Genomic DNA, 72,089 nt, shown 5'->3' with positions numbered 1-72,089 from the left:
TCGTATCCTCATAAAATTACAATAATAATAATAATGATAATACGGTGACAGATTAAAACCAAAAATGAAGTACAGTACATCATTCACAAAGGGGGGAAAGGGGACAAAGTTTTTACAGCTAAGAATAAACCCTCAAGCTTGTAAATGGCTTATAAAAAATTATTTATTTATTTATTTACCATGTGGTTTTAATTTGTACTCCAACAGATCATTACTGCAAAAGATAAAAGGAGAAACTGTAAGAGCCGTAATGTAAGTGGATCTTTTAATTTAAACAAGAGTAGTTTTTGAATATTTGTAAATGCACCATTGTTAATTTCATGTTTCAGTGAGAGTTCATGTACACATGCGAGATATGTGTTGTGTGATTCCAGATGTGGGAGGCACGGTGGCGCAGTGGGTGACCCGTGCGTGGAGTTTGCATGTTCTCCCCATGTCTGCGTGGGTTTCCTCCCACAGTCCAAAGACATGCAGGTTAGGTGCATTGGTAAATAGCTGGCGCCCTAACCGGGGTTTGTTTCCTGCCTTGCGCCCTGTGTTGGCTGGGATTGGCTCCAGCAGACCCCCGTGACCCTGTAGTTAGGATATAGCGGGTTGGATAATGGATGGATGGATTCCAGATGTGAGAGGGGGGAAAGTCACTAAGATACTTGGTAAACGCGGGTAATGTCAGCATTTTACTGGACTATCGCCAGCAGCACGACGAAACGCTTATGAACTACACTTTGAACTGCGTTAAAGGCTATAAAGTAAGTGAGCGGTTGTTTTATATATGAAGACAGCAATTTTCATAGATTCGTAAAACCGTGAGTGATTTCTAACAATTCTTTAAAAATAAAAAATTTAAGTTGACTGTACACGGCTTACGTAAATTGAAACGCTTCTACGTCGATAGAACATTCTAGACATCAAATGGCCGAGGAGCGATCGGCTGTAATTGTTTTTCCGGACCAACACAAGAGGGCAGCAAAGCTCACCCTACGAACCATGTAAGAAAGATTACATACAGTCGGTTTAAAAACCAAAGAAAGGGAAAGTTGGCTCAGCATACTGGCAAAATGAATGAAATTGAACGTCTTAAGAAAGATGAGAAGAACGTGGACAGTGTGAAAGCAAAAATGTTAAATGTGTTCAGCAATCTTTTAGAAGAGTTTGAAGAAACTAATTGTGAAGTTTTAAATCTTTTGCCAGAAGATAAGGAGGACCAGATAAGCTGGTACAGACCTAAATATGATCATTTTAAGAAGTTCATGCATAATACTGAACAGTGGATCTTGAAAGCTCAAGAGAAATTGGTTGAGGATGACTTTGTTAAGCCAAGTGATAGTATCTCTGAAGTAGCAGCATATAGTCTTGGACAAAAGAGTAGTCCAGGTTCTGTTGTAGATCATATGTCAAGGGTGTCTGTCACAAGCTCTGCACGAATGAGAATTAAAGCTGAACATGCAGCCCTCATAGCACGTGCAGCGGTTTTAAGAGAAAAGCAAGAAATTGAATTAGAGGAAGCAAGACTGAGAGTCAAAAAGCAACAGCTGAAACTTCAGGCAGAGATAGCTGCCTCCTGTCTAAAATTGAAAGTATATGCGGAACAAGGAGATGGTCAAGATGATATGAACAGTCATTTTAGATACAATATATCATCTCATACAGGCACTGTTTATAAAGACAAACGGGACTGTGAAAACTATCTCCTTGAGTCAACCAACAAAAAAGAAAAGGACCTTGTATATTTACAGAGAGTGTTAAAAACTCTATACATAGTTCTGGATCACTATTGGAGAGAACATTTAGACCAGCTACCCGACGAGGACTGATCATTTATGTTAGGTAGAATGCCTAGAGGGGGCTGGGTGGTCTCATGGCCTGGAACCCCTGCAGATTTTATTTTTTCTCCAGCCATCTGGAGTATTTTTTGTTTTTTCTGTCCTCCCTGGCCATCGGACCTTACTTTTATTCTATGTTAATTAGTGTTCTCTTATTTTAATTCTTACTTTGTCTTTTTTCTCTTTCTTCATCATGTAAAGCAGTGGTCCCCAACCTTTTTGACAGCAAGGACCACATTACTAGAAGCAAATTTTTCCAGGGACCCTGGGGTTGAGGATTGGGGGCGGGTTCGAAGGGCAGTTTTATACATAATTTTCATTACATTTCTATTATTATTAAGTTATAATAGCGTAATAGAAATTATACAACTTACCATAATGCAGAATCAGTGGGAGCCCTGAGCTTGTGTTCCTGCAACCAGACGATCCCATTTGGGGATGATGGAAGACAGTGACACACGAAGTGTGCTGCTTATGTTCAGTCTACTCAGTAATCTCGTTTTGACATTGTGGAAGGAATCATGTACTTGCCACGTTCCGCAAGAAATACTTGACTCCTTCAGCTAACGCTGCAATAGGAAGAAGAATTTCAGACTGCAGCATCTGTAAAAGGCTACATACAAGGCCTGCAAATCAGAAAATGGCAGATTTGCCAGAAGATCGACTATTACCAGACAGGCCGCCATTTACTAATGCTGGAGTTGACTATTTTGGGCCTTTTGAGGTATAAAGGGGACGGGCATTTGGTAAAAATTATGGTATAATATTTACATGCCTTGCTATTAGAGCAGTCCATATAGAGGTTGCACACTCACTTGACACTAGTTCATGTATCAATGCAATACGTCAGTTTATAGGCAGAAGAGGGCAAGTTTCTGTTTTACATTCGGATAATGGTACCAATTTCATAGGAGCTGAAAGAGAGTTGTGAGAAGCACTAAAAAATTTGGATCAGATAAAGACAGAAAAGAAAATGCTAAGTAAAGGAGTAAAATGGATATTTAACACACCAACTGCATCCCATCAAGGTGGAGTTTGGGAACGTCAAATTCTGTGTTGAAACAACTAAGTGCTAGATGATGAAGGATTGTGTGAGGTTGAAGCTATTCTTAATGATAGACCCTTAACTCTAATGCCGGATGATCCCAATGACCTTGAACCTTTAACTCCAAACCATCTACTGTTAATGAAAAGGCAGCCACATATTCCATCTGGCGTTTTCAACAAAGAAGATCTGTACTCATGACGACGCTGAAGACAAATTCAGTATATGGTAGATTTGCTCTGGCAAAGATGGACAAAAGAATATTTACCAAATTTACAGGAACGTCAGAAATGGTATGGACTAAAGAGAAGCTTTATACAAGGTAATATTGTATTAGTAGTTGATTCCACAGCTCCCAGAAATCCCTGGATTATGGGTCGTGTCATTAAAGTAATGCCAGATTCTAAAGGGACCATCTGCAGTGTTTGTATTTAAACAAAAAGTGGTATACTGGAGAGGCCTATTACAAAATTGTGTTTGTTTTTGAAAGCACCTTAATATTACAATATTCATTTAATTATACTATAATTATTAATTATCATTTAAATAGATTCGGTTATTAGGATCTATATTTGTTGTAAGTGTATGGTTCTAGTTTAATAATTGCTATATGCAGTCTGCATATACAATTAGGGGCCGGATATGTAAGAGCCGTAATGTAAGTGGACCTTTTAATTTAAACAAGAGTAGTTTTTGAATATTTGTAAATGCACCATTGTTAATTTCATGTGTTTCTGTGGGAGTTCATGTGCGCATGCGAGATATGTGTTGTGTGATTTCAGATGTGAGAGGGAGGAATTTTAGCGGGCAGAATGAAATGGAGCAATACAGACTTTGACCGTGTCTTAATATTTACAAACTGTTATAAGATTAATTTGTTAATGTTGTTCGAAATAAAGTTGTTGAACTTTTAAAAGAAGACTCGCATCAAGTCTATGCAACAAATTAATTAATTGGAAATTATATCCTGCATACGAAAGAAGGAGAAACGTCATTACAACTGTTGACCACAAGAAGCAGCATTGTGAAATCCTAATAATAATAATAAAATAATGCATTTTATTTATAGGGGCATTTTATATTAGCAGTAAATCTCAAAGTGCAACATAAAAAGATTAAACAAAGACAAGGCAAGATGAAAACACAGAATAAAACAACAATAATTCTAGCATTCTTGTTAATAAGCTTTCCTAATATAAAAGTCTTTATCTGTTTTTTAAAACAGCCCACAATCTGCTGTGTTCTCAGGCTCTCTGGTAGGCCATTCCAGAGCCCTGGAGCAGCGGCTATAAAGGCTCGGTCTCCCATTGTGTGAAGTTTGGTCACAGTGGGGCGAAGGCGGTAGGTATTTGTAAAACGGAGTTTTCTTGCAGTGGATTGTAGTATAAGGAGTTCTTTAAGATATTGTGGAGCATTTCCATCCTAATCTTCCCCACTCCAAAATTAGCCTTTTACCTTTAATGCATTTTTTTACAGTTGACCCCAAATAAATCATACCAATATTTAAAAGCATACAAATTTCCAACAGCAACAACAATAATAATAATAATAATAATAATAATAACAACCTTTTAACAACTTTGGGTGGTCATAAAAATATACACCCACATTCCCCCTTAGATTAGGATTATTAAAATTTAAAGGAGCTTTTCTTTTTTTCTTTACACGTTTTTAACTCCGAAGTGAAACAGATTAGTGATCAGAAAATACAGAAGTTGAATTTATTAGTAAATGTTTGAGGGGATTGCATTTTCACAATTGAATAAGGATCATGAAAATATGATGCCCCCTACAGATTGGGTTGTTAAGCTTTAAAAAGGTTTATTGTTTATAATGTCTTTGTCTTGTCCTACAATCAGTTAAATCACCATTTAAAAGCTAATCTAAATCTAAAGGAAAATTTTATCATACTTGAAGAGGGATCATGGAATTATCATGGAAGCCACCATTATGTTTTAAACTTAAAAAAAAACATGTTTCTTTGATTTTCATATTAATTTCCATATTATGTAAATCCAGCTTCCAAAAAACAAAATAATAATACAGAGAAGAATTTCTCACAAAATGGAATGAAGAGCCATATTTTCACAACTGAAATTTATATTTATTATACAGCCATGCCACATATGTGAACTGTAGCCCTATGCTTAAAAATAAAGGTGCTGAAGTGGTTCTTCTGAGTGATGCCGTATAGTTGAAACATTTTTATTTTCCAAATCCATACAAAGGTTCCAGAAAGAACTTTTTTTTAGATCCATAAATGATTTATTTAAAGAGCTTCTGCAAACAGCCAAATATACCCTGGGGACATCGATCTATCTATCTATCTATCTATCTATCTATCTATCTATCTATCTATCTATCTATCCTATCTATCTATCTATCTATCTATCTATCTCTATTTTGTAGTGTCCTTCCACTCTATATATCTATCTCACTAGTTCTATTAATACTTGTGAATAGATGAAGTAGATATGTGGAATCCCAATGGCTTCCTGATTTTAAAAGGACTCTCACTTGATCCAGTAACCACAGGCTCAGTTCAGGTTTTCTTGACCTGTTAGTGTCCTGCTAGGTAGCCTAATGTTCTGTTTTGGCCTCACAGGGGCTTTTTTAAAGCCTAAAGAACCCACTTTATATGCAAATGAATGAAATGGAGCTTGGACAATTAGTGGTCTATGAGGAACTACACAACCCGGTAAAGTGCCATTATTACTTTTTTAAGAGTGCCCAGTCCTATCAGTAAGTGTTTTATAAGGTGTTTCACTCTCCTTTGTACACAAGGATGTCTGAAATTGAAAGTCCATCTTATGAGAAGGATTTAGGAGTCGTGGTGGACTTGAATCTGTCAAGTGCCAGACATGTCAGGTTATATAGTGCCTTGATGTGTGGAGTACAAGTCACAGGAGGTTCTGCTCAAGCTTTAGAACACACTGGTGAGACCTCATCTGGAGTACTGTGTACAGCACGGTTATTCAATTACAAATTCAGTTGGGCCAGATTTTCAAATCAAGAAATTTAGCTGGGCCAGACATTTTCAGTAACCAGTAAACAACAGACAAATTTTAAACCAACACAAATGAATGTGTTGAAAAACAAGTCATGTTTATTCATTATTTCCCTTTTAAATTTGGTCACATCTGGAACAGGCACATCAAAAAGTGCATAAAAAGCAATTAAAAAAGCCTTTATTTCAACTTTTGAAATTAAAAAATATAAACATGTTACTCACATCTGACACAGGCATATCTCAAAGTTTATAAAATCAAAAAAAAGTGCACAATATTAGCAATGACATTTGTTTCTCTTTTGAAGTAAAATGAATATTTTGGTCACATATGACCAAGGCACATCAGAAAGTGTATTTAACAGAACAGACAAGCACTATTGTTGAAGCAGATCAGGCAGCCCGGCCACCCTCAACCCCCAAAAAAGGCACTCAGAGTCTCAGGACAGGCAGCAGAATCAGATTTTATTGTACGGCACACATACAGACTCGGTTTAGATGAATTGAGCATTCTGTGAGCTTCAGATTTATTATAATTCTAATCACAAAATATCCCCTCTTCACACAATTTCCCATCATCTGCTTTACAGAGTTTCTAATAATAATGACCTCACTCAGCACCTTTTCTCATAACAATCACCAGGGGCCTCATGTTTAAACAGTGCATACGCACTGTTTCCACTGTCACATCACGATGTATAAAAACTAAACTTGGCATAAAGCCACGCACATTTTCACACTAGCTCAATCCCTTGCGTACGTAAGTTCTCAGCTTGGTTTTGGAAACTGCAGGCACCCAGCGTCAAAGCACTGCTGCTGTTCCAGTGTGGTTTCCCTTTCTTTTTTAGAATTACATCCCTTTATCAAATACATTGAAATTAACCGCATATTGTTTATTATTTTAAGGCATCTGATTGTAATCAATCCGTAATCATTTAATGGTGCGTGAAATGGCCAAACTATTCCAAATACTATAGCTGCTTTAGCATTGTCACTGTCAGTGCACCACTCAGAGTATTTAACTTACTGTATCTGAGTGTGGAATTGAGCTGATCGGATTATCGGTATACAGCATCAAGCACAAGCTGCCTCAGCCATGCGCACTGTCTATTTGAAACTCACCCATACGGCAAATGCTTCAGAGCCTCTCCTGTAGGGACAGCTTAATTACAAGAAATCTAAATGCACTCAATCAGTCCATCAAGTGCTCCTGGTAGAACTGTTTAAACTTTTAAGTACAATGACCTCACTGTAAATTTGCACTACAGTTATAATATTGCACAACCTGAGCTACTTTATAAAGCGCGTATTTACATATGACGACAACTGGCTTCTAAGTCGATTTAGATTTCCAAGTGCTATCTTCTTGGAGCTCTTGATATCATTTTTAAGATGAAATGCAGTAAAGTATGTACATTACATTATACAGATACATTTTTAACTTTATTTACATAATGTATAGTGTTAATAATTAAACATGTGAGAACGTGGTGGACAGTGGTAGCGATGAACTGGCGCTCCGTTCAGGGATTGTTCCTGCCTTAGTCTGTAAGCTTGCTGGGACTGGCACAACACTGGATGGATAGATGGATGGAATAATTAAACATGTGCTACGAAGATATTTCTATGTTCCATGAAAGTTTTGAAGAATCAGCATTCTAAGCTTACAGATGGCTTGACATCTATTACAGAGCTGATCGTGTGGTGATTAGTTACTTGGAGAAAGAAAAGGAAGGACAGGAATTGGGGGTTAGTACATTTGAAAAAGACAGTACTGCTGCAAAAAATTATTTAATCAAAGTTCGCACACGGTGCAGCAAGCATTTTGTGGGAGGCAGGAACAATCTCTGGAAGTGGTTCCAGCTCATCACTACCACTGTGCCACTGTGTCCCCATGTTTAATACATGCTTTAATTCCTATGGTTAAGAAAATGATATCAAGTATACATCTCAGTATTTAAATTATTCATAAAGCTGTAATATCACAAATGTAATGGATTCTGTGTCCTGTTGGAGGAACAGAAAGCCCGTTTAAGAATCACGTAGTGATTCACACACACAGAGCACATAGAAGAACACATACAAAACAAAGCATTTAACGTGCTACATTAGTTAAGATGGTATTTGAGAAACTAGTAAATTAAACGATTTAAAGATGAAGTTTATGATGTTCTGTTTTTCTTTTCTCTGTACCCTAATAAGCTTTCATATGACACTCAGACGGTGGGCTACGACTCGCCTTTTCATGGCTTCTTTGATATCTGACCACTTCTCATTTATTTCGGGCACTGTGTGACTTTGTCAACTTGAACTTGCTCTGTCACTCGATCAACTTCCTTTAGTTGTTTATATCACTGCTTAAACCAACAAATAGTACGCTTTTCTTGCCTCTTCTTGGTATTCGCTGAAATTCTCCTTTTTCCCCTTTTGCCATTGTGTTTTCACAGAACGCAAAACATAAGGGATTATTTATATTGATTTGCATATTCAAAGAGGCGTAATTCTAGGAGGAGTTGGGGTGGGGTGACAGGTGCATACACAAGCATTACATTTCACACTGATCGGGATTTATGGAGTGGAAGAATGTGGAAGTTAGCGTTTACACAGATTTATGCATCTGGATTTTTTTTGTGTGTACGCACATTTCCACTTTTGTCCGTACGCCATGTTTTAGTGTGAATTCTATGAACGGCATTATGCATGAGGCCCCAGATGTTTCAGACTTTCTCATAACAATATCCTGCCATCATAGACTTTCTCATAACAACTTACCCTTCTTTATCTGTTTCTTCATTAAAACCCCTTTGGCTCGAAGAATTTACTTGTCGCCTGGAGGTAAGCATCACCTAATCACTCCTCCCTAATCCTGAACTGTTAAAGATTGATGGTCTTTGGTTAATTAGTTCTCACCACTACTTTGGACTCAGTAGAACCCACCTGTGAAAAAACTGGACTGCTTAATTAATAATTCAATTAATGCTTACTTGTTGCAGTAGCATCTCTTCAGGCTGACATAATAGATAGCCGTGCAAGTTAGGCAGCAGCACACAGCTTCACTGATAAGGACTAAGTTGCAGACAGCTTGGCATGGTGCCTCATGACTACTTGAAATTAAAGTACAGGCCCTTAACAATGAATTCTCACATAGTTTAAAACTGGTTTAATATACTCTTCTGTAATTTTATTATTTTTATTATTATTCATAAAGAGGCACAGACATATAAACTTAAATGATCCTTTATCCTACATGTAAATGTACTAATATGAAAGCTTGCCTGCAGTGTTCCCATAATTAAGCCTTGAATGCTTAGAGAAACTTGTTTAATCTACAGTATGTCAGGCAGAAGGCAAAGCACCGGTGTTCCTAAAACAAAATCTTGTTGCTCATTAGCTCACCTCCTTCAAAGAACACAACGTCCTCGATTCACAGAAATTCAAAGCAAAGCAAGTAAAAGAGCAGGCAGGCTGCCCTTTAGTGCTAAAATCAATTGTGGCCTTTCTTAATTAACTCCTTCATGGTCTAAGACTAACTGTAACCCTTACTATACTAACGTGCACCCCTGATATAATGCTCATGATTCTCTTTGAATATATGCAAATCATCAACTTTAAGAATACACTTTTAAATACTCTCAGTGCACAAAGCCATAACAAGTGATAACAGTGACTAACACACATGAATACAATGGCTACTGCACCCTGAGAGAACACATAGGAAGTTCATTTAAATCACTACCTGTGTGATTAGCAGCGCCTTTGTTTGTTAACATAAAGGTAGAAGTACTGTAAGAGCCATTTCCTAGTTACATAAGATTCATAAATGTTTTACTAAATGAAAGTATATAATCTAAGGGAGGTTCCTATAACTCCCATAAGTAGAATTGAATTGGTATATTCATGCTATTTCTAACTACTCTGACTAAACATTATTCTCAGTTAGTGATCAGCCTTGCCATGTGTAAGGTGTAGATGGCACATGGTTTTAAACCGTGCCTCTCGTGCCTTTTGAGCATTGCGTACCTTGTGTATGTGTTTTGCGTACTAAGAAAAATGTAAGACAACGCACTTAATAGAAAGTGCTGTGCCGTACGTTTAAAACATACAGAAGAAGAAGTTGAGAATCTTTAAGTATAGAAACAACTAAAGTTTTACAAGAAAAGCTAAGTTTAGAGAAGATGTATTTTTTTCTTTTTTTTGCATTTTATTCTACATGTTGTGGCAAGCAGCTGGGGGTGGCACCGGAAGGACTGGAGGAAGGCTTACACCTCCTCTAGACCACGAGGGGGCAACCACTCTGGTGGTTTTGGGGACCACGGGAACAGAGTTTAGAAACTCAACCCTATAGGGGCCTGTGGTCACCGCCAGGGTGCGCCCCGATGCCAGGAGAGCCCTGGTCCTCAGCACTTCCGCCACACCCGGAAGTGCTTGGGGGGAAGACGACCAGGGACACCCGGAGTGCTTCTGGGTGCCTAGCCGGTGCTTCCGCCACACTGGGGAGTGCTGGCAGAAGTTAATTGGGAGGCACCTGGAGCACATCTGGGTGGATATAAAAGGGGCTGCCTCCCTCCATTCGATGGCTGGAGTCGGGAGGAAGAAGATGAAATCTTGGTGGAGAGGAGAGGAGGCAGTGAAGAGAGGCATCATTGTGTACAGAGGCCTGGACTTTGGGGAAGTACTGGGGTTGTGTGCTGTTCACTGTAAATACAGTTAGGTCCATAAATATTTGGACAGAGACAACTTTTTTCTAATTTTGGTTCCGTACATTACCATAATGAATTTTAAATGAAACAACTCAGATGCAGTTGAAGTGCAGACTTTCAGCATTAATTCAGTGGGGTGAACAAAACCATTGCATAAAAATGTGAGACAACTAAAGCATTTTTTGAACACAATCCCTTCATTTCAGGGGCTCAAAGGTAATTGGACAAATTAATTAACTGGAAATAAAATGTTCATTTCTAATACTTGGTTGAAAACCCTTTGCTGTCAATGACAGCCTGAAGTCTTGAACTCATGGACATCACCAGATGCTGGGTTTCCTCCTTTTAAATGCTCTGCCAGGCCTTTACTGCAGCGGCTTTCAGTTGCTGTTTGTTTGTGGACCTTTCTGTCTGAAGTTTAGTCTTCAACAAGTGAAATGCATGCTCAATTGGGTTAAGATCAGGTGACTGACTTGGCCATTCGAGAATTCTCCACTTCTTTGCTTTAATAAACTCCTGGGTTGCTTTGGCTGTATGTTTTGTGTCATTGTCCATCTGTATCATGAAACGCCACCCAATCAATTTGACTGCATTTAGCTGGATTTGAGCAGACAGTATGTCTCTGAACACCTCAGAATTAATTCGGCTGCTTCTGTCCTGTGTCACATCATCAATAAACACTAGTGTCCCAGTGCCACTGGCAGCCATGCACTCCCAAGCCATCACACTGTCTCCACCGTGTTTTACAGATGATGTGGTATGCTTTGGATAATGAGCTTGTAACGGCCGACCCCTTACCCGGCTGGCAGCTAAACCTCCAAGCCCTGTGGCCTGGATAAATTACTGAGCTGAATCTAAATAACAAGCCGTACCTCTAACAAATGAAAATTTTCCCCACATTCGACGGTTTAATCAAGCACGCAAAAAACAGATGATATGTAAAAATAGGTGATTAATTATATTAAATGAGCAATAACAAGAAAAAAAAATGCACAATAAATATATATATATCCCTCCACCAAAGCAACAACACCATATATATTATATACACACAATAAACCCTCCCTTGCCCTTGTAACATATAACAAACAACAAGAATAACAAAAATGAATGATATACGGGAATGAATGGTCATGAACTTGAGTCCGAATATATAATTGTCCTGAAATGCAGCTGACTGGTTAACCTATACGTGGAGTGTTTGTATTTCCCGGAACAAAATGGAGCAGCCTCACCGTGAATCCTCGGCGCGTGGTGGATGATGAAGTCAGACCCCGGGGTCTCTCGTGATGAGGGTATTGAAGTAAGTCCGGCGGACTGAAAAACAAACTGGATGAAAATGCGCGATGTGGAATACAGCAGGTACAGATGGCTCGTGGTCGTGAAAATGAAAAGTCTCCTTCTCTCCTCTCCTTCTTCCTTTTTCTATTCCCTCCTGATTGCTTAAATAGTCCTGTGATGGATGTAATTGATTAATAGCAAACAGGTGTTTTCCAGGATTGAGGCTGCGGTCTCCTCCCATCATCCGTCCCCCTTTACGGGGACGACATTCACTGACCCACAAACAGCAAACTGGACGATGGAACAAGACGCACGTGGTACTAACACTGACAACACTATTACTACTATGTAGCCCTGCTTCATTCCCCCCAAACCTTGGACAAGGGAGGGCCGAAGTACGGCTTGATATTGGCCACATGAATTGTGTCAAGCTTGGAGTTAGTGCTGATACCCCTTTGAATTTGGAAATTAACTGGACCAGTTTGCTTCATGATGACTGCTGGACCTAACCATTTAGACGCAAGCTTGCCAGAGAACCGCTTGCTGGCATCCGAGAGGTGGTGGGCTCTAGTCCAGACCAAGTCTCCCGGCTTGAAGTGCGCTTCCTTCTGCCGGGCATTATATAACCGGGCATGTCTGGACGTCGATTCCACCAACCTCTGTTGGATTCTCTGCCGAAATTCTTCTAATTTTAAAGTGTTATTATGGAGGGTGATATGTGAACTAGGGGCTCTGGGTAAAAGTCGGTCGAACGGGTCCTTCAGCTGTCTGCCCAGCGCCACCAAAGCAGGTGTTTCACCTGTGGCTTCGTGCACCGCGGTGTTCAGGGCAAACCGGAGCTCGGGGAGCCATTTATCCCAGTCCTGATGGCGTTCACCCACATAGGAGGCAATCATGTGCTTCACGGTCCGATCCACTCATTCAGTCATGTTAGCCTGGGGATGGTATGCTGTAGTAAGATTTTTCTTCACTCCCCAGGTTGTATAGAGATCATCAAGGACTGAACTTGTGAACTGGGGACCCCTGTCCGAGATGATGTTCTTCGGTACCCCCCCAGCGGGTGAATATCTCATTCTTCAGGGTGGAGCTCACCTTGCTGGCACAGACATCTGTAAGTGCAAATAGCTCCACCCACTTAGAGAAATAATCCACTACCACCATCAGAACAGTCTTTCTTGAGCTGGTCATCGGGAATGGCCCCATCACATCAACCCCCAAAGTCTCTCCCGGTCCAACTGCGATAGTCGATTGTAACATCCCTGATGGTTTACCAGGTGTGTTCTTTAGTTGTTGACACGTGTGGCAGTTCTTCACGTGGCGGCAAACATCTGTCCAGACCGATGGCCACCATGCCACCCCCAGAATCTTCAGGATGGTTTTTGTCCGGCCAAGATGACCACCTAAAGGACTGTCATGAAAAGAGTTCAAAAACTCTGGGATGAGCGCCTCCGGGACCACAAGTTGTTGCTGCAGGCCCCCCAAGGATGATGGAACAGATCTATAAAGAACTCCCTGGAGGTCCACAAAGTGTATCCGGTTGGTGGGCTGGTTATCCAGCTCCTTCCGAATATTTTGGCAGAAAGGGCTGGAAGCTTGTGCTTGGGCCAGATCATAGAGAGTACTAGGTAGTGATGGAAATACCTTCTTTGCTTCTGCCAAGCACACCTTTTCCGAGGATTCTGACGCCCTAGACAAAGCATCAGGCACAATGTTGCTATAGCCCTTCTGGTACATCACCTTGAAGGTGAAATTCTGGGGCGCAGCATCCACCTGGTCAGTCGGGAAGATGTCTTCGGGTGATTAAACACCCAGGTCAGAGCATGGTGGTCTGTGTACACATCAAAATCAACCCCTTCTAGAAAATGTTTCCATTTTTCCATGGCCCACACTACCGCCAGGCACTCCTTTTCTGCTGCTGAGTAATTGTTGATAACAATGCAGGTAAAAACAGACAATAACTTTGTATAATGTTAACGTTTACCCTCCCGGGTGGAATTGAAGAAACACATAATATGGGTGGAGGAACGATCTTCTCTGTCTGTCAGTGGAGCAGGACAATGACAGCAGTCTATTTCTGAAGCTGCTCTTCTGTCTGGAGATGACACTGTTTAGTGGATGCAGTGATTTCTCCATAATTGATAGGAGCCTCCTAAGCGCCTGTTGCTCTACCACAGATTTCAAGCTGTCCAGCTCCATGCCAACAAAAGAGCCTGCCTTCCTCACCAGTTTGTCCAGGCATGAGACGTTCTTCTTCTTAATGCTGCCTCCCCAGCACACCACCGCGTAGAAGAGGGCGCTCACCACAACTGTCTGATAGAACATCTGTAGCATCTTATTGCAGATGTTGAAGGACACCAGCCTTCTAAGGAAGTATAACCGGCTCTGTCCTTTCTTACACAGAGCATCAGTATTGGCAGTCCAGTCTAATTTATCATCCAGCTGCACTCCCAGGTATTTATAGGTCTGCACCATCTGCACACAGTCACCTCTGACGATCACAGGGTCCATGAGGGGTCTGGGCCTCCTAAAATCCACCACCAGCTCCTTGGTTTTGCTGGTGTTCAGTTGCAGGTGGTATGAGTCGCACCCTTTAACAAAGTCCTTGATTAGGTCCCTATACTCCTCCTCCTGCCCACTCCTGATGCAGCCCACGATAGCAGAGTCGTCAGCGAACTTTTGCACGTGGCAGGACTCCAAGTTGTATTGGAAGTCCGATGTATATAGGCTGAACAGGACCGGAGAAAGTACAGTCCCCTGCGGCGCTCCTGTGCTGCTGACCACAATGTCAGACGTGCAGTTCCCGAGACGCACATACTGAGGTCTGTTTGTAAGATAGTCCACAATCCATGCCACTAGGTATGAATCTACTCCCATCTCTGTCAGCTTGTCCCTAAGGAGCAGAGGTTGGATTGTGTTGAAGGTGCTAGAGAAGTCTAGAAACATAATTCTTACAGCACCACTGCCTCTGTCCAAGTGGGAGAGGGATCGGTGTAGCATATAGATGATGGCATCCTCCGCTCCCACCTTCTCCTGATATGCAAACTGCAGAGGGTCGAGGGAGTGTTGAACCTGTGGCCTCAGGTGGTGAAGCAGCAACCTCTCCATGGTCTTCATCACACGTGACGCCAAAGCAACAGGCTGGAAGTCATTCAGCTCACTAGGACATGATACCTTTGGGACTGGGGTGATGCAAGATGTTTTCCAAAGCCTTGGGACTCTCCTCTGTTCCAGGCTCAGGTTGAAGATGCGCTGTAGAGGACTCCCCAGCTCCAGCGCACAGACCTTCAGCAGTCATGGCGATACTCCATCTGGACCGGCTGCTTTGCTGGTACGAGGTCTCCTCAGCTCTCTGCTCACCTGCGCTGATGTAATTGTGGGTGGGGATGTCCCTCCTATGCTGGAATCAGCAGAAGGATGTGTGGAGGGTGCAGTACTTTGAGGTGAGAGTGAGAGTGGGTTAGGTTGGTCAAACCTGTTAAAGAAGTTGTTCATTTGATTTGCTCTCTTCACGTCTCTCTCGATGGTGGCACCCTGCTTCGAGCTGCAGCCAGTGATGATCTTCATCCCATCCTACACTTCCTTCATGCTGTTATTCTGCAACTTCTGCTCCAGCTTTCTCCTGTACTGCTCCTTCGCCGCCCTGAGCTGGACTCGGAGTTCCTTCTGCATGCGCTTGAGCTCATGCTGATCACCGCCTTTAAAAGCCCTTTTCTTCTGGTTCAAAAGGCCCTTGATGTCACTTGTAATCCATGGCTTGTTGTTAGCATAGCAGCATACAGTTCTTACTGGAACTACAATGTCCATACAGAAGTTGATGTAGTCAGTAGTGCAGTCAACAACCTCCTCAATGTTCTCACTATGTGATCCCTGCAGGATACCCCAGTCTGTAGTTCCAAAGCAGTCTCTCAGAGCCTTCTCTGCCTCAGGGGACCACTTCCTGAATGAGCGTGTGGTTGTAGGTAGGACCCTCACTCTTGGTTTGTAGTGAGACTGAAGCAGAACCAGGTTATGATCTGCTTTCCCAAGCGCAGGCAGCGGGGTGGCACTGAATGCGTCTTTAACGTTTGCATACAGTAAATCAACAGTCTTATTTCCCCGGGTGTTACAGTCCACATACTGGGAGAAGGCAGGTAATGTTTTGTCCAGCGTCACATGGTTAAAGTCTCCAGCGATTAGCACAAGCACCTCGGGGTGCTGCGTTTGTAACTTAGCAACAGCAGAATGGATGATGTCACTCGCCGTCTCCACATCCGCCCGAGGAGGGATGTAAACAATAACAACAATGGTGTGTCCAAACTCTCTGGGCAAGTAATAGTTACGCAAACTTACGGCCAACAGTTCGATGTCCCTACAGCAAGTGGAGATTTTGACATTAACATGTCCAGAGTTACACCACCGTGTATTAACATAGAGAGCGAGTCCTCCTCCTTTGTGCTTCCCGCAGGTACTTGCATCTCTGTCTGCTCTAACTGTGCTAAACTGTGCTAATATTGTCATTATTAAGATACAACAATGCGAGCAAATTACACAGAGAAAGGGCAAAATAGAATGAAATCAACAAAAGTGAGTTAAGCATTTAAATCTCTAGCAAAAGCAGAAATATTTCTAAATGTCTTATAAATGTTAAAAAATATACTGTTGTGTTTTTCTGAATGCAGAATAAGAGAAGAGTAAAAAAGACCAGCTAATTAAATTAGGTTAGTTGTTGTCGATTTTCATCATCCGATTGTGAATCTGGTTGGAACAAAAACCTGCAGCCACAGTGGGTCCCCAGGATCGAGTCTGGGAATCAAGGAAAGAGAGATGAACTGTAGAAAAGTGTGAAAGAATGGGGTTCAGAACACAGGCAGTGGGTCAGAAATATCAGTCATTTACAATAGAGAAGGAGGAAAGAGGAAAATGACACAGAGGAGAGTCAGAAAGTGTTTTGGGGGTCTTGAAGTGTTTTATTAATCTTGGTGACTTTGAAAGAGAAGAAGGAAGCAAAACCATTAGGAGAGAATAACAAAGGTTGGGAGCAGCAGAAGGGACTTCAGAGAGACTTGAAGGTAAGGAAGATTTAGCAGGCATTTATTTCAGAGTATGCAAGGATTTTTGTGCAGACAGCAGAGATGCAGAGAAGGAAGAGAGGAGGGACATATACGTATCCAGGAGGAATGGTAGTTTCTTCTTATGCAAAATTTATATCAATATTTATATCAAAATGCAAAAGACGATACCAAGAATTTTACTAAAATTTACAGGAATTAATTCAGAAAATCAAAAGTGTAGAAAGAAAAAACAGTAATTTTGCAGGCCTTACCCTAACCACAAACTAACGCAGCTCCCCCTTTGACTCCGTTGATTTAATAGACCCTTATAAGGTAGCCATACACTGAGCCACCCAGCCTCTCTCCATCTCCAGCGCATTTTCGCTCAACTGTCACGTGAACCTATGGCGGCCTCAGGCTGACGTCATCCATGGAGACAGACGCTGAAGCCACGCAGCTGTCGTAGCCTCTGCCTCGTATTGTCGAGTGGTGCAGAAATGTGAACGAGTTCAGAAAGAACCCCAACGCCAAGAGATAGACGGTAAGTGTTCTGGGTTATGGAGACACACTTTATGGATGTGTGAGTTTTCATTCGTGCTACTCAGAATTACCGCGAGTGAATTTGCTCGAGTGAATCCCCCTGTGGCCACCTGCGTGGCGTTGCTATTCATTGGTATCTGTGGTTCACTTCACGTGGTTGAGTCCCATTTTTACTTCAGATCACCTGGACACACAGCCGGCTCCTATCCATTCCTTTCTGTGTATTCTTTTTGTCGTTTCCTTCTCAAATCGCCGAACTCGAGGAGACGGACATTCAGCACGCACGGCGATTTGATTTCTGCTTTTGGTTTTCCTTCGTCAGTCCGCGGCGTTCAGTTCAAAGACAATCGGTGAGCTGGTGACAGGCCGACCGTTAAAACAGCAGTGAGGTGTCACTCGGTCTTTACACGTCTGATCTGTTTTTGTTTAGTTCGCTTTTCTCTTTTACTGGCGCCCATGGCCGTCTTAGGGAATGCGAGGTGAGAATGAATACTAAAATATAGCGACAGAAAACTGCAGGGCTGCCATGGCGTAACTTGCCCTTTATAGGGTTGCCAGACGTCCCTTATATACGGTACATATCCCATATTTGATAATTTTGTCCCCATGCCTTACTGACCTTACAGGGACATCCAAATGTCCCGTATTTAGTTCATTTTCAAATTTCGTAATATAATTTTTACTACCTTCTTACGGTACTTAGTTGTAACTTTATAAGTAATTATACTTTCATTTCTCAGATCATCTTGATGAAAATAACCCAAATGTAACGAGGAAACTAGTGTTTACTGCCTGTTTGTAACTTGTTCAGTTGCTCTGGTTGGCTGAGGACAGCGACACTCTTGCCGTTTTGCTCTCCAGCCGCGCTGCTGTGCAGTTCTGGATCAGCATTGCAACATACGGGGTCAACAAATGTGTTGTTACTACTTTCCACGGACCAGTTTTTTTCTAACTGCCTGTATTAAATAATATTTCTCTGTTGTCTGTATTAAAAAATATTTTCAAATGATTTCACTTTTACAGAATTTTTTTTAGCTTGCATTAAATAATTTTCAAATGATTTTACTTTTGTTTTCCTCATAACCCATTAAAATCTTAGCTTTATGATTTTAACTCATGTCTGTACTTTTATATAATATATTGGTCTGGGTGTATAGGGGGCATGTATAAATTTATTTATATAGTAATATAGAGACAGATTTTAAGAGTGTCCCTATTTCTAATTTTCTAATCTGTCAACCCTACATTTGGAGTATGAATTGAATGTTCATAACTGGCAAAGGATGGCCATCAGTATCTGTATTTACACACACAGCCTCAAAACTACTTACAGCAGACAATTACATGCATTGCATGGATGGACACTTACATGTGTGTCTTTTTTCCCTTTTCTTTTAACTTGTATCAAATATGACAGACTCCCGTATTTCAGTGCTAAAACCAAACCAGTAATGCCTGTTAGTGAATATTAGAGAAGTTAATAGAGATTTGTGGTTTGTGTTACTACCTCACGGTTCCAGCAGACTGAATTTGAATCTCTTTCTGTTTTTTAAGTCTCTATGCAGTTTCCATGTCTGTTCTTTTATCCTGATTTTCTCCACTTCTCTTAAACTGCCCAGGTTTAGTGGCCTGGCAAATCTAACAGCCTGGTGTGGCCGTGGACTTGAATGCAAGTGTATCCTGTGATGGTCTATAGCTGGCTCCTGCCCTATTCAGGTACTCTGGTTTTCATTCCAAATCCCAATAACTTCTGCTTGTGTTTGTTTTGTACTGTTACATAGTGGTGAAATGTTAACTAAGTCGCATCTGGCAACATCTGCAGATAGCTTTATCATGCAGAGCCCAACCAGGCTGTGTGGGTCACCCCATGTGCTACTCTTAGGTGAACACTACTGTCGGGACGGGCATCCGTCTTCTGGGCCAGACCCTCTTTCGTTTATTTAGAATATTCATGAAGGTCAAAAATGGGCAGTTCTTTGTCTGGCCCCTCCCCTTTGGGTTACCCATGGCAAACTGGCCCATCAGGACTGGAAATCTCCAGACAATGGTGCTCTAAGGAAGACTGAGGCAAACAAGGCCTCCATCATGCCAAGGTTGCAATATAGGGAGGTGCTGCTATTTAATATGAGTTTATTACTGTGTTAATTATTAAACTGTTTATGATAATGTGTGTTTGTATGAAACATGTACTTCCACAAGCTGATAAACGTAACATTGGGGTTTGAGTTGCTGAAGAGAGAGTTGAGAGATTTTATTGTGAAGCCTGTAAATGTTCATTAAGACTTTTACCCTTTAGCTGTGGTCCTGTCATTAAGGCCCCCAAGTTGTTCAGAACTTTATTTCTGTAAACCCTCTGCTGATGCCTATTTCCTCTGTCATACGTGAGTTTTAGTGAGTCTTCAAACTGTGAGCTCAAAATTGATGTTATGGCTGTGGACATAATCAGTTCATATTAGCAAGTATTTTCAGTGAGAGTGTAAATTTGAGTTCTCTTTAAATTTAGGATTAAAAATATTAAGAAATATGCATCTGTTTTTCTTTCTTTCACTGTAGTCAGACTGTCCGGTGTTGTGGAGAGCACTTCTTCAGAAACAACACACAGACTTTTTAGCTAGGCAGTCAGAACAGACTTTATTGCACAGCATATAAAATCATGGCAGAGCATGTAAAAGCCTGTCTCAATTCAATGACGTGAGCCCAGTAGTCCGGGTGTGGCTCATATTTATCTCAGTTCTAATCACCAAGCATCTCTGCTTCATACATTTTTCTCATCTTGCACTTCACGTTATCTTCATATTAACGACCTCGTTCTGTATCTTTTTCCAGAAGTTACCTGGTCTTGTAGACTTCCCCTAATAATCACAAATCTTTTCATATCAATTATTTCGACTTGAAGGCTGTACCTGTTGCCTGGCCCCAGAGATGACCGTCACCTAATCATCTTTTACATTCCTCACATTCCTAATCTTCAACTAGTAAAAACTGGTGGCGTTTCAGTTAATCCGTTCTCACCACTAAGTCAGAATCGTGAGGGCCTACATAGGAGAAACTGAACTGCTCAGTTAATAATTGCTTGTTTCACCAGCATCCCTTAAGGCTAAAATCCTAGGTAAGCGCAGCCCACAGCTTTACTGAGAAGGGCCAGGCTGCGGATGGGCTTGAGCAGACAAGCATAGTGCTTCCTAACTGCTTGGCAGAATGACAAATCCAAGCCTTTAACAATTAACTCTTACACAGTAAGGCCAGTTGGCATGCTACATTTTGCTGTAACTTGATTATGTATTGATTCATGAAGTAGCATTGTCATATTAGAGACTTAAATGCTATCTAAAACATATAAATGTGCTGACGTGAAAACCTGCAAAAGTAGGCAGATGAGAATTTTTAGATTAAGAATCAATGCACCTTATTATTAGTTTTAGAGTTATTAGCTTTTAAAAGCTTATTCTTGAAGTAGGTTTAAAGGCCACAATTGATTATAGCGTAAGGCTCCTGTCTTTTGCAGCGCCTGCCTGTCTCTCTTCAGTTGTTGCGTTTCAAGCCTCAGTGAATCAAAGACATTGTGTTCTCTGAGAGATAAACAGACTTTGTTTTGAGATAACGGCTGCTGGGCCTTTAGCTGACAGAAGACTAAACACGTTCACAGACGCCCGATCTGGAGAAAACTAAGCAAGATTCCACATTAGCACATATACATTTAAATATGTTACAATGGCATTCTGAAGACTTTTCAATTCCTCAGGTGATTAATTAAAGCAAAGCTTACTATACTAGCTGGCTTCAAGTTATAAAAGAATTTAAGAGTTGATTATTACAGGCTTGTGTTTCACCTCTCTTTAGTTGAAGGCCGCCTGCTTCCATTCCTAGTGCTTGGCCTTGGCGCTGACAAATAGGTGAATTTTAGACAAAGCATTTAAATCTACATGTCAACACTACTTTATTAGTCCGTGTAATAATTAATCAAGTTACAGCAGGGTGTATTATAACAGCTAGCCTTACTATATAAGAGTTCATTGCTAAAGGCTTGTATTTTCTCTTTCTTCCAAGCGGACGGGAAGCACTGTGCTTGTCTGCTCAAGGCTGTCAACAGCTTAGCTCTCATCAGTGAAGGTGTGTGCTGTTGCTTTCTGGCACAGCTGCCTATGATTTTAGCCTTACGGAATGCTGGTGCATCAAGTAATTATTAATTGAGCAGTTCAGTTTCTCACCCTGATCCCAACTTAATGATGAGGATTGATTAATTAAAAGGCTAATAGTTTTTATTAACTCAAGATCAGGAATGTGAGGAATGTAATTGAGGATTAGGTTTTTCTGAGGTGAAACTCGGTTCCCAAAGTCGCATCGGAATGTACAGGAAATCATTGGGTAGGGAAAAGGCACTGTTGTTCCAAACATGGAACCATTGCCCCTCATCCCAGTATTTGTTTAAGGGCCATATCTGGTTACAAATGGCAGATGGGGTCCTTAGAGTTACCTGCTTGTTTGCTGTCCTTCTCCAGGCTGCCTTGTGGGCTTTGGAGATGGGGGATGTGTAACGCTGGAATGCAACTGTGATGAGAGTCACTTAACGTAATCCCAATAGACATTTTATGCAGTGTTAGATTAGATTTTGATTAAGATTACATAAATAATTGGTCCTTAAAGGTAATTTATCTTCTCATACTTAGAGTCAATGGGCAGATACAAATACTATTATAAAAAAAAAATCTTGGGGGAGGGAAACAAGACATGATCTTCTCAGAAGACACTTTGACATCCCACGAGACAAAAGGACTGCTGCTGTACAGGCTTTTAAATGATCAACGCGCAGCGCGACAAGCAGAACACGCAGCTCACCAGCAGCAGCAGCAAGCCAGCAGATGATCCAAACGCATCTCCTTAGCATGCGTTCAGCCCCCCCAACCTTCCTTCACAACAGCGGATATATTGTTCGGATTTAAAATTTAAGTCAGAGACTTCTAGATCATCTAATTTGTGTTGCCAGTGAGAATTTAAAGGTTCCAAAAATGTTGGCATGGTATGAAGTCTCGTGAGATGGAGACTTTTAACATGAGATTCTTTCACGTCACGCCCTACAGTACTTACAACTACTCAAACAAGACCACGGTCATCTGAACTCAGTTGTGTGAATGCTTTTGTCAGACATGCTTCCTGCGCTCTCAGCTCTTATAAATTTTATCAGGACAATAATTTTATACGTTTTAGATGACACGTCAGCGACAAAGCGAAGAAGAAAGCACATGGACAAACATTCGAAAAAGTCCTCTTATTTATTAGAGAGAAAAACGATATTCACTCACAGGCAGTTATACGTTATGTAAGCCCAAACACGGTGTGAAGGACAGCTGGGTCCCATGCCTGGCAGGGACGCCCCTGCTGCATCTGTTCCGGGGGAGCCACCATGGGCAGCTCAGTACCTCCCCTGGGACGCTTGGTGGCAGCCTCCCTGGTGGACGATGATTCCCCAACCTGGCGCAAGGCTCCATGGGAGATGGAGTCCTCTACAGCCTGGTTGGGGGCTTGGATGGCCGCCAGGGGGAGCTGCATGGACTTTCCAGCCCAGCTGGTCGACTCGTCAGCCCCACTCGGAAGGTCAATTAGGACCAGGTAATCAAGCACCTGGAACGCTCCCGGGGGGGGGTATAAAAAAAACCCGCCAACACCACCACTCGGGAGAGCCAGAGTCGGGAGGAGGAGGACTAAGCCTGAAGAGGAGTGGTGGTAAAAGGAAAAGAGAGAGAGAGTAATTGTGAGTGTATTTGGGACTGTGTTGGGCCTGTGGGACACGGGGAAGGCGTGCCTCACGGCTGAAGAAATAATAAAGCGTGTTTTATTTAAGTACGTGCCTCTGCCTGAGTCTGTGCTGGGTCGGGCGCTATATAGCGCCTTTTACAACGGAATCAAAATTCAATGCGATATTTGTGAAAGTTAATTCCAAATATTGTTTTTACAAAGGTTTTAAAGTAAAAGTGAAAATAATACATATGTAACAATTCCCATGAAAATAACAAGCTCTTTAAATTGTATATCTGGGAAACCAAACCCGAGGCGAAGTGAGCAGGGGGCAGAGCCCCCTAGTCTCTAATAATTTTTACTCTTAGGCATTTGCTTATACACCAGGTGCTGACCATGGTATGCTAATCACATTTTTTAAACTGTTTAATTATATTATCCCAATTGCTATACCGGTTAAACCCAAACCACTTTAAATTCATAATTATCATGCATTATTTCCATTAATACAAATATTCAATTAATTACTTTCTTATTAAAAGAGTTAATTTGCCTTGCTGTGCTTGCAGATAATTAGCTTTTCCTTCTCTACCTTCCATAATTTCATGGCTCCAATCCTTTTTGAAAGACGTTGCTGCAGAAAAGAGGAGGAAGAATTCAAGTACTTGGTTGTCAAACAAGTGGACGGACTGTGGCCAGTTAAAGTGGGCTCTGGCAAAGAACATTGAGCCCTGCAGAGTAAAAGTGTGACAATTTCTTCTCTGGTCAGGATTTAAGCAGGTCTTGGAGTGCAATACCCCAAAGCAAAAGAGACAAGGTCTAGAACTCTTGATCAGAGGTAGATGGATGCCATCTACAAATCACGACACACGATGATCTGTTTGGTGTCCGCCGTTACCAGCACAGTTGAATTGTTAGCATCAGGGACCTGGGATGCCTTTAACTGAAATGTAAGCATGTTGTCTAGTAGTCCACTGGTCTATGGCCTAATCCACGACTTGACGCCCCCTCTGGTATGTGTGGTTTCTCCTTGGAGTTGGATGATTGGTTTGTCTGCAGACCTTTAATCACATCCCAATCTCCTGGTTTCAACCTTAAAAGTTGTCAGCTACGATTTACTAGAAAAAAATGACAGATGTAAAGATTTTTAAAAATTCACTTAATATTAGTCAGCATTGCAGTTCTTCATTGGTAGCTACTTATGGATCCCAACAATAATGTCTCAAGGTGTCAGACCTACTTCGTCGGGGATCCCCCTTATCAGAAATATTGCCAGCGGTAAAGTGGATGATCATTTCAATCGAGTCTGTGCTTTTGTCTGGCCAATTTGCTTTTAATGATCAAAATGAATTCTAAAGGTGATGAGCACATTGTTGAGCAATGTAGTTATTTATATTCAAGAATGAATACTTACATGAAAGCTTTCCTTTATAACTGTATACTGTTTGGCTGCTTTTTGCAGATTCCACTCAATTGAAAACGTATCCATCATAAGTAAATCATTATAAAAATAAAAGCAATCTTAATATATATGAAGAGAAAAGTACTCAATAATAAATTATCATATTAATATAAGAGGAAATGTGGAGGAAAAGGATATCAGGCAGTAGAAACCCTGTCACCGAACCCATTAATATAACAACTCAAGAGCCGAATGCCACAATCCTCTCACAGAGAATACAAATACGTCCAGGAATGGAAAACAAACAAAAGAAAAGATAAGGTTGATTGTTATGGAAGTTATTAGTTAAAGAGCCATGTTCTGTGGAGATTCCTGTAAAAAGCAAGAAGATTTCAGCCAATTATTCTAAAATACAAATTTGTCTCCGTGTTCACTGTACCCTTCCCCTAAATGGATGACAATATGGTATAGAAAAGTGTCCTCCAGAGAACATCTGTCAGTCAACATAGCAAGCAGAAGTCAAGAAAGAAATTTTTTGTTATTTTTAGAGATGAGGTCAAAAAAAAGTTAGGCCCCACATTTCTCTAATTATAAGACATTGTTCAAAAATGTACAGTCTTAAATTTCTTGCATAAGTGGAAAAAATGTTTTTATATTTGACCATATCTAAGATTAACAAGGTAAGTGGTATAGAATATTTTAATTGCTTCTCACTCAGTCTCTTTAATTATTCCAAAGGTCACTTATATCAGCAAAAATGATCTTGAAATCCATTTATCAACACGTCGTAACCTGCCATCTAAAGCTTAAAGTTCCTTTAGGTAACACTTTACATTAAGTGTGTGTTAAAGGTGTTTTCATCATTTAAAAAAGATCTTGAAATATCATTGAAAACCTATGCAGTTACTGCTGCAATTCTCCATTAAAATTGCCCAGACCATGAAACATCTGTTACATAGTTGTACCATGAAACATCTGTTACATAGTTGTACCATGAAACATCTGTTACATAGTTGTAGTTACATACCCTGATGTTTTTATTACATTTTGAAAGTACAGATACAATGTAACTATGTAAGTTCACTTGTTTTTGGATAAGTGATAAATTGTTACATTGTAATTATATTAACAGTGGAATAACAATAACAATGACAACTGAGTAATTAATTATAACGTTACTTTGTATTACACAAAGTACGGAGTAATAACTCATAGTTACACTATACATATACAGGTAATTACATAGTAGTTACAGTGTAATTATGGACACTTAATGTAAAGGGTTACCTCCTTTACATATATCCCAAGTAGTATTTATTTTTTCTTTCTTTATTAATTACTACCCCCCGGGGTCGCGCTTCACACTAGCCACTTTGCGTCTCTGCCGCTCACATTGTGAAGGGGGTGGGGAGGGGGGGTGGCTGAACGCACGCTAAGGAGATGCGAACTGATCAGCTGATAGCTTGCTGTGGCTGCTACCAATCTGCGTGTTCTGCTTGTTGCACTTTGCATCGATCATTTAAAAGCCTGTACAGCAGCTGTCCTTTTGTCTCACTTCCTTGTCTCGCGGGACTTCAAAGTGTCTCGCAGAGATGATCACATTTCGACCCAAGATTTTTTTATTATAATAGATAGATTTTACTGATTAAAATACCACATACATTTCTACCTTTAAGCTTTAGAATCTTAATAAAAATGTCTGGATTGTTTCATTAAAGCATCAAATTATAAAAGTGAACCTTTCATCAGCTTTGTTGTTTTACAGACACCAGCGTTTTATTGTGTTTCATATTTTAAATATGAAAGGTACTTCTAACACAAGAAGGGGATGAGAAAAGAAATCAATCTATCAAAGTGCCTTGTATTACAAAATATATACATATTTCTTAAATGTCCTCTAGGAAGTAAGAAGAGACCCTTGAGAGGTGGAGATATGCTTCAGAGAGGAGAGGAATGAAGGTCAGTAGGAACAAGACAGAATACATGTGTGTCAGTGGAATGGTGAGGATGCAAGGAGTAGAGTTGACGAAGGTGGATGAGTTTAAATACTTGAAATCAACAGTATTGAGTAATGGGGATTGTGGAAGAGAGGTGAAAAAGAGAGTGCAGGCAAGGTGGAATGGGTGGAGAAGAGTATCAGTAGTGATTTGTGACAGACGGGTATCAGCAAGAGTGAAAGGGAAGGTCTACAGGATGGTATTGAGACCAGCTATGTTGTATGGGTTGGAGACGGTGGCACTGACCAGAAAGCAGGAGACAGAGCTGGAGGTGGCAGAGTTAAACATGTTAAGATTTGCATTGGGTGTGATGGACAGGATTAGAAATGAGAACATTAGAGGGTCAGCTCAGGTTGGACGGTTGGGAGACAAAGTCAGAGAGACGAGATTGTGTTGGTTTGGACATGTGCAGAGGAGAGATGCTGGGTATATTGGGAGAAGGGTGCTAAGGATAGAGCTGACAGGGAAGAGGAAGGCCTAAGAGAAGGTTAATGTATGTGGTGAGAGAGGACATGCAGGTGATGGGTGTAACAGAACAAGATGCAGAGGACAGAAAGGTATGGAAGAAGATGATCCACTGTGGCGACCCCTAATGGGAGCAGCCGAAAGAAGAAGAAGAAGGAAGTTAGAGCGTTCCCAGCCATATTAAGAATGGAGAATCTGTTCCTTTATCAGTTAATCTTCACAGAATGTTGAACTAAGAAAATACTCTAATTTATTTGTGTTTAATGACATTGATTTCTTCTCCCCATAACCTCCTGCCAAAGCCAGCTGATCTTGCACACTCTTTCGCTGATATCTTCCAGATGTTCCTTGCATCTTTTTCCAGAGTGTTGACTCTTTAGAAAAAACAGTCTACCTTTCTGTTAGTAAACCCCCTTTTATCCCCTATTTTTTACAGCATATCTTAGCATGGAACACTACCTGGACTGGATGCCACTGCTAATCTTTAATTTCCTTACTGTTGTAAAGAATGTCTTCTTACATTTTACTTTTTTTTTTTTTTTTTTTTTTTAAACTTATTAAAGATCTTTCCTCCATGTGAGCCTGGCCAGTACTCAAAGAAAAGGGGTGCTCCTACAGTATCATGCCTACAGTTAATCAATTCTTGTCCCTAAATTAGAATCTGGAGTACCCTCAAATGAGAAACTGAACTACTCCATTAATAATTGCTTGTTGCACTTGCATCCATTATGGCTAAAATCCTAGGCTGTTGTGCTGGTAGGCTACAGCGCGCAGCTTTACTGAGAAGGGCCAGGCTGTGGATGACCTTGAGCAGACAAGCATAGTGCTTCCTAACTGCTTGGCAGAAAGAAAAATACAATCCTTTAACAATTAACTCTTACACAATTATTTCAAGAAGTAGCATTTACGTATAGACTTTAATGCTGTCTAAAACATATATAAACATGCTAACGTGAAAACCTGCAAAAGCGGACATCTACACTACTGCACGCAGCCTCACACTATCACCTACATTATTTGCCTGCGCCGAGGCTGAGCTGCTAGTAGTGGAAGCAGGCGGCCTTGAGCTAATGGGCATCTTCTCAAGAGAGGGAAAAACACAAGACTGTAATAATCAACTTTTCAACTCTTATACAGCCCAAAGCCAGCTAGTATAATACATTTTGTTTTAATTAATCACTTAAGGAACTGAAAAGTCTTCATATAGAAATTTAAATGCCACTGTATGTGTGACCTTGTTTGGTCTGGACAGCGTCATCGTCAGAATGATGGACAGCCATGACTAACTGACTGAAAGACCACAGCAGCCGTGTTCTCATAACAAAAGTCTGTTTTTTCTCTTGGAGAAGACAATGTCCTTGGTTCACTAAGGCTTGAAACATAACAATTGAAGAGACAGGAAGGCAGTGCAAAAGACAGGACCCTCATGCTAAAATCAATTTTGGCTATTAAAGCTGCTGCAAGCATAAGCTTTTAATAACTAATACCTCTGAAACTAATAATAAGGCACATTGATCCTTAATCTAAATTCTCAGTACAGGATCCCCACACCTTTAATTTTTGTGTTGAGCAGCTCAGTTAAATGCAGGCTGCCATCACTAAATGGTATATTTGACTGCTCTTTGGATGCATCGGTCTCCATTACAGTGGTGGCAAACCCCACTGAGGTAGAAGGTAAGCAGCCCTGCAATTACCATACTGGCTTCAAGACGTCCAAAGTGAAAATTCTTCAAAATGGACCCCAAATTACTGTAGGTTCAGTGAGGGATCTCCATTTCACCTTTTAGCTGGCATGGCAGAAATAAGAAGAGATCTGTACAATTTATAAACGATGCTCATAAATTGGAAAATTATGCATTAAACACCCTCATTGTCGTCGTCTTGTTGTTCAGCGTGACATTCTGCTATTTTCATGATAACCCAGACACTCTTGCTGCAATAAGCAAAATACTACAATTTATTTCTAACATAAGAATAATAATAAGAGGATGGATATGTAAATATAGATTAATGTGTATGTATGTATGTATGTATGTATATACAGCCATATGAAAATGTTTGGGAACCTCTCTCAGCCTGCATAATAACTGACTCTACTTTCAACAAAAAAAGATAAGTGGTATGTCTTTCATTTCCTAGGAACATCGAAGTATTGGGGTGTTTTCTGAACAAAGATTTTTAGTGAAGCAGTATTTAGTTTTATGAGATTAAATCAAATGTGAAAAACTGGCTTTGCAAAAATGTGGGTGATTTGAATGCATGTAACTGCTCAATACGGATTACTTGAAACACCAAATTGGTTGGATTAGTTCGTTAAGCCTTGAACTTCATAGACAGGTGTGTCCAATCATGAGATATAAAGGTATTTAAGGTGGTCAATTGCAAGTTGTGCTTCCCTTTGACTCTCCTCTGAAGAGTGACAGCATGGGATCCTCAAAGCAACTCTCAAAAGATCTGAAAACAAAGATTGTTCAGTCTCATGGTTTAGTGGAAGGCTACAAAAAGTTATCTCAGAGGTTTAAACTGTCAGTTGCAACTGTAAGGAATGGAATCAGGAAATGGAAGGCCACAGGCACAGTTGCTGTTAAACCCAGCAGGTCTGGCAGGCCAAGAAAAATCCAGGAGCGGCATATGCGCAGGATTGTGAGACTGGTTACAGACAACCCACAGATCACCTCCAAAGACCTGCAAGAACATCTTGCTGCAGATGGTGTATCTGTCCATCGTTCTACAATTCAGTGCAATTTGCACAAAGAACATCTGTATGGCAGGGTGATGAGAAAGAAGCCCTTTCTGCACTCACACCACAAACAGAGCCGCTTGTTGTATTCAAATGCTCATTTAGACAAGCCAGATTCATTTTGGAACAAAGTGCTTTGGACTGATGAGACAAAAGTTGAGTTATTTGGTCATAACAAAAAGCGCTTTGCATGGCGGAAGAAGAACACCGCATTCCAAGAAAAACACCTGCTACCTGCTGTCAAATTTGGTGGAGGTTCCATCATGCTGTGGGGCTGTGTGGCTAGTTCAGGGACTGAGGCTCTTCTTAAAGTCGAGGGTCGGATGAATTCAACCCACTATCAACAAATTCTTCAGGATAATGTTCAAGCATCATTCACAAAGTTGAAGTTACGCAGGGGTTGGATATTCCAACAAGACAATGACCCAAAACACAGTTCAAAATCTACAAAGGCATTCGTGCAGAGGGAGAAGTACAATGTTCTGGAATGGCCGTCGCAGTCCCCTTACTTGAATATCATCTAAAATCTATGGGATGATTTGAAGCAGGCTGTCCATGCTCGGCAGCCATTAAATTTAACTGAACGGGAGCGATTTTGTATGGAAGAATGGTCAAAAATACCTCCATCCAGAATCCAGGCACTCGTCAAAGGCTATACGAGGACAGTGTCTAGAGGCTGTTATATTTGCAAAAGGAGGTTCAACTAAGTATTTTACATTTACATTTACATCATTTAGCAGACGCTCTTATCCAGAGCGACTTACAACAGTGCTTAGTAGTCTACGACTGTTCTTCGGTCTTTAAGTATTGATGTCATATCTCTGTTGGGGTGCCCACATTTATGCACCTGTCTAATTTTGTTATGATGCATATTGCATATTTTCTGTTAATCCAATAAACTTAATGTCACTGCTGAAATACTACTGTTTCCATAAGGCATGTCATATATTAAAAGGAAGTTGCTACTTTGAAAGCTCAGCCAATGATGAACAAAAATCCAAAGAATTAAGGGGGGTTCCCAAACTTTTTCATGTGCCTGTATGTGTATGTGTGTATGTGTATGTAAATATGTATTGTAAGAAAGGTGCTTTATTGCACCCAACCTGACACAGATTGGACACGGGAGGCACATCTAAAATAAACAAAGAACTTTTATTTTTCTTTAGTGAAACCCTGGGGTAGTCCAAGGCACCGCTGCAACCCAGGGAGGCTGCCATCTAGCATCCAGGGGGAGATACTGGGCTTCCTACCCTTGTCCCCCTGGCAGATGTGGTGAAGGGGCGTCCCAGCCAGGCATGGGCCCCAGCTATCCATCACTATATATAATCTCACAAAAGTGAGTACACCCCTAAGTGAAAAATGTCCAAATTGTGCCCAATTAACCATTTTCCCTCCCCGGTGTCATGTGACTTGTTAGTGTTACAAGGTCGCAGGTATGTTAAATTTGGTGTTATCGCTCTCATTCTCTCATACTGGTCACTGGTAGTTCAACATGGCACCTCATGGCAAATGAGAACGCCATTAACAGACACCTGGACATAAATCCAGCATATGCAAACTTAAGAAGAACATGTTCATAATAAATAAACTGTACACCCAATACCCCCCCCTCCCCCATCACACTGACTTAGCCACCCCCCCACACACCCCCTCCATGTAGTGTTTTGCTATATTATTGCCTTTGATTCTTGTAAGTCTAAGCATTATCCTCTGATGAAGACGCCTGGCAGGGGTTGAAAGCTCAGGAATAAAAACTGCTTTATGATACGTGATTCATTTTTTCTCCCTTTGTGGATCTCCAGCTGCAAATATGCAAACCGTATCACAGACCTTCTCTTCCATATATATATATAAAATCTTGGGTCGAGACGTGAGGTGGCAAGTGTGAAGTGCGCACCCTGGGTTGGGGGGTGTTTGGTTAGGGGGTGGGCAAGCGAAGCAAGTAGAGGGCAAAGCCGATTTTGAAAAGCACACACGTTTTATTCCTGGGCACAGATCACAATACTCGGCCCTATACAGCTCACAGTCCTTTAGACTTCCTTTTCTTCTACCACCTCTACTCCTCCCGTTGCAAGCTCCATCTTCTTCCACCCAAATCCGGCTCCCCGAATGGAGTGAGGCGGCCCCTTTTATGGCACATCTGGATGTGCTCCAGGTGCTCCCTGATGATCTTCCGGCACCACTTCCTGGTGTGGCGGAAGTGCTGCAGTCCATGGCATTGGAACCATCCTGGTGCCCCCGGTGGCCCTGATGGAATCCAGGGAGGCTGCCCTCTTGCGTCCAGGGGAATATATATTGCCCCTCTTCTGCCCCTTCCTTGTTCCAGGTGTCCTGGTGGGGTAAGGTCCCTGGTCGTCTGCCTGTGATGATGCGGGTTCTGCTCCATGCTCCCTTCCGCTGTTCGGAGCCCTTGAACCCTACACTGTTGATAGTTATAACCTAGATGAGCTAGACAGTGAGGCAACTACACAGCAAGGGGATGATGTAAAAGTGCAAAGTGCTTTTATTAAAATAAATCAAAACAATGGGTCCAAATAAATAGTGCAGTGCCTTCAAAGTTCAAATCTTCAATAAATAAATAAATAATCCATTAAAAGCAAGTGAAAATTGGATATTAAAAACAATAGAAAAATCTTCTAAAAACCATGAGGTAAAATATCACAGGAAGCAATCCTTTAAAACAAAAAGCCTGGTGTCTTCTGATACCATGGCGGCTCCCTTGCTACTCCCATCTGGGCTGCTCAACAGGAGAGTTGCCTACCTGCAGGAACAGCTGCCTTTCACTTCGGTCCGGTATCCCTCCGAACCTTGGCTACATCAGGCTCCAAACCAGACCGAGACTTGGGTTATTCCCCCAGCGGCCAAAGCGCTCACGCTGGGGCTAAACCAGCCCAAAGCCTCCTTGACTCCCGCTCCTATTGATGGTCAGTCGACTCCTTTATTGGTCACTCCAACTACTTAATCACTCAGCTGGAGCGACCGCTTCCTTCAGCTCCACTGAGTGTTGGCCAAACACTCCCCTCGTGGACTCTCCTCCCAGCTGCCTGCTTTCTCCAACTTGAGCCTGCTCTTATTCGCTCGCTCTCCCACACCAGTGCTCTCTCTCTCTCTTACTTTCTGCTTTCTTCAGCAACCTCCATCTCTTTCTCTCCTTTACTTTTTTTTTTCTTTTTTACTTTTTTCTCCTTTCTAGCCGGCTCAGGCTTCTATATATTCCAAGAGGACATACCAGCTGCAGCACATTAGCGGCCCCAGGAACAATCACGGATGTGGGCAGTACCTCACCTGTGCACTTAGGTGAGAAACGCCCACACCGCAGATCACCCTGGGACGCTACAGCCACAACCACCACGCCCCTCGCTAAGCCGCGAGCGCTGTGATTATTTATTCAAACCGGCCTTTGCTAAGAGAGCTGTGGACCCACAACACCACACTGCCACTAATATATATATATATATATATATATATATATAATTAGTCTTACAAGGGTTTTTAAAGGAAGGAATAGAGGTCTTGCTCTTGGTTTCTTGAGTTTGCATAAGCCCATCCTCTTGACTGCAAAGTTCTGTCCATCAGTGTTACTCCTCCTTGATTTATGGTCCCTTGTTTGATCTTGAGTGTCCATCTTGTACTTCTGAGAGACATCCCTGCATTTTAACATGGTCTGGTATCGATTGTCTTATCAGGTAAGGCATGAAGGCTGCATTCAGGTGAGGGTCCCAGCCATGGTAACAGTTTTTAGCTGGCAATACAAGGTGTCTGGCAGCAGCTTTTAAAGATGGGACTTATGTCCCAAAGTAGCAAAAAATTAATAATATCAGTCTGTCCTGCACTGCTGTTGACAAGGCTGTCCAAAATAAAGACTGATTGTCACACCATATGCTGGCCTTTATGTGCTATACTACAGCTATCCCACACTAATCATAACCTGTCCCTACATCTATAAATATATTTTTACAACTGTTGAGAGTTGGTAGCCAAAATTCATTATCCAAACTGAAAGCCAGCTCTTCCGTATCTACGTCTGATAACATACCTGCTTGTGGATCCCCTGAAATTTCCCAAAAGTCCAGTGGATGAGATGCACACCAAAGTTGGAGTTCAGCTGTTGATATCATGGCACCTCATGTTCTCACTGTTTAGAAGTTGTGTGAATTTTGTTTGCTTTTTCACTACTCCTGTATTAATTATAGTAGGACTGCACTACCCCATACCAATTTAGTTCAGGGCCTGGGGATGACCAGATTAAAGCATGGACTATTACCACAGGCTCTCTTTATTGCTAAGAAAAGGTTTAAAATTTCATAATAAAGCCTGAACCATCTTCTGATTAGCATTGTTATGGGTGGGTTTACAAGTCAAACAAAGTACAAGGTGAATCAAACTTGGTGTGAAAAGTACACATTGTTAATAAAGATAAGTCGGTAGAAATACCAAAAGGAAAATATGAAAATGTGAGTTTCAAATTAAAGAGCACACACAAATCCACCAGTAAATAATCCTGCAGACCCCCACCCCGAACCAAAGCTCATATAATAAACATGAACAAGAAAATGGTGCTAATTGAAACAAAACTCTAAATGCAGTGGCATTTTTTTTCAATTATTTAAAATATAAGAAAACCACGGCTGATAAAAACCACTGCTAAGAATGAAAAAGAAAAACCCTTCAGTATGTGATGAACATCCTGTGGATGAAATATCAAGCAGGGCTAAGATGTACCACTCTGATATTTGCCAAAACGATAATGGCACCATCTTTAATCCTAATCTGCCAGACTCCTCCACTAATACAGAGTAAAATCAAGACCGTAAAATCCATTTAAAAACCACAACCAGTGTAAATATTCACCTGGCCTGCTTGTCGTGGTCACTACACATGGTGTCTTTGGCCCAGTAAGGTGGTCACCTCCTGACAAGCACACTGTAATAAAGACTGTCAACACAAATGGCACTTCAGCTTCAGATTTCTCCTGTGTGTCCTCCTGCGACCAAACTGACTAATTAACAAGCAGAGCAGCACAACATCACTCAGTAACGGCGCTCCAGCGGCACAAGTGTTATATCAGAAACTCACACTTCTGAAGTTCACCCCATAACAAATTCAATGCACAGGTTGCACCAAAATGTTTTAAATTACAGAACAGTCCAGTGATAGGATGACATGCATCACTGTCATGGCCTCTGCCATTCAACTATTTCACTATCACTGTATTTTATTTTGCTGCTTGCTATCATCTGCATTCATACAGTACACGTTCATTCAATGTGTTCGTTGTCCAATACCATACCATATTGTGTTTCTATGTGTACTTCACACAAACATACACACCAGTGACATCCTCCACGTGTTTAACGATGCTGTGGTGTGCTGGGCTGGTAACATCACTATAAGAGAGGCCCATCAGATCTACCAGGTGATTAAGACGGTAGACTCAACTCTGTGTTGTACCCTGGACCTGTTGGAGTTTGTAGCAAAAGAGAGAATTAAAACCAAACTGAGATCCTCTCCTGACACACTGAAACTGAAGACCTTCAGCCAATGAATTATTCAGCATATGTGTGTTAAAGAAACACTACTGGGGCTCCTTACACCAATGACAGTATGCCTTTATAAAGTCACGCTGTGACTGCTCTTTAATCTTTTACCACAGTCATAAGAATCGAATATAAAATCCTACTAATAACCTACAAAGCTTTAAATAACCTCGCGCCAAACTACATCAGTGACCTTCTCCATCACTATGTGCCTGCCCGCCCACTAAGGTCCTCTGATTCTGGCAATCTTGTTGTGCCCCTCACTAATCTACACTCCATGGGTGACAGGGCCTTCAGCTGTATAGCGCCCAGACTCTGGAATGACCTACCAAAATTAATCAGGTCAGCTGACTCCATGAATTCTTTTAAAAAACAACTCAAAACTCATCTGTTCAGGAAGGCTTTTAGCTCTACTTGACTTTATTACCTTTCTCTCAGTTTACTTCTCTGTCAAGATGCTAATGTAACCTGTATGTGTGTGTGCTAGACCATCAATTATGTTGTCTGTTTTTTTTTCAGAATTTACTGTCTTAATCTTCTTTATTTATTTATCTGGTTTGTACAATGCTATATACTGTATATTCTGCCGTTCTTTATTTATTCTGTAAGTGCCTTGAGCATGGGAAAGGCGCTATATAAATAAAATGTATTATTATTAAGGTTTTAATTCTTTTTTTGTAAATTTTGCCTTTGCTTTAAGGAGGGAGTTGTAAGTTACAATATTTTTTCAGCTTCCTATATAAAGCTAAGTTTCCTCTTTGGACTAATAAAGCTCCATCTATCCATCCATCCATCCATATAAGTCTAAGTGTTAACAAGCTAGTGTTTTAAATGCTGTGCTTTATGCAGAAATCCTTGGTGGACATGATTAAGAGTGAATCAGTCATTCTTGTGATGTTCCATGGGGGACGTTGGATATGCGGTGAACACATTCATTTTCTTGTTATTGAAAACAGCAGGATGTCGAATTCCGCTATCTGAAATTCTTTTTCAATTCTTAACATAATTCTGAGGGCTTACTTGTATAAACCTTTCTTAATATTAACTGATAACACAATTCTAGGACCCCAACAACACTGGAAGTTTAATCAAAGTAGTGTGCATCAGTGCAAGATGGTCTCCTCCTTATTCCAGCCTGTTGGACCCTTCTTTTATTCCCACACTCCATTTTACACCAAATTTGATATGAAAAGTGATGAGTTACTGTCAGCTTGCTAAGAACTGTCTGACTTGACATCAGCTTTAACTAACAGGATGTTATAAAAATCAAATGTCTTTAGTTCTGAATGACACAGTTTTAATGGAATTGAATCCTGTTCTTTCCACAGAGAGAGAGAGAGAAATCTGCCATTTACTGCAACATTTAGATGGATGTGAAAGAGGAGACGTGTGAGGCTGACATAAATATCATGGAGGAGAGGACCATAAATATTAAGATGGAGGACAGTGAATGGGAGAGTGTCCATCCTAAACATGAGAGTCTGGACATTAAGGAAGAGGACTGTGAACTGGGGTCAGTGAGTATTAAACAGGAGGATGAAGGGAAGAGTGTCAGCACTGAGAGTGTCAAGGAAGATGACCTTCATTATGAACATCAAGATGGAGCAGTGACTGGGTTAGTCTCTTCTCATAGCAGACACTCTTCATCTCCGGCGTCTTCTATCAATTTAAAACATGAATCATTACAGTCTGACACAAAGATGACTGAAGGAGTTTCATCTCCTAAAATTCAGGAATGTCAGCTACCACCTAAAATGTCATCTAAAGCAAGTAAGTGGAACATGAAAATGAGTGTATGTTTTAGGGTCAGGGTTATGGGCCTGAAAGTGCTGTCTTGTGCTTTCTTAGACAAACATTCAAACAATATTAAACACACAATAAAACACAATTTCACTACATTTTTATAAGTTTAGGAATTTTATGTTCTTTCATTATATTATGCAAACTCTCTAAACCTGTCTTTAGTAAAAGACTTAAACAATCTTACAGTTGTAAGAAAATGTTTGTGAACCCTTTGGAATTCCCCTTTATTTCTGCCATAATTCCTCGTAACAGTGTGGTCTGATCTTCAATTAAGTCACCAAAAACAGACAAATCTTAAATAATAAAAAACAATTAAACTTCTCGTCATTCCTGACTACATTGTTTAAACCTGAATACAGTAATCCCTCCTCCATCGCGGGGGTTGCGTTCCAGAGCCACCCGCGAAATAAGAAAATCTGCGAAGTAGAAACCATATGTTTATATGGTTATTTTTATATTGTCATGCTTGGGTCACAGATTTGCGCAGAAACACAGGAGGTTGTAGAGAGACAGGAACGTTATTCAAACACTGCAAACAAACATTTGTCTCTTTTTCAAAAGTTTAAACTGTGCTCCATGACAAGACAGAGATGACAGTTCCGTCTCACAATTAAAAGAATGCAAACATATTTTCCTCTTCAAAGGAGTGTGCGTCAGGAGCAGAGTCTATCAGAAAGCCAGAGGAAAGCAAACAAATCAATAGGGCTGTTTGCTTTTAAGTATGCGAAGCACCGCGGCACAAAGCCGTTGAAGGCGGCAGCTCACACCCCTTCCGTCAGGAGCAGGAAGAGAGAGAGAGAGAGAGAGAGTTTGTTTTTCAATCAAAAATCAATACGTGCCCTTCGAGCTTTTAAGTATGCGAAGCACCGTGCAGCATGTCATTTCAGGAAGCAGCTGCATAAAAGATAGCAACGTGAAGATAATCTTTCAGCATTTTTAGACAAGCGTCCGTATCGTGTAGGTGTGCGAACAGCCCCCCTGCTCAATCCCCCTTACGTCAGGATCAGAGAAAGTCAGTGCAAGAGAGACAGAAAAGTAAGCCGGGTAGCTTCTCAGCCATCTGCCAATAGCGTCCCTTGTATGAAATCAACTGGGCAAACCAACTGAGGAAGCATGTACCAGAAATTAAAAGACCCATTGTCCGCAGAAATCCGCGAACCAGCAAAAAATCAGCGATATATATTTAAATATGCTTACATATAAAATCTGCGATGGAGTGAAGCCGCGAAAGGCAAAGCAAGATATAGCGAGGGATCACTGTAGTCCAATTTGTGACCCCCTGTCTTCACTAACTTGTTGATCCTGCTTTAGCTCCCATGACCTCCACCAAGCATTTCCTGCAGCTGCTGCTCAGACTTCAATTTGAGTCCATTTCTCCTTTCCAGAGTTTTCAGTTCCTCGGTGTCTCTGGGATTCCTTGAATGATCAGCTGACCTTCAGGTAAAGCCAACAAATCTTAAGCTCTGGAATCTGATTGGCCAATCCGGGACACCAGTTTTCTTCTGTTTAAGCCTTTCTCTTATAGATTTCTTCCATTGTTTCAGCTCATTGTATTGTTTCATCTTATAACTTCTATTAAGTTTTCACTATCCTGACATTCTTCTTTCATATTTCTTTATAACAATTTTTAATTCAGAATTACATTGATGATGGTATGCTCTCCTGGTTGTGCAGAAACAAAACTGTCCCAAACCATGATTCTACCATGAGTTGATAGCATTCATGTGCAGTGCTCTTTTACTGCCAAACCAGTGTGAAATGGGGACACACACATGGTGAAATGGGGTGACAGGACTTCAAAAGACCCACGCACCAGACTAGGAGATACATTTATAAAAATTTTCATGAAATTTAACCAGAACATATGTGCATGCCAAAATAAACAACAGGAAAATGTGTATGCCAAAAAAAAATGTAATTTATAAAACCTGGCATACACCCATTTCTACACAATTTACTTTTGATAAATCACAATCACTTTGTAAACATGCATATGTGAGTACTCATTGAATCATGACCCTGAAACACTCACATATTGAGCATATGAGTCCATCTCCTACATATGCAGTCAGGATCCTTCTTTGGCTGATAGAACAGCCTGTCCCTCCTGACTTGTCGAGACCCCATCACCAGCATTCAAGAATAGCTGCCTTAATTTAGCATTATAGCACCTGTCCTCTGTGCTTTCACTTGGCACATATAATAACATGATTGAGGTTGCTATGAACAGTTCAGGCCATATCAGACACTGAGGGTTCAGCAGGTTACTTCACCAACAAGCAGTTAACCACATACAGCACCATCACATCTGTCAAAGCTGTTTTGCCTCAAAATAAATGAATGGCAGGTTGTGCAAGGCACAGAGACACAACGTTTGTGAACTGCATCATGGATGACTTGTGTATTAATGGAATGTCACTGCTTGCAATAACAAAAGCAGCTTCAATCTTGCTAGGTTCCCTTTTTGAATATGAGTGCAGTAAAGTGCTCCGATTGAGCTGGGAGAGCTGGACACTGCTGCAAATTGCCTTTGTATGTTGGCAAAAACATGTCATGTTTGATGTGTGTACACTCACACCATCTGAAATGTAGTGCATCACCAGTAAGTTAATGACTTCCAGCACAGCAGGCCTAATGGAGTGATGCTTGGCCGAGATATTGTTGAGGTGTCGGCCAGTTTCCTGAGAAGTGACAAAATACCTGACCAATATAAAGTGATGACAAAACAGAATTTCTTTAATGCAAATACGTATCATTGGCACTCTTAAAGGGAAGTAAAATACAGTCTGTGCATCACAGTCATCATTTTTGAGGTGTAATGTTTGTCACTTCAATGCACTTCTAAGAACGGCTCGGTGAAATGGATTATTATGCTTGCGAGTCATCATTAAGCTGGTGTGGCTTCATTTTACTGCTTGATCAAGGGTGTCTTCATTTCCCAGTTTCTCTGAAATATTATGTAGGCTTGGATCAGAATTGCTCTAAATATGCGTTTGTTCCCCTGTCAAGTTTTCTTGCCTCCAATCCACACTTCCAGTCTCATCTCATTGGTTGAACACCTGACCTGTCAGGACTGTAAAGGTTTAAAGACATTTTCAACATTGACAGTCCAGTTGTTTGTGTGTTATGAGTTCAGGTTGATGGTGTTTCTCTGTTATTGTAGTGTACTTGAAGATCAAACCCCATTCTCAGGAGGAATTGGGGCAGACATTCAGGAGATTACAAAGAGCTCACAAACTTTTTCTTGCATCTGTAAAGTGATTTAAATTCAATTGAAGATTTTAAGCAGCACATTCGCAGAGCTACTTAATTCAACTGAGTGTCCATCTCTGTGCATCATTAGCTAACAGTCTTGAGTCTTGCCTGTTTGTGTTGTAATGTGTACAAGAACACAGTTGGAAACTTGTTAAAGGTAAATTCTGCACAAACATTAGGAAATTGTTCTTTACACAGAGAATCACAGACACATGGAATAAGTGACCGAGTAGTGTGGTGGACAGTAGGACTTTGTGGACTTTGAAAACTTGATGTGATGTTATTCCAGAAGAATTAAGTGGATAGGACCGGGCGAGGTTTGCATGGCTGAATGGCCTGTGCTTGTCTGGATTGTTCTGTTTTAACAGAGCTGCAGTCCTGCAGTTACCTGAGGGAAAATTAAAGACTTTTTTTGTTCTCTCAGCACTTCACTCTCCCTTTCTCGTATAGCAGGACTTTTTATGCTTTGCTTTTGGGTATTGTTTAAGTTTGGATTTCTCCAGCTTTTACTTGGCTGTCACTTAATGGTAAATGCAGAGGTTGCTCGGCTAGCAATGCATTTCAGCTGATGGAAGGAGAAAGACATTGAAAAATGGAGTTTGGATTGTCATTTACATATCCCCCTTGAGAAGTCTTGGTGTTTTTGAATATCACTTTGTTATCTATTGATTGTCATCAGTATCAAGTTGTGTTTGGTAAAGATTTACCCCAAAAACCGCACCAGTATTTCAAGTATGGCTGTTCCATTGAACTACTTTCAGGTGCTCCCTTCCTGAAAGGGAAAATATATAAAGACTAAAAATGAAAAAAAAAAAAGCTATGGAAAACTATATCCAAGATTAAAAAAATGCTTTTGCTCCAATGCCATCTTTTTCTTATAACCAATTTATTTCCTTTGAGTCTGTAGTGTCCATATTGGTTTTACCCAGCATTCCTTAGGGCACGTGATGATTACGAGATCATATTGGTGATGGTATTAAGATTGGCTTGGGTATGTAAAATTGCAGAAAAAAACCTATGTTTGTTCTTTTTCAAATGAATTTTTTTTTTGTTTCTGATTTCTAATTTCAAGAATTATTTGCTCTGTTATCAGTTTGACTTACCGTTCTAACTCAGACTAGTCTTTTGGTATCTCCCAATCATTTTCTTCCATAAACATCCATAAACCTTCTCTTAGGTCTTCCCCTTTTCTTCTTACCTGGCAGCTCTATCTTTAACATCCTTTTCCCAATATACTCCGCATCTCTCCTCTGCACATGTCCAAACCAATGCAATCTCGCCTCTCTGACTTTGTCTCCCAACTATCCAACCTGAGCCGACCCTCTAATGTCCTCATTTCTAATCCTATCCATCCTTGTCACACCCAATGCAAATCTTAGCATCTTTAACTCTGCTACCTCAAGCTCTGTCTCCTGCTTTCTGGTCAGTGCCACCGTCTCCAACCCATATAACATAGTTGGTCTCACTACCGTCCTGTAGACCTTCCTTTCACTCTTGCTGATACCCGTCTGTCACAAATCACTCCTGACACTCTTCTCCACCCATTCCACCCTGCCTTCACTCACTTCTTCACCTCTTTTCCAAAATCCATGTTACTCTGTACTGTTAATCCCAAGTATTTAAACTCATCCACCTTTGCCAACTCAGCTCCCTGCATCCTCACCATTCTGCTGACCTCCTTCTCATTCACACACATGTATTCTGTCTTGTTCCTACTGACCACCTTCATTCCTCTCCTCTCTAGATCATATGTTCACCTCTCCAGGGTCTCCTCAACCTGCTCCTTACTATTGCTACAGATCACACTGTCATCAGAAAACATCATAGTCCACGGGGAATCCTGTCTAATCTCGTCTGTCAACCTGTCCATCACCATTGCAAATAAGAAAGGGCTCAGAGCTGATCCCTGATATAATCCCACCTCCACCTTGAATTCATCCGTCACTCCTACTGCAGACCTCAATACTGTCACATTTCCCTCATACATTAGAACATTAGAACACTCTAGACGAGAACAGGCCATTCAGCCCATCAAAACTCGCCAGTCCTATCCACTTATTTCTTCCAAAAAACATCAAGTCGAGTTTTGAAAGTCCCCAACGTCTTACTGTCTACAACACTACTTGGTAGCTTATTCCAAGTGTCTATTGTTCTTTGTGTAAAGAAACATTTCCTAATGTTTGTACGAAATTTACCCTTAACAAGTTTCCAACTGTGCCCCCGTGTTCTTGATGAACTCATTTTAAAATAACAGTATCGATCCACTGTACTAATTCCCTTCATAATTTTAAACACTTCAATCATGTCACTTCTTAATCTTCCTTTGTTTAAACTGTATAGGCTCAGCTCTTTTAATCTTTCCTCATAATTCAACCCCTGTAGCCCGGGAATCAGCCTAGTCGCTCTTCTCTGGACCTTTTCTAGTGCTGCTATGTCCTTTTTGTAGCCTGGAGACCAAAACTGCACACAGTACTCAACATGAGGCCCCACCAATGCATTATAAAGGTTGAGCAGAACCTCCTTGGACTTGTACTCCATATATCGTGCTATATAACCTAACATTCTCTTAGCTTCTTAATGGCTTCTGAACACTGTCGGGAAGTCGATAGCTTAGAGTCCACTATGACTCCTAAATCCTTCTCATAAGGTGTACTCTCGATTTTCCAACCTCCCATTGTGTATACATATTCTCTACAACTCTTACATACTTCTTTGCACCCTGTCATATGCTTTCTCCAGGTCCACAAAGACGCAATGCAACTCCTTCTGGCCTTCTCTGTACTTCTCCATCAACATCCTCAGAGCAAACATCACATCTGTGGTGCTCTTTCCTGGCATGAAACCATACTGCTGCTCACTAATCATCACCTCCTGTCTTAACCAAGCTTCCACTACTCTCTTCCATAACTTCATGCTGCGGCTCATCACTTTTATTCTTCTGTAGTTACTACAGCTCTGCACATCCCCCTTTTTCTTAACAATCCATCCCAGTACAGTACCAGTGCGGTTTGTTTTAATGTCAGTTCTAATCACAAAAACATCCCCATTTCGCACATAATTCTCATCATTCTCTTGTTAACTTTCGTGATAATGACCTTGTGCTGTATCTGTTTTCATAACGATTAACTCGCCTTGTGAACTTCTTTGCCCTAAAAATAATCAGTCTTTTCATAACAGTCATTAGGACTGGAAGATTGTACTTGCTGCCTGCATGTTTTGCCAAATCAAAATGCAGACAACAATACAAATTTCCATACCGGGTCGGTTGAGCCCTGGGTTAACAACGACCACCACCAGTACTGTTAGCCAACAGGGTGCTGGCAGAAATTGGGCTACTGTTGGCTGTAGAAGGAGAAGAAGAGGGGGGAGACATGTCCAGAGGCAGGAGGAGAGGAGGAAGGTAAAGAGAGTGGGACTGAGGGTAGGAACTTTGAATGTTGGCAGTATGACTGGTAAGGGGAGAGAGCTAGCAGATATGATGAACAGAAAGAAGGTTGATATATTGTACGTGCAAGAGACTAAATGGAAGGGGAGTAAGGCCAAGTGGATCAGAGATGGATTCAAATTGTTCTATCATGGTGTGGATGGGAGGAGAAATGGAGTATGGGTTATTCTGAAGGAACAGTATGTCAAGAGTGTTTTGGAAGTGAAAAGAGTGTCAGACAGAGTAATGATTATGAAGCTGGAAATTGGAGGTGTGATGATGAATGTTGTTAGTGCATATGCCCCGCAAGTTGGATGTGCAATGGATGAGAGAGAAGATTTTTGGAGTGAGTTGAATGAAGTGATGAACAGTGTACCCAAGGGACAGAAAGTGGTGATTGGAGTGGATTTCAATGGACATGTTGGTGAAGGGAACAGTGGCGATGAGGAGGTGATGGGTAGGTATAGTGTCGAGGAGAGGAATGAAGAAGGTCAGAGGATAGTGGATTTTGCCAAAAGGATGGACATGGCTGTGGTGAATACGTATTTTAAGAGGGAGGAACATAAGGTTACGTACAAGAGTGGAGGAAGATGCACACAGGTAGATTACATCCTATGCAGAAGAGTTGATCTGAAGGAGATTGAAGATTGCAAAGTGGTGGCAGGGGAAAGTGTAGTTAAGCAGCATAGGATGGTGGTCTGTAGGATGACGTTGGAGATCAAGAAGATGAAGAGAGTGAGGGCAGAGCCAAGGATCAAATGATGGAAGTTGAAAAAGGAAGACTGCAAGGTTGAGTTTAGGGAGAAGGTGAGACAGGCACTGGGTGGTAGTGAAGAATTACCAGACAGTTGGGGAAACTACAGCATATGTAGTAAGGGTGACAGCAAGAAGGGTGCTTGGCATGACATCTGGACAGAGGAGGGAGGATAAGGAAACCTGGTGGTGGAATGGGGAAGTACAGTAGAGTATACAGTGGAAGAGGATGACAAAGAAGTGGGATAGTCAGAGAGATGCAGAAAGTAGACAAGATTACAAGGAGATAAGGCACAAGGTGAATAGAGAGGTGGCGAAGGCTAAAGAAAAGGTGTATGATGAATTGTATAAGAGGTTGGACACTAAGGAGGGAGAAAAGATGAACACTAAGGAGGGAGAAAAGAACCGATGGGCTAGACAGAGGGACCGAGCTGGGAAAGATGTACAGCAGCTTGGGGTAATAAAGGATGAAGATGGAAACATACTCACAAGCGAGGAGAGTGTGTTGAGCAGATGGAAAGAGTACTTTGAGAGGCTGATGAATGAAGAGAACAAGAGAGAGAAGATGTTGGATGATGTGGAGACAGTGAATCAGGACGTGCAGCGGATTAGCAAGGTGGAAGTAAGGACAGCTGTGAAGAGGATGAAGAATGGAAAAGCTGTTGGTCCAGGTGACATACCTGTGGAAGCATGGAAGTGTTTAGGAGAGATGGCAGTGGAGTTTTTAACCAGATTGTTTAATGGAATCTTGGAAAGTGAGAGGATTCCTGAGGAGTGGAGAAGAAGTGTACTGGTGCCGATATTTAAGAATAAGGGGGATGTGCAGAACTGTAGTAACTACAGGGGGATAAAATTGATGAGCCACAACATGAAGTTATGGGAAAGAGGAGTGGAAGCTAGGTTAAGAAGTGAGGTGATGATTAGTGAGCAGCAGTTTGGTTTCATGCCAAGAAAGAGCACCACAGATGCAATGTTTGCTCTGAGGGTGTTAATGGAGAAGTATAGAGAAGGCCAAAAGGAGTTGCATTGTGTCTTTGTGGACCTGGAGAAAGACATATGACAGGGTGCCTTGAGAGGAGCTGTGGGATTAGACGGGAGTCCCCATGGACTATGATGTTTGCTGATGACATTGTGATCTGTAGCGATAGTAGGGAGCAGGTTGAGGGGACCCTGGAGAGGTGGAGATATGCTCTAGAGGAGGAGAGGAATGATTTATGACAGACAGATATCAGCAAGAGTGAAAGGGAAGGTCTACAGGACGGTAGTGAGACCAGCTATGTTATATGGGTTGCAGACAGTGGCACTGACCAGAAAGTAGGAGACAGAGCTGGAGGTGGCAGAGTTAAAGATGCTAAGATTTGCATTGGGTGTGACAAGGATGGATAGGATTAGAAATGAGTACATTAGAGGGTCAGCTCAAGTTGGATGGTTGGGTGACAAAGTCAGAGAGGCGAGATTGCGCTGGTTTGGACATGTGCAGATAGATAGATAGATACTTTATTAATCCCAAGGGGAAATTCAGAAGGAGAGATGCTAAGTATATTGGGAGAAGGATGCTAAGGATAGAGCTGCCAGGGAAGAGGAAAAGAGGAATGCCTAAAAGAAGGTTTATGGATGTGGTAAGAGACGACATGCAGGCGATGGGTGTAACAGAACAAGATGCAGAGGACAGAAAGATATGGAAGAAGATTATTCGCTGTGGCAACCCCTAACGTGAGCAGCCGAAAGAAGAAGAAGACATTCCAAATCTTGAGCTAATAAAAACTGGAATCCTTTTAATTGATTAGTCCTCATCATTAAGCTGGAACCAGGATGACCCACATATAAAAAAATGAACTTTTCAATTAATATTTGCTTGATGCACCAGCATCCAGTAAGACTAAAATCATAGCTGTGCTGGTAAGCGCAGCATACAGCTTTACTGATAAGAGCTAAGCTGCTGCAGAGCGTTTGAGTTACCAAGCACGGTGTTAAAGCCTTTAGTAATGAACCCTTACATTTTTATATTGCTCAAAGCCAGCTGATATAGTATGTGTTGTTTTACCTTGATTAATTAAGATATTGCTTCATGAGGAGGCATTAACGTAGGAACTTAAATGCTATCTAGAATGTATGTATACAGGCCAATGTTACAGACTGAGAGCAAAGGCAGCTGCGTCATCAGCCAATGACGTGCAACCACATACCGTCTGACTTACCAATAAAGAGGCTAACCTTGATAATCAATTCTTTAAGCTTCTATATAATTCAACCTAACTAACACAATACAGCTTGATTTTAATCTGATCATCTGAAATGTTCGTAAGCCTTAATATATAAATTTAAATGCAATGTGCTAGCGTGTCAATTTACTTAGTTTCCTTTAAGTTTGGGGCATTGAAGGTTTTTCTAAAATTCTTGTTTAGACTCTGGTGAGTCAAAAGGCCCAGCCATGTCCCAAAACAAAAAACATTTTTCTTCAGTTCCCTCAAAAACATAGCGTCCTTGGTCCTTAAACATGGCAAGTGAAAAACAAGCAAGCAGGCCACGTTAAAAACAAAAGCAATGGCCTGTAATTAATAGTGCCTCACTAAGCCACTTAAAAATATGTCAAGCAACTCCTTTTAATAATCAATAGTTCTAAAACCAATAACAAGGCATGTAGCTGCGTTTGCCCAAAGTTTTCAAAATTCAGCAGCTCCAACTTAAAAAATGGGATTCAACAAAAGCCTGACGCGCAGAAATGATTCCACAGACAAAATATCTTCGTTTTTAAAAGTTTAGTTAAGTTTGAAAGTAAAAACAGTTCACACAAAAAAGAAAATTAAAAATAGCAAAAAAAAAAAGAAAAAATTATAATAAGAAAAAATTTAGTTCTAAGCTTAATCTTGTTACATCTTAAATCATTGCTAATTACTTATAATTTCTGAACCATTTCAAAACGTTTCTGAACCATTTCATAGCGGTCAGAAAACTGTATGCTTATCCCATTTCTAACTTGAAAATGGGTCTTTCAAGTCCCTGATTACTGGGACCTGTTCTAAACACAACAAGAGCTTATTAACTCACAGTTTCTCAGTTATAGTAAGAAGATTCTATATCTTGCTAACTTATAGGGGGAAAAGACTATACCATTGTCTATGACTATAGAAGATATTATATTCTATTCAAATAAAGCAAACATTAATATGAGTTTAACTCAAAACTTTAACTTTCTAAGATTGGCTCTTACAAGGCATATAAACTTAAATGCTAGCTGAATTAAATATAAATGTGCATGCATATTTAAGTGCCCTGCGCTGTTATGTCATGGCATGCAGCTGCACAGTGGCCTAACAGAGGCCAAGCTACTGTTTACGTCAAGGGCATGCGTTCAGGAAAATGTCCCTAACTTTAGTGCTCAATTTAACTAATATCATAATGTAGTGTATTTTAATCTTATTGTCTAAGGTATTGAAGAAGCTTAATACTTCTAAATACCATTTAAGTGCTTGTAAGTTTTATGCACTAGCCTGAGAGCTTGCCCCTCACTCACACAGGCAAAGGTCCTATGCACAGTTTGTTTGATCCTTTATCAGCACTTGCATCCTTAAAACAAAATCTGCCTGCTTGCTTCCTCAAAGAATATGATGACCTTGGCTCACAGCTTGATTCACAGAAACTCAAAACAAAGCAAGCGAGAAGGACAACAAAATAAATGATGTGTTTTTAAAGATCCTCCAGGCCTAGGTATTTCATAGCTAAAAGCACTAAAACTAATAATAAAGCATACTGACTCTTAATCAAAGTTCTCAACAACAGAACTCAGAAGGATAGTCGGAAGAGTAGCCCAAGAGCCAAGGATCACTCGGAAAGAAGACCAGAAAGACTTGGAGGCAGCAGGTACAATTGTTACAGAGAAAAGAGACACTGCACACCGCCGGCATGGCCTGTATTCGCACTCATCCCACAAGACTCCATTACTGAAGAAAAAGCATATGGAAGCTTGTTTAAAGTTTGCTACACATCATTTGGACAAGCCTATGAAATACCAAGAGGTTCTTCAAATGAATCTGCTGCCATCCACTAGGATGATGAGGATGTGACATGGGTGGACCTTCCAGCATGACAACAATCCAAGACATACAGCCAATGAAACTCTACTGCTTTCAGAGAAAGAAACTGAACTTGTTAGAATGGCACAGTTAATCAGCTGAATTCAATCCAATTGAACATTTGTGGAAGGAACTATAAAAGATCACGGTTCACAAAAGGGCCTCCCGGAATTTTCAAGATTTAAAAACAATCACTGTAGAAATATGGGTGAAACTTGCAGCTGAGCACTGCAGACAATTGACAGCTTCAACATGCTTCCTGTATGAAGAAATCATGACAAACAAAGGCTTCTGCCTAAAGTATTTAATTGGCGTGTTCAATACTTTTTCTCTATGTCATTCCACTTTATTGCACATTCCTTTATTAATGGCCTATAATGTTGTGAATTCTTTGTTTATTGATTTCTTGAATTAAAACCAGTCTCTGCTGAGAATTTCATGTGAACATTCTCATTGGAAATATATTTACTAAAAAAAATTGACATGTTCAATACTTATTTCCCCCACTGTGTATGTGTGTGTATACAGTATTTATACACACACACACACACACACATATCTTAATACATAATTCGCCTGCCTCACTCACTCACATCCATCCGAAGCCGAATGTGCAATCGCCTTCTGCGCACGTCCGAAGCCGAATGCGCAGTCTCCTGTGCAGCTGCCCGAAAAACCTTACGAGACCGAAATCCAACCCCAACATCGCGGCAGGCGGTGGATTTAGACTACGCATTTCGGGATTATTATTCTCAAATCCCAAATCCTTCCTCCCAGGCTTAGGATATTAGCCCTGATCACAGCCAACCCTCACACTCAAAATAATATGTAAGAACATATTATTATTAAGTACTTTCAGCGGCAGGAACGACTCCATAGCCATCACGATCATTACACTACCGCCGTCCGCAGATGTTGATGTGTGCGAAGCAAGGTACATATTCTAAGCCACATACAAATCTCCACAGGTGGCGCGGTACGCATTGTCGTGTGCTGCTGCTGAGAGCTGAGTAAAATAAAACGCTGCTGGCCTATTCGCACCAAGCACTGAATGTTCACCACACCATCTGGAGTGATTTTAATGCCCCTTGCATCCTCACCCTTTCAAAACTGCTTATTCTCGCAACTTGGTGCCAACGGCCGCAAAAATTCAAAGAGAAAGGTGACTTCGATTAAAGCTCTAGAGGCCTGAAAGGCGATTTCGACTACAGCTCGAGGCCTGATTACACATTCTGATTCAATTACGCATTCATTCAATACACCTATATCAGGTTTGTGGTGCTTATACTTATTACAATTCCATATTTTACTAGAACATTCATCATTCAATATTATACTATAGACCTGGAAAATTCATCAACTAACAGTACAAGCCTGTACAGTAATGAGTAAAGCGGACTAAAATCATTACAAAAAAACTTCGTTTCTTCTTCTACTTTTCGTTGATTTGTATTTCTCATTTTTACCTTTTACTGCCATAGGCCTACATAATTATAAAATATGGCAATTTTTATGCACATGACACAAAATAAATTAAGTTTAAAGACTACATATGTTTCCAAATTCAAAGGGCATTCCCTGTCAAACTAGCATTCGCCATGACTATAAACAAGTCACAAGGACAAACATTTGACATGGTAAGAATATTCCTTGCCGAACCCGTTTTCAGCCATGGTCAATTGTATGTGGCTTTTTCAAGAGTCAGAAGGGCGAGTGATGTGAAGGTGCAACTTAAAGATGGGCCACATCAAGGGAAATTACTACCAAACAGTGAGAGTGTCTTCACAAAGAATATAGTCTACAGAGAGATTTTACAACTTTAGTTGCATACTGACAGGCCTCCAGTATACAAACAAAAAACATTGTCATAGATAGCATGTATTTTTTTAAGTGTACAGTATTTTTCGCTGTGATAAAGTCATGCATATCCCAATCCTCTTAGTTAATTATCATTACTTACATCACTTTCTGATTTATTTCTTACTTATCATTTGTTCTTCATACACTGCTGACACAAACTCATGCCCGTTTCATCTTACGTTGTCGAAACAGGCTTTTTGTCTAGTATATATATATTTACACACACACATGATGTCACAAACAATGTATACACAGTTTGAATGACTACTAGTAAAATGTTTTTGAGATCAAAATTTAAAAATTCAATTTAAAGAAGCCAAATGTAAAATCATTTTGAGTTATCACAACTGTTGAAATTGCTGGATATTCTGGTCCAGACACTTCATATAATTTACACTCATTTACTGTTTATGCAGACTATGACTATGATTTTAGTCTTACTGGATGCTAGTGCAACAAGCAAGTATTAATTTAACAGTTCATTTTTTTTATATGTGGGTCATCCTGGTTCCAGCTTAATGATGAGGGCTAATCAATTAAAAGGCTTCCAATTTTTATTAGCTGAAGATTTGGAATGTCTTCTTCTTCATTTTTCAGCTGCTCCCGTTAGGGGTTGCCACAGCAGATCATCTTCTTCCATACCTTCCTGTCCTCTACATCTTGCTCTGTTACACCCATCACCTGCATGTCCTCTCTCACCACATCCATAAACCTCCTCTTAGGCCTTTCTCTTGCCTGGCAGCTCTATCCTTAGCACCCTTCACCCAGTATACCCAGCATCTCTCATCTGCACATGTCCAAACCAACACAATCTCACCTCTCTGACTTTGTCTCTAATTCGGTCCATCTTTAACTCTGCCATCTCCAGCTCTGTCTCTTGTTTTATGGTCAGTGCCACTGTCTCCAACCCATGTGACATAATTGTTATCGCTACCATCCTGTAGACCTTCCATTCTTGATGATACCCATCTGTCACTAATTACTCCTGACACTCTTCTCCACCCATTCCACCCTGCCTGTACTCTCTTTTTCAACTCTCTTCCACAATCCCCATTACTCTGTACTGTTGATTCCAAGTATTTAAACTCCTCCACCTTTGCCAACTCTAGTCCCTGCATCCTCACCACTCCTCTCACTGCCCTCTCATTCACACACACGTATTCTGTCTTGTTCTTGACCTTCATTCCTCTCTTCTCTAGGGCATATCTCCACCTCTCCAGGGTCTCCTCAACCTGCTCCCTACTCTTGCTACAGATCACAATATAATCAGCAAGCATCATAGTCCATGGGGACTCCTGTCTAATCTCGTCTGTCAACCTTTCCATCACCACTGCAAATAAGAAAGGGCTCCAAGCCGATCCCTGATGTAATCCTACCTCCACAGCAGACCCACCTCAATCCATCACTCCTACTGCAGACCTCACCACTGTCACACTTCCCTTGTAGGATCCTATACAACTCTTACATACTTCTCTGTCATTCCCGACTTCCTCATACAGTACCACAACTCCTCTCGAGGTACCCTGTCATATGCTTTCTCCAGGACCACAAAGACACAATGCAACTCCTTCTGGCCTTCTCTATACTTCTCCATCAACTATCTCAGAGCAAACATCACATCTGTGGTGCTCTTTCCTGGCAAGAAACCATCCTGCTGCTCACTAATCATCACCTCCCTTCTTAACCTACAGTGCATCCGGAAAGTATTCACAGCGCATCACTTTTTCCACATTTTGTTATGTTACAGCCTTATTCCAAAATGGATTAAATTCATTTTTTCCCTCAGAATTCTGCACACAACACCCCACAATGACAACATGAAAAAAGTTTACTTGAGGTTTTTGCAAATTTATTAAAAATAAAAAAATTGAGAAAGCACATGTACATAAGTATTCACAGCCTTTGCCATGAAGCTCGAAATTGAGCTCAGGTGCATCCTGTTTCCCCTGATCATCCTTGAGATGTTTCTGCAGCTTAATTGGAGTCCACCTGTGGTAAATTCAGTTGACTGGACATGATTTGGAAAGGCACACACCTGTCTATATAAGGTCCCACAGTTGACAGTTCATGTCAGAGCACAAACCAAGCATGAAGTCAAAGGAATTGTCTGTAGACTTCCGAGACAGAATTGTCTCGAGGCACATATCTGGGGAAGGTTACAGAAAAATTTCTGCTGCTTTCAAGGTCCCAATGAGCACAGTGGCCTCCATCTTCTGTAAGTGGAAGAAGTTTGAAACCACCAGGACTCTTCCTAGAGCTGGCCGGCCATCTAAACTGAGAGATAGGGGGAGAAGTGCCTTAGTCAGGGAGGTGACCAAGAACCCGATGGTCACTCTGTCAGAGCTCCAGAGGTCCTCTGTGGAGAGAGGAGAACCTTTCAGAAGGACAACCATCTCTGCAGCAATCCACCAATCAGGCCTGTATGGTAGAGTGGCCAGACGGAAGCCACTCCTTAGTAAAAGGCACATGGCAGCCCACCTGGAGTTTGCCAAAAGGCACCTGAAGGACTCTCAGACCATGAGAAAGAAAATTCTCTGGTCTGATGAGACAAAGATTGAACTCTTTGGTGTAAATGCCAGGCATCACGTTTGGAGGAAACCAGGCACCGCTCATCACCAGGCCAATACCATCCCTACAGTGAAGCATGGTGGTGGCAGCATCATGCTGTGGGGATGTTTTTCAGCGGCAGGAACTGGGAGACTAGTCAGGATAAAGGGAAAGATGACTGCAGCAATGTACAGAGACATCCTGGATGAAAACCTGCTCCAGAGCGCTCTTGACCTCAGACTGAGGCGACGGTTCATCTTTCAGCAGTAAAAAGACCCTAAGCACACAGCCAAGATATCAAAGGAGTGGCTTCAGGACAACTCTGTGAATGTCCTTGAGTGGCCCAGCCAGAGCCCAGACTTGACTCCGATTGAACATCTCTGGAGAGATCTTAAAATGGTTGTGCACTGATGCTTCCCATCCAACCTGATGGAGCTTGAGAGGTGCTGCAAAGAGGAATGGGCGAAACTGGCCAAGGATAGGTGTGCCAAGCTTGTGGCATCATATTCAAAAAGACTTGAGGCTGTAATTGCTGCCAAAGGTGCATCGACAAAGTATTGAGCAAAGGCTGTGAATACATATGTACATGGGATTTCTCAGTTTTTTTATTTTTAATAAATTTGCAAAAACCTCAAGTAAACTTTTTTCATGTTGTCATTATGGGGCGTTGTGTGTAGAATTCTGAGGAAAAAAATGAATTTAATCCATTTTGGAATAAGGCTGTAACATAACAAAATGTGGAAAAAGTGATGCACTGTGAATACTTTCTGGATGCACTGTAGGTTCCGCTACTCTTTCCCATAACTTCATGCTGTGGCTTATAAATTTTATCCCCCATAGTTACTACAGTTCTGCACATCCACCTTATTCTTAAATATCGGCACCAGTACACTTCTTCTCAACTCCTCAGGAATCCTCTCTCTTTCCAAGATTCCATTAAACAATCTGGTTAAAAATTCCACTACCATCTCTCCTAAACACCTCCATGTTTCCACAGGTATGTCACCTGGACCAACGGCCTTTCCATTCTTCATCCTCTTCATAGCTGTCCTTACCTCCTCCTTGCTAATCCGTTGCACTTCCTGATTCACTATCTCCACATCATCTAGCCTCTTCTCTCTCTCGTTCTCTTTATTCATCAGCCTCTCAAAGTACTCTTTCCATCAGCTCAACACACCTGCCTCGCTTGTGAGTATGTTTCTACCTTTATCACCCTAACCTGCTGCACATCTTTCCCAGCTCTGTCCCTCTATTGAGCCCATCGGTCCTTTTCTACCTCCTTAGTATCCAACCTCTCCTACAGCTAATCATACACCTTTTCTTTATTTAGCCTTTGCTACTTCTCTCTTCACTTTGTGCCTTATCTCCTTGCACTCTTGTCTACTTCCTGCATCTCTTTGACTACACCACTTCTTCACCATCCTCTTCCTCTGTATACTCTCCTGTACTTCCCTATTCCACCACCAGGTTTCCTTTTCCTCCTTCCTCTGTCCAGATGTCATGCCAAGTACCCTTCTTGCTGTCACCCTTACTATGCTGCTTAACTACACTTTCCCCTGCCACCACTTTGCAGTCTTCCATCTCCTTCAGATTGACTGTTCTGCATAGGATATAATTTACGTGTGTGCATCTTCCTCCACTCTTGTACGTAATCCTATGTTACTCCTTCTTCTTAAAATACGTATTCACCACAGCCATGTCCATCTTTTTCACAAAATCCATATCACCTGACCTTCCTCATTCCTCTCATTGACACCATGCCTACCCATCACCTCCTTGTCCACATATTGATTTGGCAAAATTTTACACCGGATGCCCTTCCTGACATAACCCTCCCCATTTATTTGGACTTAGAACTGGCATTAATGAAAGAAGAAGAAACACACTGGTTTGTGCATCCTCTGTGGCTGGATAAAACTGAAGACTTTTATATCGGAGCAAAATGCAGTTCTAAGTGTGACCTTGAGTGTGTCAGTACAGAGGAATGACCTTCATATTAGTATTGTCAAAATCCAGAAATGAACAGCAGAAACTCTTGGCAGTTTTTATCCAGGTCTGTACTCAAATGGAGCATAATGTTGCTGAGATATGCTCCTTTTATGCTGAGACCCAGAAGATGGAACAAGGATTGGCAACATAAGAATTATTGGAGTTCCAGATAATGTTAAAAGTGGGAATGTTTGGCTTTGTGAAGAAACAATGGCCTTTTTGGCTTCCGACCATTCCTAATTCCAGGCTTGAAATTATGCAGACACATAGAATATCCATCCATCCATCCATTTTCCAACCCGCTGAATCCGAACACAGGGTCACGGGGGTCTGCTGGAGCCAATCCCAGCCAACACAGGGCACAAGGCAGGAACCAATCCCGGGCAGGGTGCCAACCCACCGCAGCACATAGAATATATACCAGGCAAAGTGACAGTGCATGTTTACGTCCAGTTATCATGAAGCTGCTTTGCTATTCTGATCAAGTTACTAGTCTGAAAGAGGCACTCAAAAATTCAAATGTAACCTATGAATGATCTTTATTTATTCCCAATTATTGATAAGCAGTCTGATGATCTGATTATCAAAAAGACTCCACGAATTGGTCTTTCTGCTTTCCTGATTTATCTGGCCAAACTTCCTTCTCAGGAGGGCAGTGGCTGTTCACCAACCCTTAACAGGCACTCAGTGCCCTTGACTCCTTCATATCACTTGTTCTTGGCCGCTTTGACTGTTTTATGTATGATATTACAGTACTGTTTAAACATTTTCCAGAATATTAATTCATAATGGCTACGTTTTTTTTCCTTTTCATGTGTGTATGTTCCATGTGTACATGCACATGTGATTAGAGAGCTGTTGTGAGGGGTCTAAACATGACCCTTGCATGCTCCACGTGCTGAATATTTCTCGTCCCACAATTGTTTAATATCTGCTTGCATGTCATATTTATCTTAATATGTGTTTTTTTTCATATTTTCACTACATTGATATTGTAAATGATGGGAATCTGATGGGATTGTTCACTGAGCTCTCTCTGTGTTTGCCCACTCATAAGCATATCCTGTTGCTTTTTTCCCATGTTTTTATTATAGAGACCTTGGTTTCATTTTTTTTCCATGTTTATGGTTTCGGGTGGGATTCTGGAGCTACTGTCTACATTATGCACAATTGCTGGTGGGGCTATGGGGTTCATTTACAGTTCTCCTTTGTTGCTCTCCTTGGTTTTTCTCTCTCCTGTCTAATCTCAGTGTCTTTTTTTGGATTGTAAGGTTGCTCTCTTCTGCTTGTAAGCATTTGAGTGTTGCTGATGTATTATCTTTCACCTAGGTTGATATAACCTGTTTTCAAGAATTGTTTCTTTTGGCTAAAGTCATTCATTGATCTGCCTTGAGGTGCTACTGTGTAGCTACATTCTCTTCTAACCTTTAGTGAAATGTGTGGAGTTTTGGTCCTGGTTCACCATATTCTGCATTTGAAGGTTCTTGGTTCTGGAGGTGTTTCACAAAGCAGGTTGTGTTATGCGTTGATGGAGATTGGTCGAAGGAAACTCGCCTGTGTTTCAATCTATGCCCCACCTCCATATAATAAAACACTATTCATCCTTTCTTTTTTTTGAATTCCCCTGCTCAGTAAATCACCTTCCCTGATTAATCAATGCATTCCTCCCTCTTCACCAGCACTTGCCAGATTTATTATAATCTAAACTCGATCTATGCATTTGTATTCTTGTCCTCCTTGACTGACTACCGGTGCATTAATCTTCAGCCTTTCTCTCACTTCATTGACTTTTTCATGTGGAGTTTATTAAACAAACCTCTGATAAACTTGAGGAATTTATAATGCTAAACAATGACTCTTTTTAGGATCCACCTTGTGTTTGGATGGCTATTAAAGAGCTCTATTTGAAACTTGGTCATTGCCCACCATATTTTCTCGCTTATCAGGCCTGGAATATTGATTATCTTGAGAAACATCTTGAAAATACACAAGTGTATTTCTGCTTCAGTACACAAGCTCAAAATGACGATAATCAGAGAGAAGGTAAATGATCTTTTTACACCATACAGATTTGAAAATTCATTTCACGTGTACTTGTTGGTATCTCTCTGGTGCTAAACGCAGCAAGTTGTTAGCTCTTAGATTGTGTAGATGTGACTCGTTAGCCTCCATGTCCAAAGTCGAGCAAAAATATAGTGCTAACATAGATGTAGAGGTAGTACCGCTAACTACCTCTTGGAAATTAAGAAAAAAAAAATAACGTTATTATTATTTTTTTTCTGAACTTTCTCCTCTGCTGAACCCCCGAGTGTGTGATGTGTTTATCAATTCTATTCAATTAACAAAACTCTTGCAAAATGATGCTGTCCTTCTGGAGGCCCTTGTTTTAGCCAAAGAAATTAAATCAATTTTTAAATCCATTTGCAAAAAAAAAAAAAATTGGTACTATGAAACCAGAAGTATGTTTTGCATTTTGGCCACAAGTATCTGCTTTGCTGTTTCAAATGATCAGTCAAGTGACCTGTGGGTCGCTGGAGTTTTTCTGTGACCTACACGTTTTATTCTTTTAAGTTTTACTCTGTTCTTTTTGTATACTGAAATGGTTTTGCTTTATTATCCTCTTTCCATTTTCCAAATCAAAAAGTCAAGTGGCTCGGGAGTAATTGTGTAGAAATAACAAGACACTCTCTGTTTAATAAAAGTGCATTTCACATGTTTAGCATGGCACTCTGTTTTAAACACAAATCTCCCCAGTGTAATGATAAGGGAAGATTATCACTTTTTACTACCAATAATTTAATATATAATTTTAATAATATTATGACAAAATCATGATGCCATTCTGTAATGTAGTGTAAAAAAAGTCAACAGTAATGTGGTTGATTCTACTTATCTCATGTTATTTATTTTACTATTTAAAATGTTTGGCACCTCAGATTGTGGTGAGTAGTTGCAATACAAATGTAAAAAAATTAACAAGATGAATCTCTGTCCACGTAAGTCTTACAATTGCTTATGCTTGTCAAAGTTTGTTCATAAATTAATCCAACATTTATTTAGTGTTGTAAGATAATGTCAGTATTAAAGCATTGGGTCAAAAACTAAGCCTTTATATTTTTCTTTTAAACTTTATACAGGAATCAAGCTTCACTGCTGTTCTGAATGTGGCAAACAGTTTTCAAAAAGACTTAATCTTCAGAGCCACCAAAGAATTCACACAAAGGAGAAGCCATATTCCTGTTCTGAATGTGGCAAAAAGTTTTTACGGAGAAGCAAACTTCAGAACCACAGACGAATTCACACAGGAGACAAGCCATATTCCTGTTCCGAATGTAGTAAACAATTCTCTTGCCGTAGTAATCTTCAGACACACATTAAAACTCACACAGGAGAGAGGCTGTATTTCTGTTCTGAATGTGGCAAACAGTTTTCACAGAGAAGTCATCTTCAATGCCACCAAAAAATTCACACAGGTGAGAAGCCATATTCCTGTTCTGAATGTGGCAAAAAGTTTTTACGGAGAAGCAAACTTCAGAACCACAGACAAATTCACACAGGGGAGAAGCCATATCCCTGTTCTGAATGTGGTAAACAATTCTCTCTCAGTAGTTATCTTCAGAAACACATTAAAACTCACACAGGCGAGAGGCCGTATTGCTGTTCTGAATGTGGCAAAAAATTTTCACAGAGAAGCCATCTTCAATGCCACCAAAGAATTCACACAGGGGACAAGCCATATTCCTGTTCTGAATGTGGTAAACAATTCTCGCACAGTATTAATCTTCTGAGACACATTAAAACTCACTCAGGAGAGAAACCATTTTGCTGCTCTGACTGTGGCAAAAATTTTTCACAGAGAAGTTATCTTCAGCGCCACCAAAAAATTCACACAGGAGAGAAGCCATATTGCTGTTCAGAATGTAGTAAAAAGTACTCTGATAGAAGCCAACTTCAGCACCACAAAAAAATTCACACAGGAGAGAAGCCATATTGTTGTTATGAATGTAGTAAACAATTTTCATACAATAATATTCTTCTGATGCATATTAAAACTCACTCAGGAGAGAAACCATATTGCTGTTCTGAATGTGGCAAACAGTTTTCACGTAGAAACAATCTTGAGTGCCACAAGAGAATACACACAGGTGAGAAGCCGTATTGCTGTTCTGAATGTGGTAAACAATTCTCGCATAGCATTACTCTTCTGAGACACATTAAAACTCACTCAGGAGAGAAGCCATATTTCTGCTCTGAATGTGACAAAAAGTTTTCACAGAGAAGTCACCTTCAGCGTCACCAAAAAATTCACACACGGGAGAAACCATATCCCTGTGCTGAATGTGGTAAACAATTCTCTCTCAGTAGTTATCATCAGAAACACATTAAAATACACAGGAGAGAGGCCGTATTGCTGTTCTGAATGTGACAGAAAATTTTCACAGAGAAGTCACCTTCAGCGCCACCAAAGAATTCACACAGAAGGGAAAACATATTCCTGTTTTGAATGTGGTAAACAGTACTCCGATAGAAGCCAACTTCAGCACCACAAAAACATGCACACAGAAGAGAAGCCGTACTGCTGTTCTGAACGTGGTAAACAATTCTCACACCGTAATATTCTTCTGATGCACATTAAAACTCACACAGGAGAGAAGCCATATTCCTGTTCCGAATGTGGTAAACAGTTTTTACGTAGAAACAGTCTTGAGTGCCACAAAATAATTGACACAAGAGAGAACTGTTTGGATTAGACAAACACACCAAAGTAGCAATTTATGGAAAATTGAAATCAACCTTGCTGAAGATTATCCAATAAGTGAACTTGACCAAGATGAGACTTAAGAAATACTCAGGCATTGACTAGGCTGCAGACATAAACCATAAAGAGCAAAGATTGAAGCAGTGAATGCACAAAAGGGTTAAAATGACCCTTAGAAGGTCCTTGACAGTGAGGAACAAAACACAAGCAGTTAATCATCTAGTAAAACAGGTGATTTCTTACAGCTTTGTGATCATCGACTGGCCACAGAAAGACCTCAACAGTCAGAATGTAAAGACAAAGTTGCTTCTTGCCAACCAAATAATATACAAAAAGCAATGCATGCCAAGGCTTTATGTTCCCAGGGCAGACAGTGGAATTTTCCAATAGAAATATATTACACATGCAGATCTTCCATCATTGGAGTGCCAGCATTCCTTTTCAGCTCACAGGATTGCCACATTTTTAAAATATTACAGCCTGAACTGAAAAGCCAAGATCAATCTCCATCAAAAAGCTTGGTTAAGAAATCCACAAAAGTGAGTGAGGCGACACAATTTTGTAAAAGAGCATAAAGAAGATAGTAACATAGTGGACCAAGAGAGGAGATAAACAACTTGAGAGACCACATATGCAGTAGGAAATACACAGATCTCATACCATAACCTAATGTAGACCACAACCTGACACACATGAATTGCTCGGGACAGGACAAATGAGATGCAGGAATGCATGCTTTCTAATGGTCACTTAAGATTGTGGCTTACAAGGTTATTGACAACATGCTATGAGAGAAATTGAAAAAGCAACCAATGTAGGTTTTGAAACTAACTGGTGGAAACAGTACAGTATACCAGTCCTAACGTTTAGAAAATTCACAGCCAGTAAACCTGATTCCTCAGTCAAGGAGAAACATTCAGATAATGCCTGGATAATCGCAGTATCAGGTGCCTCAAAAAAGAGAGAAAAGATAACAAAATAAAAGAAAGTACAATCAGAAATGTGTTCCCAGACGTGAAATCCATCCATCCATTTTCCAACCCGCTGAATCCGAACAAAGGGTCATGGGGGTCTGCTGGAGCCAATCCCAGCCAACACAGGGCACAAGGCAGGAACCAATCCTGGTCAGGGTGCCAACCCACCGCAGGACACACACAAACACACCAAGCACACACTAGGGCCAATTTAGAATCACCAGTCCACCTAACCTGCATGTCTTTGGACTGTGGGAGGAAACCGGAGCGCCCGGAGGAAACCCACGCAGACACGGGGAGAACATGCAAACTCCACGCAGGGAGGACCCGGGAAGCGAACCCAGGTCCCCAGATCTCCCGATCTCCCAACTCTGAGGCAGCAGCGCTACCCACTGCGCCACCGTGCCGCCCCAGATGTGAAATAAAAAGTTAAAATTAATCCAGTGTTCTTTGGATCCACAGGGCTTGTTAAAAAGAGCATTTTAGCACATTTAGACATCAGTTACACCCTACGCCAGTGGTTCTCAATCTGTGGGATGGGCCCCCCTAGGGGGGCACGAAGATGTGAAAAAAAGAAAACAAGAATCAAAAATATGAAAAATACATCTATTGAAACCAAAACAAATTAACTTAAACTACATTCTGATACTAGAAGAATAAATATATAGTTAGATAAATGTCGATAAAAGTTAAGTAGGTATAATAAAATATGCATCTATGATGTATCATTAATTAAAAAAGAACAAATTGGTATTAGTGAGCTCCTTTCAAAAAAATGTTAGGGGGGCACAATTAAAACTGTTATGAAAACTCGGGTCACAAATACTGAAAGGTTAAGAAACGCTGCCCTACGCACTCCTAAAGGAGGCGCTGTTAGGAACGATTCAGGTTTTGCAGAGAGCCCTAGGAGTGAACCTAAAAGAATAAAAAATGACAGTACATAGAGGATACCATGATAATAATGGAAAAAGGAGAAAAGTCCATCCATCCATCCATTATCCAACCTGCTATATCCTAACTACAGGGTTGTAGTTGAGCCAATCCTAGCCAACACAGGGCGCAAGGCAGGAAACAAACCCTGGGCAGGGCACCAGCCCACTGCAGGATGCATGCACACCCACCCACATCCACACACCAAGCACACACTAGGGACAATTTAGGATCACCTAACCTGCATGTCTTTCGACCGTGGGAGGAAACCGGAGCATCCGGAGGAAACCCACACAGACATGGGGAGAACAGGAGACAGGTCATATCGTTTAAATGTGGGAAACAATTCATTCACAAGAGTAGTCTTCAGAACCACAAAAGCATTCATGCAGCAGATAAGAAATACAATCTGACATGAGTCAGATATGGAATAAAACCTTTGAGATTGTGCCACTGCTGTGATGAACAGGCCTTATCAAGAAAATAAAATGTCCAGCCCCATGTGGATACCTATGGACAATGCAAGTACTGGGCTGAGTCCTGGCAGCAAACCTAAGAGAATACCAAGAGTGGTAGTGCAGGACTCATTCCAGAAGAACAAGCAGACTTCAGGACTCGAGTGGCATTCACTCCTCTCCAGAAAAGTAGGGAAACTAAACTATTGTGGAGAATGTAATCCCCTGGAGAAGCTGTATTACTGTAATGAATATGGCAAACAGTGTTTAGAGACAGTGTAGGACACTGGAGTGAGTGTTGGCAGAAGAGCATTTTATTAATCAACCCAGCATATGGACTGAGTGCAGACGCCTATCCTAAGAATTGCATCGGCAGTTACCTTGTTTGTCTACACATCAAAGAGTGATGCAGTGACAAATGTTGCCACCTCCAGGTAAACCACCACAGAGGAGTGGACAGCTAAAGACCATTGTAAGTGGAAGGACTGCAGTTTTGCATTTTAGAGTTGATTCAGTCACAAAAATATAAACTTTGGGCCAGGCACCTATTTGAAAGCTGCACAAGTTCCATGTAGAAGGACTTTTTCACAATAATAGAATTCTTTAAATCCACTGAAAGTGCCTTTCAGTCACTTCATTCTCTGGACTATCTTTCTGTTTCACTGATCACATTTGCCATGTGTTTATTAAAGGCACAGAAAATGTTGAATCAAGCTCAAAAATAAAGAGTTTTTCAAGACTATTAAACAATCATCCCCTGAAAGACACTCAACAAAGCCAACTCTCCCTACCGTAAAGTAAGTCAACATTTGGTCTTTTATGGAAACAAGAACTGTCTGGCTACACAACATACTTGCTTTGTTGTTTGCAGGCACACAAACTATGTCTGTTATGTCAGCTTCACGTTCCTGGGAGTCGAGGAGTCTCGCCTCATTCCATCTGATGATTACTGATTTGCAAGGGTGTAATTGTCAGTTAATAATAATTCATTACATTTATATAGCGCTTTTCTCAGTACTCAAAGCGCTATCCACACAGGGAGGAATCGGGAAGCGAACCCACAATCTTCCATAGTCTCCTTACTGCAAAGCAGCAGCACTACCACTGCGCCACCTGTGACGTCCATATTGGTGGTCCATATTGAGCAAATAATTTGCCTTCAGGGTTTGCAACTAAATATAAAGAGGCAGAAACAAATAGAGAACTTAGAAGATTCTAGTATAATCTCCCAGAGCAGAAACCACTGTTGTTAGCTATTATCCACTATACATTTGTAATTCTGTTATTTCTCTTCCTATATATCATTTTGAGTTTGTTAATAAATTGTTAATTACTGCAGACCATGTCGAATCATTGACTCTGCTATCAAGAACATTACCGCTGTAAAGATACAACCCTTTTTCCCTGAGGGCACATTCCTGTGGTTCACAGTCTGAATATTCATAATTGGTGAGTATTCTTTTAATATTTAGGTTTTGTAACACACAGTAAGTTAAGCTGCCTACTGTCTGACGTTTTATTCTGAAGCACACACTAAGGCATGGCACTTAGCCTCTGCGGTTTCATGTGAAATGTTATTCATGTAACACACACTAACACACATGCATCTGTTGGTGAAGAGAGATTCATGGATCTTGACTTTGCTGATGATGCTATGATCTTCAATGGAGGCTCTGATCGGGGCTCTCGAGAGACTGAGCGATGAGCCTGAGTGTCTGGACTTGCGAGTGTCCTGATAAAAACCAAGATCCAGGCCTTTAATGACCCCTTGGGCACATCCATCAGCAGTGTGTCTGTCTGCAGAGAGAGTGTCGACTTTGTCGAGAGGTTTACTTACCTTGGCAGTGACATTCATGTCTCTGGTGACTCTTCCTATGAAATCAGTAGACGGATTGGGAGAGTGTTGGGGGTCATGAGGTTGCTGGAAAGGGGTATGTGGTGCTCTCGATATCTATGCAATAGGACGAAGGTCCAAGTCATTAGAGTCCTGGTGCTTCCGACCATGCTATATGGTTGCGAGACATGGACGCTATCCAGTGACCAGAGACGAAGACTGGAGTCCTTTGGTACTGTGTCTCTCCGGAAAATCCTTGGGTGTACCATTGGTTTGACTTTGTGTTGCTCATGTAGGCCCGAATGAAGTACATTACCTGCATTGTGAGGGAGCGTCAGTTACAGCACTACGGCCATGTGGTGCATTTCCCCGAGGGTGATCCAGCTTGTAAGATCCTCATTGTTGGGGACCCGAGTGGTTGGACCAGACCAAGGGGTCGCCCACATAACACCTGGCTGCATCAGATAGATGGTCATTTCCGGAGGGTGGGACTGGACCATGTCTGCCTGGGGGGTTGCCAACCAAGATCCCGAGTTGTTTCGTCATGTAGTGGGTGCGGCAACACACTGTACCAGTGCATGCTCCCCATCTTCGCTTGACATGCTAAGAAAGCTACTTGGCCTCTGGGGTTTCACTTTGAAATGTGTGCTAGTTAAACAGCTCTTGGCTGCTGAGGTTACAGATTACTTTATAAGTGTTTATAACATAAAGCTTTACAAATGATAGTAAGCTGATGCTAACTCTGATATTACAGTAACTTATAATCATTTCATAATATACAGCAAAAGCAATAATAAAAATATTAAATAAAAAAGATCTGCACACATTTCCAAAATGGTCAAATAAACAATTAAAATAATAGGTATAAATGCATCATTAAATGAATAAATTAATAGACAACTAAAAAGGCTTACAAGTGTGACTTTAGTAAAAATTCAATGTAAAAACAATTCACATAGAAGGATAAGAGAAAAGCTGATGACCCGAAAGAAAAGTTCCTGTGTGAGATTTTTTCTCTTAAAGGCTTAAATATCCATCCATCCATTTTCCAACCCGCTGAATCCGAACACAGGGTCACAGGGGTCTGGTGGAGCCAATCCCAGCCAACACAGGGCACAAAGCAGGAACCAATCCTGGGCAGGGTGCCAACCCACCACAGGCTTAAATATCTTGTTAGAGAACTTATTAGAGAAATGTAACAAAACTATGAAACATACAATCTTATGTTTATACATTGTAAAAGAGAGACAGAAATACAGAAAAAGAGTTGGGGGTGCACCCCGTATATTGTAAGGTCAAGTTGAGAATTTGAACGTTGCGTAATACTCTGCAGAGTAATCTGCCAAGATTGAGTCACAACAGGACTCTCAACACAGTAAAGGCGGTGAGTTTTTATAGCTGTGGGGCAGGAAGAGGAGGGACATTTTGTAAATGAGGCAGAAGTGACGTCCTCCAAGGGTGTGAACTGGAGTCGGAAGAGGAAGAGAGTCCGGTCTTGCTGTTTCCTTCTGGGGACCTTTAAGGGTGGAAGGAGAGGTGTTAGCGCAATCAGTTACCCTCAGTCCCAGCATTTTGTTCTTAGCTGGACCCCCCTGCTGCCCTCCCAAGCCCACGTGTGTGACAACATCAAATGATCAGTAAACAGTGTGCCACTATCAGTCTGTTTGAAAGCAAATCAAACAGTCCATGCGTCGAGCAGAAGAGACGATGTCCCTTACTGACTGAAATTCTATTATGACAGTACAGATAAAGCTGAGCAATAAGGAAGTCCCATTTACAAATTAGCTTTTGGAGTTAAACAGAATCTTCCATTATCTGATTTTCTCTAAGAACTTTACATTCAATTCACATTAAGCAAACTGAATTTTAACATTGACTATTAAACCTTCTCTAAGACTGGCTCTTACAGTCTCATTTTGTCCTATTTCTTGATTTTCTTTAGTTTTATTCTAACTGATTCAACTACTGGGTTGTCGTCTGATCCACGATCATCTCCTGGTCTTGCCTTACTGTTTCATATCCAACTATCTACTACAGTGGAGTCTATCGGAGTTCTGGTTTGGCCATCTGGTGACTTCCAGGTCTATCTTGGGTTTTCTTCTTCTTGTGACTGTAAAAGTAGGTTTCCTTGAGAATTCTAAAGTGTTTTCTAATTTTGATTTCTCTCACCCAGTCCATATGGCCCTATTATTTTGCTTTCTGTGAGTTTTCCCACCTTTGCATTTAAAATCCTTATTATTAGGAATTCTTGATGGTGTTTCATCCTTTTACATGAAAATGTAGGTCTTCATAAAATGCTCCAATTACTTTCTCATTTTCATCTTCTACTGTGCAGTAAATATCTTTGAGTTCTTAGCAGGGCCACTGGTCTTGCTTGTATTGTTGCATACATAATTCCATCAGATTTTGTTTTATTTGAGAGCAATGCTTACTGAGTTCTTCCATTTAGAATTAGAGCAACTCCTCTTCTTGTGTGTTCTTCTCCCAAGTATATCGCTCTGTATTTTCTTTCTGTAGAAACCTCCATAATTTTTTCCAAAATCTCTCTGAGACCCCACATATATTCTTGGCTGGAGTGGGAGTGGATCCAGTAGTCAGTTTCCCATTTTGGTACATATGACATACATAAGGGCAGGCAAACAGTTCTGCAAACCTAAAGAGTTAAGTGCCAAGCTGAGGAGAATAATCGCCAAGGTGGTCTTCTGCCTGTACCACCCACCATTCCAAATAAAGCTGAGGAGATCAGAAGGCTTAATGTGTGGCTCAAATCTTAATGTAAGATAGAAGTTTATGTGGCATTATAACTCCTGCTTGACCCGATTGGACATGTTCTGCTACAATGGGTTGCATTTGAAACTAGACATAGGGGGTGAGCTTGCAGGCAAACTCCTGGTGGTCGGGTCTTTACCTAAGCTTCCATCAGGCACAGTCTGAAGGAACAAAATGGGAGCATCCCCCAGTGGACCCACCACCTCCAGGAGGAGTCCTACGTGTCTGGTGCTTTGAAGCTTGGGTGGTAGCCAAAGTCAGGTGCCTTGGTGGACTGACTCTAGCGACATGGAATTTGGTCTGTCTGGTGAGGAAAGAACCCAGGCTACTGCAGGAGGTAGAGAGGTACTGTCACCTCCATGCACAGCATGGCCTCTGGACCCAACATTCTGGAGAAGAGCTAGACTCTATTCCATTCTGGAGTTGTCCAGGGTGAAATGCATTGGGCAGGTGTGGGTTTACTTACAGCCCCCAGCTTGGCACTTGTCCTTTGCGTTTTTACCCACTGGACAAGATGGCCACATTCCTCCAATTTCAAGTTGGGGGGGCTGTGACTCTTTTCTGTATTTATGTGCTGACTATTGGGTCTGAGTATTCAACCTTCATAGAGAATTTGCGGGGAGTGCTGGAAGCTGCTTCCACTGGGGGCTCTAATGTGAGACTCCAACGTTCATGTGGGCAATGACGGTGAAACCTGGAAGGTGATTTGGAGGAACGGCCAATTCGATCTGAACCCAAGGGGTGCTTTGATATCATCCATAACGAACACCATATTTGAGCATAATGGTGTTCATAAGTTCACTTGGCACCAGATCGCTTTAAGTCTATAGGTCTACAATTGATTTCTTACCTGTATCTTCAGATCTACGACCGTATGTCTTGGGTGAAGAGAGAGACTGGACTGTCAACTGATCACTAACTGGTTGTGAGTTGGATCAAATGGCAAGGTAAGATGCCAGAGGGATGTAGCCAGCCTAAAAATAAGGAATGTTTGGCAGAGGGAGGTTAGGGATATTCACCTTAAATAGGCCAGGTTCTTTAACTCCTCTGCTAAGGTGGGCTGCACAGAGATGCAGCCATAATATCAGTGGTGCCAGTCACGATGACAATCCTCAAATATAGTTGTGGACACCAGCCGAAGAAGGAGGGTTTCTTAGTTTGGTTAGCTTGCGGAACTTCAGAGGCAGCTGACAGGTCAAGTACAATGAGGTGATGGCAGTTGAATGGGCAACAACTCAGGTGTGGGGGGAGTTTGGTGAGGCCTTGGCTAATCACTGTCAGCTGCTCTTGAGACAATTGTGGAAAACTATCAAGTGATTCAGGACGGAGAAGCAATGACCATGCTGTTCATAGCTGGGATGGTATGCTTCTGACCTCAATTGCAGATATAGTTGGGTGGTGGAAGACACACTTTGAGGACCTCCTTAATCCTACTGACTTTGTGAGGAAGCAGAGTTTGGGGATTCAGAGGAGGACTCGTCCATCACTGGCACTGAGGTTGCTGAGGTAGTTAACAAATTCCTTGATGGTGGGAGTCCTGGCAGTGGCAGTGGGCTGTCTTAGCTGACAATGTCAAAGGAACCGGACGGTGTGTTCCATCTTTAGGGGATCACAGTCCTCAGCCTGCCTATGAAGACCTATGTCAGGTGTGGTGACACGTACTGAGAGTGAACAACTTGAGTTAAAAAATGAATTGAGCAATTTCCCTTTTTTAAATCTCGATATTCTTGTAAATGTGCTCCCTGTGAAGCTTAGACACTTGATTGACAATATGTGGGGTTAAAGTACCCTGCAGATCATCAAGCACTGCAAGGAAAATTGAACACAATCAACGATGAAGGGGCTTGGGAGATCAGAGACCCCTGTTAAGCAATGGGTCCCGGAGTACTGCTATGCAGTGAAACCCAGTCGAAGAGTTTTGTCCCCTGATAAACTGCAGTTCAAAAACTGATGTGCAGCAAAGTTCAAATTGCTACACTACTTCCAGGACCACCAACAGAAGAGATGGGCTGAGTGTAAGCAGAAGGTGTTTCATCTAATTCAGTCCCCCTTGTCCCCAAATCAGTGATCAGGGCCTGTACAGAAATCAATACTAGACCTCCTCCTTCTCTACGGATCATTATAAGGTCCAAATTCCATTTTCTTCAAAATGTGATTCACCTTTATGAACTCTTTGCCCACAAAAAGGACCCCACGAGAAGGCACATTTCATTGGCTCATTCACAGGGGATGATTGCATGTATTGCTTTCATATCGTAGAAGAGGAGCAACAACTAATAAATGACCCACAAATGATGGCACACTGCGAGATACTGACTGCACCGTGATAAATCCGACAACGCACCTCCCTGAATTTTTGACGAATCGTGACACAACCTTTACCTTTGTTGCACCCCCTGTAATGCCATCTCGCACTACTTGGGGTTCATTGGAGACCCCTGCCCTAGAGTATGGCCCATGAGTTTGTTTTATTCCATTGTAAACCTTCTATTTCCAGGGCTTTGTTGGGTAACATGGAAGTTTAATATTTGACGAGTTGTTCTGTGAAATGACAGGTTCACAAATTAGATACAAATTGTGAATTCAAGATCAGAGGAGGGAGGAACGATCTCCTCAGTCTGTCAGTGGAGCAGTGATGTTGCCATTGCTATTCTTCTGCTTTAGCCACTTGATAAAGATCCCCCCCAGTAGTAGTTTGTGTCTCCCTCAGAGTACGGCCCCTCGGAGCAGAAGGATCAGGAGTGTGTGACCTACAAGCTCTCATTCATTCTTAAGTGATCCTCTCCGTCTCTCATACAGCAGCAGTGGATGCTTTCAGCTCTTTGTTGATAAATTCTGTCATCATCTTTTTAAACCTCATAAGAGCTCAGAAACGGACATTTTTAAGATGCTTAGGTTTTTTATTTTTGATGTTTGCTTTCATTTAACAGTACAATGCATTCTTTGTGCCCCGTTTCCTCATCGGCTAGACAGACAAAAAAGCACTGTATAACAGATAGTATTTTTTTTTAAATTATTTTAAAGTAATATTTATTCACTCAATCAACAACAATAAAAAAGAGAACTCAAATATATACAATTAGCTCTTTGAGGGCTGAATATGTTTTCCAAAAAATGATGCTTTCACACAGAAATCAACATAAAATGTCTGTTGCTGCATGCTGTGGCTGCCAGTTTGCCAAGAATGAGCGACAGGCTTGCTACCAGGCTGTCTTCACGTGGCTGGGACAGCAGCAGCGGCAGTCACAGTCGCAGTGCATTACAATCTGGATTCTACCTCTTGTCATTGTTAAGTGGTAGTCTTCCCTGGTGAACACTGTCAGTACCACGACTAGCTGGGGACCGATCAGCTGAATCTGGAATCTCACATTCGTTTTCGATTACTTGTATCAAAATCGGAGTCCGACAGGTCATAGTCCAGTTCAGAGATAATAGGCAAAACGTCATCCATGGAGTATTTTGCTTTTTACATTCACTTTGATCTCTCGCCAGGTGTCAGTGCCATTTTTGCCGTTGTGTGGGCCTTGCTACTCATGAGAGCGCAGGGAATCTCGTTCAAACCAATGACTCTAACTTTCCTTCTAGCAACAAGAGTTCAACGTAACGGATGGTTATATCACAGTTTACACACTTAACTCCTCCTTTTGACAAAAGTCAATATCAGCCCTGAAAGACTTAATAGTACTAGGATGTTGTACTGTGTTAGCCATTATGGATGTAGTGAGAAGTCAAGCAAAATGACCCCTTTCATTGGCTAACTAAAAAGATGACAATATGCAAGCTTTCGAGGCAACTCAGGCCCCTTCTTCTGGCAGAATGTAATACAGAGACTGGAGTTCTCTGTGTTTATATACACACTCTAGGACAAGAAACAACATTGGAAAAACATTAAGTGAGGCATCTTAGATATGAAAAATTAATAGACCTCTTCAGGCTAAGATTCATTTAGCAAGAGAGGAGAGCAATGTATGGTCAAAGTCATGCTACACAGCAAGAGAGAAAAGAATGGGAAGTCAAACTCATGCTAAAATGTAACACGTTACAACACGGTTTGAACAGAGACAAGAGTTTAATGGCCAGGTATGAGGATTGGTTACGTCTCTCAGACTGACTCAGATAACCTGACTGCAGACCCACATGGTATGGAAAAACTCATCAGAAACTTCAAAAGACTTTGTTGGACAGTAATCCAAAGATCTTGATTAGACATTGTTCTCCTCTCTTGCTTAGCCTGATGAGATCTATTAATTTTTTACATTTAAGATGTCTCACTTAATGTTTTTCCAATGTTGTATCTGTCATGGTGTCTACATAAACACAAGGAACTCCAGTCTCTGTATTACATTCTGCCAGAAGAAGGGGCCTGAGTTGCCTCGAAAGTTTGCATATTGTCATCTTTTTAGTTAGCCAATAAAAGGGGTCATTTTGCTTGACTTCCCACTACAATTAATAATAAAATACAGTTTAGGGGTGCAAAAAAAGCATCTACTAGATAGATAGATAGATAGATAGATAGATAGATAGATAGATAGATAGATAGATAGATAGATAGATAGATAGATAGATAGATAGATAGATAGATAGATACTTTATTAATCCCAAGGGGAAATTCACAAAACTACTACTCCTTTACTCTCACGTAACAATCCCTCTCCCACTTGGACAGAGGCAGTGGTGCTGTAAGAATTATGTTTCTAGACTTCTCTAGCGCCTTCAACACCATCCAACCTCTGCTCCTTAGGGACAAGCTGACAGAGATGGGAGTAGATTCATACCTGGTGGCATGGATCGTGGACTATCTTACAGACAGACCTCAGTATGTGCGTCTTGGGAACTGCAGGTCTGACATTGTGGTCAGCAACACAGGAGTGCTGCAGGGGACTGTACTTTCTCTGGTCCTGTTCAGCCTATATACATCGGACTTCCAATACAACTCAGAGTCCTGCCACATGCAAAAGTTCGCTGATGACACTGCTATCGTGGGCTGCATCAGGAGTGGGCAGGAGGAGGAGTATAGGAACCTAATCAATGACTTTGTTAAATGGTGCGACTCAAACCACCTACAACTGAACACCAGCAAAACCAAGGAGCTGGTGGTGGATTTTAGGAGGCCCAGACCCCTCATGGACCCTGTGATCATCAGAGGTGACTGTGTGCAGATGGTGCAGACCAATAAATACCTGGGAGTGCAGCTGGATGATAAATTAGACTGGACTGCCAATACTGATGTTCTGTGCAAGAGAGGACAGAGCCGACTATACTTCCTTAGAAAGCTGGCGTCCTTCAACATCTGCAATAAGATGCTGCAGATGTTCTATCAGACGGTTGTGGCGAGCACCCTCTTCTACGCAGTGGTGTGTTGGG

The 72,089-nt window shown here is 41.2% G+C and overlaps 1 protein-coding gene across 1 annotated transcript; it reads left to right on the top strand.

The window, feature by feature from the left end:
• The first annotated feature begins 17,344 nt into the window (after nucleotides 1-17,344).
• Nucleotides 17,345-59,462, top strand: LOC114668192 (gastrula zinc finger protein XlCGF57.1-like). The gene is made up of 3 exons (XM_051925764.1): nucleotides 17,345-17,431; nucleotides 36,631-37,070; nucleotides 58,142-59,462. The coding sequence occupies exons 2-3, from the start codon at nucleotides 36,668-36,670 to the stop codon at nucleotides 59,422-59,424; spliced, it is 1,686 nt and encodes a 561-aa protein (XP_051781724.1). The 5' UTR covers nucleotides 17,345-17,431; nucleotides 36,631-36,667; the 3' UTR covers nucleotides 59,425-59,462.
• Nucleotides 59,463-72,089: the final 12,627 nt, after the last annotated feature.

This window comes from Erpetoichthys calabaricus, chromosome 1 (genome assembly GCF_900747795.2).
Source record: "Erpetoichthys calabaricus chromosome 1, fErpCal1.3, whole genome shotgun sequence".
NCBI lineage: Eukaryota > Metazoa > Chordata > Cladistia > Polypteriformes > Polypteridae > Erpetoichthys > Erpetoichthys calabaricus.
Note: the sequence above shows the minus strand (reverse complement) of the source record. Positions and strands in the feature narration are given on the sequence as shown.

What these genes read in the sequence shown, in the direction of transcription:
- LOC114668192 (XM_051925764.1), top strand. Translation starts at nt 36,668, where the DNA reads ATGGATGTGAAAGAGGAGACGTGTGAGGCTGACATAAATATCATGGAG. An exon ending in TAAAATGTCATCTAAAGCAA is followed by an intron (nt 37,071 to 58,141) that starts GTAAGTGGAACA and finishes AACTTTATACAG; the next exon opens with GAATCAAGCTTCACTGCTGT.